This window comes from Berghia stephanieae, chromosome 1 (genome assembly GCF_034508935.2).
Source record: "Berghia stephanieae isolate SIO BIC M18660-M18661 chromosome 1, UCSD_Bste_1.3, whole genome shotgun sequence".
Classification (NCBI taxonomy): Eukaryota; Metazoa; Mollusca; class Gastropoda; order Nudibranchia; family Aeolidiidae; genus Berghia; species Berghia stephanieae.
In genome coordinates this window covers 75,472,904-75,544,992 of record NC_088360.1, presented here as the reverse complement: position 1 = coordinate 75,544,992, position 72,089 = coordinate 75,472,904, and the positions used below count along the sequence as shown (strand labels likewise).

At 34.4% G+C, this 72,089-nt stretch overlaps 3 protein-coding genes across 5 annotated transcripts in view; 1 reads left to right on the top strand and 2 right to left on the bottom strand.

The window, feature by feature from the left end:
• Positions 1 to 16,233: 16,233 nt before the first annotated feature.
• LOC144957177 (putative inactive tRNA-specific adenosine deaminase-like protein 3) lies at positions 16,234 to 28,819 on the bottom strand. Of its 3 annotated transcripts, none has more exons than XM_078888215.1 (8): positions 28,749 to 28,819; positions 27,305 to 27,727; positions 25,639 to 25,709; positions 23,617 to 23,854; positions 20,588 to 20,699; positions 19,478 to 19,634; positions 18,305 to 18,416; positions 16,234 to 16,696 (listed from the first exon to the last, which is right to left on the bottom strand). In XM_078888215.1, exons 2-8 carry the CDS (start codon positions 27,460 to 27,462, stop codon positions 16,516 to 16,518), a joined length of 1,029 nt encoding a protein of 342 aa, XP_078744341.1. In that variant the 5' UTR covers positions 27,463 to 27,727; positions 28,749 to 28,819; the 3' UTR covers positions 16,234 to 16,515. The 3 variants fall into 3 exon arrangements, with proteins under 3 accessions (XP_078744341.1, XP_078744351.1, XP_078744360.1); XM_078888225.1 differs by lacking the exon at positions 28,749 to 28,819 and adding an exon at positions 28,704 to 28,724; XM_078888234.1 differs by lacking the exon at positions 28,749 to 28,819 and adding an exon at positions 28,535 to 28,635.
• Positions 28,820 to 28,991: 172 nt separating this feature from the next.
• LOC144957171 (pecanex-like protein 4) lies at positions 28,992 to 51,817 on the top strand. The gene is made up of 13 exons (XM_078888202.1): positions 28,992 to 29,144; positions 32,886 to 33,097; positions 33,570 to 33,909; positions 38,489 to 38,738; positions 39,071 to 39,241; positions 40,258 to 40,393; positions 41,092 to 41,634; positions 44,224 to 44,704; positions 45,698 to 47,015; positions 47,544 to 47,767; positions 48,372 to 48,492; positions 50,711 to 50,897; positions 51,541 to 51,817. Exons 2-13 carry the CDS (start codon positions 32,966 to 32,968, stop codon positions 51,790 to 51,792), a joined length of 4,155 nt encoding a protein of 1,384 aa, XP_078744328.1. The 5' UTR covers positions 28,992 to 29,144; positions 32,886 to 32,965; the 3' UTR covers positions 51,793 to 51,817.
• A 19,921-nt stretch (positions 51,818 to 71,738) lies between these two features.
• The window catches only part of LOC144957165 (polypeptide N-acetylgalactosaminyltransferase-like), a 56,438-nt gene continuing 56,087 nt past the window's right edge, over positions 71,739 to 72,089 (bottom strand). Inside the window, exon 16 of the mRNA XM_078888191.1 lies at positions 71,739 to 72,042. Within this exon, the coding sequence (XP_078744317.1) occupies positions 71,884 to 72,042 (159 nt within the window). The 3' untranslated portion in view covers positions 71,739 to 71,883. The remainder of the gene's footprint in view (positions 72,043 to 72,089) is intronic.

Genomic DNA, 72,089 nt, shown 5'->3' with positions numbered 1-72,089 from the left:
AATAAGTAATCATTCTTTGCTTATATTATATAAAAATAGTCAATGAAGTTTTTGTACATAGAACATTGTTACTAAAATTAGAAGGGTATTGGGAAATATATAGAACTCTCAAATGTATCTCAAATATTGATAAAAAAGAGTTTTCAAGAATACAAAAACACATGATAGTGTCGCAAGTGCCGTAAAACCCTTAAAATGTTTCGTTTTGAATTGTACGGAATTTCAGAGCACAAACTAAAATTACAAAGATATTTATAACAATCAGTACTGGAATTATTATTCAGAGAACTTAAATGAATTCAGCTTTAATTTCCCTAGAATTCATTGGTTATTAAAAATTGATCAAAATGTCACAATGTAAGCGAACTCGTCAATTACCTGAATATCCGTTTTTCCTCCTCTACGCACTTCAGACCATGATTTTTGGCTCGTTTATTTTTTAAAAATAAGCACAATTCTATATAACTTTGCGCAATATCACATGCACCACAAAAATGATTCATTTATATGCAAATTGTTTTCCAATTTGTGGGCACTGGCGGACCTCATCTGGGAGGGTGTATCTTGCCAACGTGCTGCTCCAAAAGAGGAGAGACAGATTTAAAAAATCATTTTTTTTTAAATTGATAATTTTTCCTGAAAGGTTTTCTCTAAATAGAAAAAAACTGCATATAATCTTAGAGAGAACAGTATAAATACTAGCTTTCTCGCATTTCGATGAAGTTAAATTGTCACAGTACCAATAAAACGTTTTTAAACCGCAGATAAAGAAATATTTTGATGTCGGTTTAATCTTTAACAATGCTTAGTAAAAGTCGAGTCGACAAAAGGACACAAGGTAGTTGCTCCCGAAACAGAGTCGTAGGTTAAGCAACCGTACTATTAATTTACAAAAAATGTATGATTTCTAATGTACACGAGACTTGTAGAATGTCTCATGTCCACCCCTAAGGGATCACCGCCTTGTCGCGGTGGGGGTGCTTAAATGCATTTCGCAGGGGCAGAGGTCTGTTGAAACTCGACAGACGAGCCGTACGCGGGCGTCTTGGCCAGCCCGCCCGGATATGTATAACTAAATGGTGATCCATGTAAATATGTAAATAGGCCCCGGTCCCTCTTGTAAATAGTCCCGTGTATATATGTAAATACGAGGGCTCTTTCAGAAATAACCGAAAAATGCCCATTGCTCAGCAACCAGTAGAGATTTTTTAATTCTGTAAACGACATGATATTTCTTATTTCCTTACGGATATTCCCAGAAATTATGAAGTGCATAATTTTGCACAATGAATTTCTAGACGATTTTAAAGATGGCGGCCCACCTTGAAACTTGGTCAAAGGAGGAAATCAGAGCTGTCATACGTTTTTTGAACGCCAAAAGTCTGAATCCTACCGAAATTCATAAAGAACTTCAGAGTGTATATGGTGACCATGTTATAAGCCGTACACAAGTCTATCACTGGTGTAATTTGTTTGAAGCCGGCCATTCCGACTTGACAGACAGGGAGGGAGAGGGCGTTCGATAACTGCGACGTCAGAAGACAATGTGAAGCGAGTTGATGAGCTTATTCGTCAAGACAGGAGGTTGAAACTTCATGAAATCGCAAGTAGTCTTGAAATTTCTGAAACTTCTGCCCATAGAATTGTATTTGATGAACTTGGCTACAGAAGTCAGCGCAAGATGGGTTCCTAAGCAATTGACAGACAATCATAAAGAACAAAGATTGGACATCTGCAGGGAACTTTTGAGAAGCAGCAAGAGCTCACGCAGGGTTCACGGGCATACTGCCAAAGCCGGCGGAGACTTTCTAGGGTACGATGTGACTTTTCTTGACAGCATAGTCACCGGTGATGAGACTTGGTTGCACCATTGCACCCCAGAAACAAAGCAAGATTCGATGACATGGAAACATCCATCCTCACCTGTCGAGAAGAAATTCAAAGTCATGCGGTCAGCAAAGAAAATAATGGGAACTGTTTTCTGGGACAGTCGTGGTGTGATTCTGTTCGAAACCTTACAACCTGGAAAAACAATCAATGCTCAACTCTTGACAAGCTTAGGGAGGCCATTCGCAGAAAGCGCCCAGGGCAGTTGACCAACAGGGTCATTTTGCAACACGACAACGCTACACCCCACACAGCACGAGTGACGCAAGGTTGGCTAGAGAAATATGGATGGGAGATTTTGCCACACCCACCACACAGTCCAGACCTCGCACCATCTGATTATCACCTCTTTGGGCCACTGAAACGTGAGCTGGCAGGAAAGCGCTTTGATGTCGATGAAGAGCTTGTTGACCATGTGCGGAAATGGCTACAAAACCTTGACGGAAATTTCTTCCGAGAGGGTATCTATTCCATGGTGCGGCGTTGGCAGAAGTGTGTCGACAGACTTGGCTGTTACGTAGAGAAATTAAGGACGAGTCAAGGTATGAACACGTGCAAGAATTTTGTTGACAGCATAAAAAACGCGGATTTTACAGGCATTTTTCTGTTAATTATGAAAGAGCCCTCGTATGTCCCCCTTGTAAATAGTCCTTGTAAATGTGTATATACGTCCCCCTTGTAAATAGTCCCCTGTAAATGTGTATATATGTGCCCCCTTGTAAATAATCCCCTGTATATATGTCCCCCCCCTTGTAAATAGTCCCCTGTACATATGTAAATATGTATATATGTCCCCCCTTGTAAATAATCCCCTGTATATATGTATATATGTTCTCCCTTGTAAATAGTCCCGTGTATATATTATGTATATATGTCCGCCCTTGTAAATAATCCCCTGTATATATGTTCTCCCTTGTAAATAGTCCCGTGTATATATGTATATATGCCCCCCTTGTAAATAGTCCCTTGTAAATATGTATATATGTCCCCCTTGTAAATAGTCCCCTGTAAATATGTATATCTGTCCCCCTTTGTACATAATCCCCTGTATATATGTATATATGTCCTCTCTTGTAAATAACCCCCTGTATATATGTATATCTGTCCCCCCTTGTAAATAGCCCCCTGTAAATATGTATATGTGTGTATGTCTCCCCTTGTAAATAATCCCCTGTATATATGTTCTCCCTTGTAAATAGTCCCGTGTATATATGTATATGTGTCCCCTGTAAATATGTATATATGTCCGCCCTTGTAAATAATCCCCTGTACATATGTATATATGTCCCCCTTGTAAATAGTCCCCTGTATATATGTATATATGTTCTCCCTTGTAAGCGGGTGGTTGGATGGGAGCATCACCCTTGAATCGTATACCTATGATGTTCGCTTGGGTGTACGATCCGATAGTGATGTCGTTTCTTCTTCTCTTTACTAGCCTATCCTGCTTCTTTGGTTTGTGATTGTATTTTTGACAGGGGATTTTTTTTTCTGTAAATCTTCTGCCTGTTTGTTCTTGGTTATTTATAATTTAGCTTATGATATCTTTAGGTTATTATTTTGATTTACATTTGTACTATTTTTGTTAGTGTTAGATTGCTTGTTTTTTTTGTTTCAGCGGTCTCTCATATAACCTCAATTGTGTTGGAAGAGACCTAAAGCAACAAACAAACAAACAAATCTCCTTTGTAAATAGTCCCGTGTATATATGTATATATGTCCTCCCTTGTAAATAACCCCCTGTATATATGTATATATGCCCCCCTTGTAAATAGTCCCCTGTAAATATGTATATATGTATATATGTCCCCCTTGTAAATAGTCCCGTGTAAATATGTATATATGTATAGATGTCCCCCCTTGTAAATAGTCCCCTGTATGTATACATGCCCCCCTTGTAAATAATCCCCTGTATATATGTTCTCCCTTGTAAATAGTCCCGTGTATATATGTATATATGTATAGATGTCCCCCCTTGTAAATAGTCCCCTGTATGTATACATGCCCCCCTTGTAAATAATCCCCTGTATATATGTTCTCCCTTGTAAATAGTCCCGTGTATATATGTCCTCCCTTGTAAATAACCCCTGTATATATGTATATATGTTCCCCCCCCCTTGTAAATAGTCCCCTGTAAATATGTATAGATGTGTCCCCCCTGGTAAATAATCCCCTGTACATATGTATAAATGTTCTCCCTTGTAAATAGTCCCGTGTATATATGTATATATGTTCTCCCTTGTAAATAGTCTCGTGTATATATGTATATATGTCCCCCCGTGTAAATAGTCCCCTGTAAATATGTATATATGTCCCCCCTGTAAATAATCCCCTGTATATATGTATATATGTCCTCCCTTGTAAATAGTCCCCTGTAAATATGTATATATGTCCTCCCTTGTAAATAATCCCCTGTATATATGTATATATGTCCCCCTTGTAAATAGTCCCCTGTAAATATGTATACATGTTCCCCTTTGTAAATAATCCTCTGTATATATGTATGTATGTATATGTCCCCCCCCCCTTGTAAATAGTAGTCCCCTGTATATATGTTCTCCCTTGTAAATAGTCTCGTGTATATATGTATATATGTCCCCCTTGTAAATAATCCCCTGTATATATGTTCTCCCTTGTAAATAGTCCCCTGTAAATTATGTATATATGTCCCCCTTGTAAATAATCCCCTGTATATATGTATATATGTCCTCCCTTGTAAATAACCCCCTGTATATATGTATATATGGCCCCCCTTGTAAATAGTCACCTGTGCGGGTGGTTGGATGGGAGCATCACCCTTGAATCGTATAATCCATTACATCCTGCGCTTCTTTTGATTTTGTGATTGTATTTTTGACAGGGGATATTTTTTTTTCTGTAAATCTTCTGCCTGTTTGTTCTTGGTTATTTATAATTTAGCTTATGATATTTTAGGTTATGATTTTGATTTACATTTGTACTATTTTTGTTAGATTGCTTGTTTTTTTGTTTCAGCGGTCTCTCATATAACCTCAATTGTGTTGGAAGAGACCTAAAGCAACAAACAAAAAAAAAATAGTCACCTGTAAATATGTGTTTATGTATATATGCCCACCCTTGTAAATAATCCCCTGTATATATGTATATATGTTCTCCCTTGTAAATAGCCCCGTGTATATATGTGCCCCTTGTAAATAGCCCCCTGTATATATGTCCCCCCTTGTAAATAGTCCCCTGTAAATATGTATATATGTCCCCCCTTGTAAATAGTCCCCTGTAAATATGTATATATGTCCCCCCTTGTAAATAATTCCCTGTATATATGTTCTCCCTTGTAAATAGTCCCGTGTATATATGTATATATGTCCCCCCTTGTAAATAATCCCCTGTATATATGTTCTCCCTTGTAAATAGTCCCATGTATATATGTATATATGCCCCCCTTGTAAATAGTCCCTTGTAAATATGTATATATGTCCCTCTTGTAAATAGTCCCCTGTATATATGTTCTCCCTTGTAAATAGTCCCGTGTATATATGTATATGTGTCCCCTGTAAATATGTATATATGTCCCCCTTTGTAAATAATCCCCTGTATATATGTATATATGTCCTCTCTTGTAAATAACCCCCTGTTTATATGTATATATGTCCCCCTGTGTAAATAGTCCCCTGTAAATATGTATATATGTGTATGTCTCCCATTGTAAATAATCCCCTGTATATATGTTCTCCCTTGTAAATAGTCCCGTGTATATATGTATATATGTATAGAGGTCCCCCCTTGTAAATAGTCCCCTGTATGTATACATGCCCCCCTTGTAAATAATCCCCTGTATATATGTTCTCCCTTGTAAATAGTCCCGTGTATATATGTATATATGTCCTCCCTTGTAAATAACCCCTGTATATATGTCCCCCCCCCTTGTAAATAGTCCCCTGTAAATATGTATAGATGTGTCCCCCCTTGTAAATAATCCCCTGTACATATGTATAAATGTTCTCCCTTGTAAATAGTCCCGTGTATATATGTATATGTGTTCTCCCTTGTAAATAGTCCCGTGTTTCTATGTATATATGTCCCCCCGTGTAAATAGTCCCCTGTAAATATGTATATATGTCCCCCCTGTAAATAATCCCCTGTATATATGTATATATGTCCTCCCTTGTAAATAGTCCCCTGTAAATATGTATATATGTCCTCCCTTGTAAATAACCCCCTGTATATGAGCATCACCCTTGAATCATATACCTATGATGTTCGCATGGGTGTACGATCCGATAGTGATGTCGTTTCTTCTTTTTACTAGCCTATCCTGCTTCTTTGGTTTGTGATTGTATTTTTGACAGGGGATATTTTTTTCTCTGTAAATCTTCTGCCTGTTTGTTCTTGGTTATTTATAATTTAGCTTATGATTTTGATTTACATTTGTACTATGTTTGTTAGATTGCTTGTTTTTTTGTTTCAGCGGTCTCTCATATAACCTCAATTGTGTTGGAAGAGACCTAAAGCAACAAACAAAAAAAACAAACAAAAAAAAACCCTGTATATATGTATATATGGCCCCCCTTGTAAATAGTCACCTGTGAATATGTGTATATGTATATATGCCCACCCTTGTAAATAATCCCCTGTATATATGTATATATGTTCTCCCTTGTAAATAGCCCCGTGTATATATGTGCCCCTTGTAAATAGCCCCCTGTATAGATGTCCCCCCTTGTAAATAGTCCCCTGTAAATATGTATATATGTCCCCCCTTGTAAATAATTCCCTGTATATATGTTCTCCCTTGTAAATAGTCCCGTGTATATATGTATATATGCCCCCCTTGTAAATAGTCCCTTGTAAATATGTATATATGTCCCTCTTGTAATAATGTCCCTGTATTTATATGTTCCCCCTTGTAAATAATCCGTAATGTCTCCTGTAATAGTCGTGTATATATGTATATATGCCCCCCTTGTAAATAGTCCCTTGTAAATATGTATATATGTCCCTTGTAAATAGTCCCCTGTATATATGTATATATGTTCTCCCTTGTAAATAGTCCCGTGTATATATGTATATGTGTCCCCTGTAAATATGTATATATGTCCCCCTTTGTAAATAATCCCCTGTATATATGTATATATGTCCTCTCTTGTAAATAACCCCCTGTTTATATGTATATATGTCCCCCTGTGTAAATAGTCCCCTGTAAATATGTATATATGTGTATGTCTCCCATTGTAAATAATCCCCTGTATATATGTATATATGTTCTCCCTTGTAAATAGTCCCGTGTATATATGTATATGTGTCCCCTGTAAATATGTATATATGTCCCCCCTTGTAAATAATCCCCTGTAAATATGTATATATGTCCCCCTTGTAAATAATCCCCTGTATATATGTTCCCCTTGTAAATAATCCCCTGTATATATGTTCTCCCTTGTAAATAGTCCCCTGTATATATGTATATATGTCCCCCCTTGTAAATAGTCCCCTGTATATATGTATATATGTCCCCCCTTGTAAATAGTCCCCTGTAAATCTGTATATATGTCCCCTTTGTAAATAATCCCCTGTATGTATGTATATATGTTCTCCCTTGTAAATATGTATATATTTATAGATGTCCCCCCTTGTAAATAGTCCCCTCTATGTATATATGCCCCCCCTTGTAAATAATCCCCTGTATATATGTTCTCCCTTGTAAATAGTCCCGTGTATATATGTATATATGTCCTCCCTTGTAAATAACCCCTGTATATATGCCCCCCCCCTTGTAAATAGTCCCCTGTAAATATGTATAGATGTGTCACCCCTTGTAAATAATCCCCTGTATATATGTTCTCCCTTGTAAATAGTCCCGTGTATATATGTCCTCCCTTGTGAATAATCCCCTGTATATATGTATATATGTCCTCCCCCCCCCTTGTAAATAGTCCCCTGTAAATATGTATATATGTCCCCCTTTGTAAATAATCCTCTGTATATATGTATATATGCCCCCCTTGTAAATAGTCCCCTGTATATATGTATATATGTTCTCCCTTGTAAATAGTCCCGTGTATAAATGTATATATGTCCCCCCTTGTAAATAATCCCTGTATATATGTTCTCCCTTGTAAATAGTCCCCTGTAAATATGTATATATGTATATATGTCCCCCTTGTAAATAATCCCCTGTATGTATGTATATAGGTTCTCCCTTGTAAATAATCCCCTGTATATATGTTCTCCCTTGTAAATAGTCCCCTGTAAATATGTATATATGTCCCCCTTGTAAATAATCCCCTGTATGTATGTATATAGGTTCTCCCTTGTAAATAGTCCCGTGTATATATGTCCTCCCTTGTAGATAACCCCCTGTATATATGGCCCCCCTTGTAAATAGTCACCTGTAAATATGTATATATGTCCACCCTCGTAAATAACCCCCTGTATATATGTATATATGTTCTCCCTTGTAAATAGCCCCGTGTATAGATGTATATATGTGCCCCTTGTTAATAACCCCTTGTATATATGTATATATGTCCCCCCCCCCTTGTAAATAGTCCCCTGTATATATGTATATATGTCCCCCCCCCTTGTAAATAGTCCCCTGTATATATGTATATATGTCCCCCTTGTAAATAATCCCCTGTATATATGTATATGTTCTCCCTTGTAAATTGTCCCGTGTATATATGTGTATATGTCATCCCTTGTAAATAATCCCCTGTATATATATGTATATATGTCCCCCCTTGTAAATAGTCCCCTGTAAATATGTATATATGTCCCCCTTTGTAAATAATCCTCTGTATGTATGTATATATGTCCCCCCCCCCCTTTATAAATAGTCCCCTGTTTATATGTATACATGTTCTCCCTTGTAAATAGTCCCGTGTATATATGTATATATGCCCCCCCCCCCCTTGTAAATAGTCCCCTGTAAATATGTATATATGTCCCCCTTGTAAATAATCCCCTGTATGTATATAGGTTCTCCCTTGTAAATAGTCCCGTCTATATATGTATATATGTCCTCCCTCGTAAATAACCCCCTGCGGGTGGTTGGATGGGAGCATCACCCTTGAATCATATACCTATGATGTTCGCATGGGTGTAGGATCCGATAGTGATGTCGTTTCTTCTTCTCTTTACTAGCCTATCCTGCTTCTTTAGTTTGTGATTGTATTTTTGACAGGGGATATTTTTTTTTCTGTAAATCTTCTGCCTGTTTGTTCTTGGTTATTTATAATTTAGCTTATGATATCTTTAGGTTATGATTTTGATTTACATTTGTACTATTTTTGTTAGATTGCTTGTTTTTTTTGTTTCAGCGGTCTCTCATATAACCTCAATTGTGTTGGAAGAGACCTAAAGCAACAAACAAACAAAAAAAAATAACCCCCTGTATATATGTCTCCCCCTTGTAAAAAGTCCCCTGTAGATATGTATAGATGTCCACTTTGTAAATAATCCCCTGTATATATGTTCTCCCTTTTGTAAATAGCCCCGTGTATATATGTCCTCCCTTGTACATAACCCCCTGTATATATGTATGTATGGCCCGCTTTGTAAATAGTCCCCTGTAAATATGTATATATATATCCCCCCTTGTAAATAATCCCCTGTATATATGTTCTCCCTTGTAAATAGTCCCGTGTATATATGTATATATGTCCCCCTTGTAAATAGTCCCCTGTAAATATGTATATATGTCACCCCTTGTAAATAACCCCCTGTATATATGTTCTCCCTTGTAAATAGTCCCGTGTACATATCTCTTCCCTTGTAAATAACCCACTGTATATATGTCCTCCCCCCCCCCTCTTGTAAATAGTCCCCTGTAAATATGTATATTTGTCCCCCCTTGTAAATAATCCCCTGTATATATGTATCTATTTTCTCCCTTGTAAATAGTCCCGTGTATATATGTATATATGTCCCCCCTTGTAACTAGTCCCCTGTAAATATGTATATATGTCATAGTCCCCTGTAAATATGTATATATGTCCCCCCTTGTAAATAATCCCCTGTATATATGTCCCCCCTTGTAAATAGTCCGCTGTATATATGTATATATGTCCCTCTTTGTAAATAATCCCCTGTATATATGTGCCCCTTGTAAATAGCCCCCTGTATATATGTATTTATGTGCCCCTTGTAAATAGTCCCTTGTATATGCCCCTCCCCTTGTAAATAGTCCCCTGTATATAACTCCCTCCTTGTAAAAAGTCCCATGTATATATGTCGTCCCTTGTAAATAGTCAATGTATATATGCTTATATGTCCTTTCTCAGGACAGTCTTTGTATGTATGTCCTTCTCTGAGGACAGTCTTTTGCATATATGACCTTCTCTGAGGACAGTCATTTGTATATGTTTAAATAGTCTTTTTTATATATATCCTTCTCTGAGGACAGTCATTTGTATATGTGTCCTTCTCTTGAGGATAGTCTTTTGTATATATGTAAATATGTCCTTCTCTGAGGACATACTTTTGTATATATGTCCTTCTCTAAGGACAGTCTTTTGTATATACGTCCTTCTCCGAAGACAGTCTGTTGTATATATGTCCTTCTCTGAGGACAGTTATTTGTATATATGTAAAGAGTCTTTTTTATAGGATGTCCTTCTCTGAGGACGGTCATTTGTATATATGTCCTTCTCTGAGGTCAGTCTTTTGTATATATGTAAATATGTCCTTCTCTGAAGAAAGTCCTTTGTATATACGAAACTATGTCCTCCCTTGAGGATAGTCCTTTAAATACACCCATTATGTCCTTTACCTGATGATAGTCCTTTTAATACACCTAAATATGTCCTCCCCTGAGGATAGTCTTTATAATACACCTAAATATGTCCTCCCCTGAGGATAGTCCTTTTAGTACACCAAAATATGTCCTCTCCGGAGGATAGTCCTTTTAATACACCTAAATATGTCCTCCCCTCAGGATAGTCCTTTTAATACACCAAAATATGTCCTTCCCCTGGGGATAGTCTTTTTAATACACCTAGACATATCCTCCCCTGAGGATAATCCTTTTAATACACATAGATATGTTCTTCCGCTGAGGATAGTCTTTTTAATGCACCTAAATGTCATCCCCCTGAGGAAGGTCTTTTTAATACACCTAGATATGTCCTCCCCTGAGTATTGTCCTTTTTATACACCTGAATATGTCCCCCTCTGAGGATATCCCTTCTAATACATCTAAATGTGTACTCCCCTGAGGATTGTCCTTTTATACACCTAAATGTGTCCTACCCTGAGGATTGTCCTTTTATACACCTAAATGTGTCCTCCCCTCAGGATAGTCATTTTAATGCACGTAATTGTGTCCTCTCCCCAGGATAACCCTTTTATATACGTAAACATGTACTCCCCTGATGATATCTCTTTGTACATATGTAAATATGTCCTCCCCTATACATCGTTCTTTTCAACATATTATCCCTCTGTACATATGCCCCTTCACTGTAGATTGCTTTTGTATATCTGCAGATAGCCCCTCACCCGCTCTCTTGTTGATTGCTGTTGTATATATGAACAAGGAATGAAATAAGTAGAAAAGAGCCAGAAGACAAAAGAGAATTCTTTTCCTTCTGGCACTTTTCTTCTCACTTCATTCCTTGTTGTTATCAACATAGTGCCCTCCCCCGTAGATAGCTCCTGTAGGTATGTAGCTATTCCCTGTATATTTTATGATATATTTTGACTTTTAAGTTTTAAACATTGGCATAATTAGTTTTATCAGAGTTGTACATGTAAACTTTAATATGCACTTCAGATATTGCATGACCATTATGTATTACTAGTGCGCATATTCGTTGGTCTGATAACCTAATTGTTGTGGTGGACAATACTTTGCGTTGGTTTGAGAATGTTTCCTAGAAAACAATGAGCCCATGACAATTTGGGTTATCCGACCTGCTCATATGTAACGTTGTTTTTTACCCTAAAATGGCTTCGTGTTTGATGGCTGAGATGATCTTAATTGCAATATAGTACCGCAATCGTCCATATTCTGAAGTATTTTAAAGCTGCAGGTTATTTTAGAACGTATGTTCTTGATGATGATGATGATGACGACGACGACTTTCTGACAATTTAGTTTTTATTGTTTAATATTTTAATGCATTTTTAATAAAATGTGTAGTAGAAAACGATCTTACCCTTTTAATTTGATTCCATATTTTCTCGGAGGGAAATGGTCTTTTGACCTCACAATGTGGCAGGGAGATCTTTCTTGCTGTGTCTGGGTATGGTCTATCTCCCTACATTTCTTTGTCTTGAAATGATACTGCTTAGTTCTGGATGGGGTCTTTTGGTTACTTGCTGTCTTCTATCTACCTTTTTTTCTGAGTTGCTTTCTTTGTCTTGGTTTTTTCCTGGCCCCTGGGTGGGGTTCCCGACCTCCCAGAGTGGGCAGGGAGTCAGGGGCGTGGCTCTATTGGTTCAAATGGTGCCTGGCACCACATCCATGTTTTAAAAATGGATAACAGCATTTTTTTAAATATATAAAACTGAGAAATGGTATATATCGCCTTTTATCAACAGTGCGAAACAGACTCCTTTTCTGTCACAACGCCTTCTATCCACGCTTCTATCCCGATTCACACAGTCCGTTGATGACTGTCAGCGACTGTGTACCATGGCTGAGCGAGTGACTGGATTTCCCCACTCAAACGATTGCAAGAAGCGGATTTTTGCTGGCACCATGTAAGGCTATTACTATAGTGCTGCCACATTGAATACCTGAGAAAATGGTTCGAATTTTTACTATCTTCACATACGAGAAAAAACCCGCCTCAGGTGCCGAGAAGTTTTTGCTCCAACTCTGTTGGACTGGGGAATAATAGCTAATGTTGGTCATTTACGTCATAGTCATAGTATGGTAACTTTGACCATCTTTATTATTATCGAAATCACGATTATATAAGAAGTTCATTTGTTTCTCTCTCTGTCGTGATTATTGTATATATTAATTTATTATTATTATTATTATTATTATTATTATTATTCGCATCCGTATAACAAGATTGGCCACACGTAGCACTTCAAGACATCTGTTTGTTTTTCAAAATGTTTCCGAGGTCCATAAAGGCCTGTTTGGCTTGAGTTATTCTTGCTCGTATGTCTCGGTTACATCTTCCATCTGTTGTCACTATTGAACCCAGTTATTTAAAACTTTCTACGTTGGTAAGTTGCTCGCCGTGAATTGTTATATTGCAGGTGTTGTTTTCGGGGTTTTTCTGTATTACCATGCATTCCGTTTTGGTAATATTCACTTCCATTCCCTTGGCTTCACTATCTACTACCACTTTGTCAACAATCTTTTGAAGTTGGATTTCTGATGTTGCAATGAGTACCGTATCGTCTGCGTATCTTATATTATTTATGTTGTGACCTCCTACTTTTATTCCCTCCATATTAGTTAGGCCCCTCATGATTGTTTCTTGGTATAGATTAAACAGATCTGGTGAGGCAAACACACCTTGACAGACTCCTTTCTTAATAGGAATGGAATTTCCTGTAGAGTTTCCGATTTTGATGCCTGCTGGGTGTAGTATCATGTTTGCATGAGTCTGAGGTCTTTCTCATCAGCGCCAATGGAGTGCAGTTGTTTTAGTATTTCTTCATGGCGTACTCTATCAAAAGCTTTTTTGTAGTCGACAAAACAGAGGTATAGTGGGGTCTGAACCTGTATAGCTTTTTCACTTAAAACACGGAGGAGGTATATTGCGTTCCTTGTCCCTCTGTCAGGTTGGAATCCATATTGTTCTTCTGCGATTTCGGGTTAATCTTATTCCTTAGCCTGTTGATAATTATACGCAACAGTATTTTGCTGATGTGGCTTATTAAACTTATAGTTCTAAAATTTTCGCATCTGACTGCACATGCTTTCTTTGGTATTGCTATGAAAATAGTTAGAGATCTTCTGGAATTTTCCCAGTGTTGTATATATTGTTGAATAATATGTGAAGTTCATCAATTGCTAGATCTCCTAGGCTTTTTAATACCTCTACAGATATTTCATCAGGGCCTGTTGCTTTACCATCCTTCATTCGTTCCATGGCACGTTCAATTTCACTTTTGGTGATGTTTGGTCCGCTTAATGGTTCTTTGAATTTCAGTGGTGGTTCATTTCTATTTGGATCATTGTACAGTTTGCCTATGTATTCTACCCATCGGCTTTCTATATGTTGTTCTTCAAATAGCAGTTCCCCTTGCTTTTCCTTTTCCCTGATAGTTCTTTTATTCTTTGGTGATCTTGTTGGGGGTTGGGTTTGTATTCTCTTTCGATTTCGCAGCATTTCGTCTAGATAGTTCTCGTGTGCCTCGATGCATTTGGATTTAATGTGGTTGTTCAATGTTTGGTATTCTGCAGACCTTCTGTTGCATTTTCGTCTTTCTTCAAATAGGTTTAGAATTTCATTTGTCATCCATTCCTTTTTGCTGTTTATTTGAGCTACTGGTAAATGCTTTTCTGCAGTTGCTTTGACACACTTTTGGAATATATCAAATTGTTTTTCACATTTTTCGTTATCAGGTTCACTTTGGCTTTGTATCATGAGTGCACTTTCAAATTCTTCTCTCATTTTTGTTTGTATGCCATTGTATTTGCATAACCTGTAATCCCTCTTTATTCTACCAGCTGTTCTCTGAATAGCTTTAAACTTTTATATATAAATAATTCCTCCGTGGAATGCTGCAACGATGCCGCCCATAAAGGCATTAAAAAATATAAAAGAACAAAAAAGAATTAAAAGAAAAAAAATATTTAAAAAATAAACAAAAAACAAAACAAAAACAAACTGAAATAATACATGAATACCAGTGTACCAATCCATACTCCCAAACACGCGACATCGCTGATAAGGGAAATAAGGCAGGACATAATACTTGAAGAACAAGGTATGTATTAGTTACCTCTCATGAGCATCGGATTTTGGAACACGAGGATTCTAGTACGCTTTTGGGTTTTCTTTATGTTTTGTTTTTGCTTTTGAGGGTTTTACGGCGCTTGCAACACATTAAGGTCATATCAGCGTCAGTAAAAAGGAAGAAAATGGGATAGTACAAAGTTATAGACTAACAATTAAAGCACCCAAGAAAAGGTAAGACAAAGGGGAACTGGTTCAAATAGGAAACGGGTGTAGATTCCAAGAGCACACTATCAGTGTCCTTAATTTGAGATCACCTATATGTTTCATCCAGACACCAGCACAAGATCCCACTGAGAGGAATACACTCAAATGTTTACAAATAATATGATAAAAATGTAAAAAATAACATTACGTAATAGAGAGATGATTTACGAGGAAAAAAATATCATCTTCCAAAACTATAACTATACATTCAACTGTTTCCCTCCCAGCCAAGGACTCGTGTCAGGTTCAGGACAAAACTAAGTTAATCTCATTCCAAGACAAAGATAGAAAGCAATTGGAAAACAGATACAGGGGGATAGATACAGCAAGTACCTCCTTGCCCACGGCTTCTCCTGAGAGCAAGCTATAATCCAGTAAATTCTGTACTTTGAACGTTAATGAACACGCACAATCACACTTTTAACTTTCATGAGACCTATTATCTGGATTCCTTGTATTTGATCAATTTCACACTTGCATTGACATGATTGGCTAATGATATTTGTTTTCTAATTTTGAGTTTGTTTCTTATTTTCTGCTTGTTTGAAAATTGTTAGTTGGCATTGCTAGATGTGTATGTCAAGATCAGGAATGTTGAAAATACTTAATTTATTTGGCATGAAACTAAAGTAGCAATAAATAATTATCTGATACACAATCCCACCCACCCAAACACACTCGTGTATATATATATATATATATATATATATATATATATATTATATATACACACACGCACACACACACACACATATTACATAAACAAACTGGAAATTGGATCATTTTGTCAATTCAATTAAAATTACCCTGAAGAGGTAAAAAACACTACTGAAACAGCGCTGTTAGCAAGCAATGCGGTGAGAGAAAAAACAATAATTTAGGCTCCTTTAAATAATTGAGCACTTTAAATTATCAATCTCTCGACACATATTAAACAGATAAAATAAAACAAACAATTAAATGAAAAAAAAACAAACAAAAAAACAGACAGAAATCAATATCATCACTACCACTGATACATAGTGGCATATTATATGACTGCTTTTCTTTCTGCACAGGATCCCAGGTAGGGCTGAGGCAAAATCAAACAGCACCACGCGAGGAAATCAACAGCCATATGGATGGGGACATCAGTAATAGGGGAATAGAGGACAACAGGAGATTTAAGTCATCAGCCATGACTAGTTTCATTTTCTTTCTTTTTTAAAGAAAATGAAAGGAAAATATTATGATGAAAAGTATGTCTATCTCTGGGTTTATTATCCAGTTTATTGCTGATGGGCGCATAATAAAACAAAGAGCTTTTATACATGCCTTGTTACATGTCACATCGTGAAAAAAAAATGTATCTTGAGAATGAACCAGAGTGAATCTAGCAAAATGTTTGCTATGATTTCAAAGAACATCTGGAAGTTAGAGAGATCCTCCTTGCCATTAGTCACAAAAAGTCACACTAGGTAATCAAACATAAGAAATGCATAATATATGAAATGAATTCAATCCAAAACTTTTCCTGTCATCTGTTTTCACAGTAAAGTTTATCAGTCTCTTGGCTCAAAACATTTTTAAAAACGCTGTAATGGTGGTTTAGTCCTTGCTGACAATGAACTTTATGGTGAGACCCCAAGGCACCAGTAACTGCAGATGAACCATAAAATACTCTTCCAATCCTTGAGTGAACTAAAGCCATGCTGCACCTGTGTAAATAAAATATCAAATAATAGCTTTGAGAAAAACAGAAATAAATACCGACCTCATTTTTTTAAAAAGCAACAGACAATAATAATCTTTTTTAAAAAAAATGGTAAGGTCGATAACTAATTTTTGCTTATTGACAGCTTAAGAAATACCCAAACAGTTGACACCACAGAAGCCAACGCCTCGTCAGAATACTTTCAATTTTTTACCGGTCCACCCCAGGAGACATGGGGATAAGAGGGGGAAAAAAAGAAGATTATTCAGAGAAGTTGATTTTCCCATAAATCAAAATTTTATTGAGGCAAGTGACAAAGTGCAAACCTATTCTTTGTTTCCTATTGTCATAAAGAGAAGAAAAAATGCTCCAGGCGTTCATACATTTCTACATGTTAGCATAAATGCTAGCTCTACCATTACTATGTTCAAATGGGTGAAGAAAGGTGAAGAGAGATTTGGGTGTAGAGAGGGGAGTGCCTCGTGAAGTGGACATGTCGTATACAAGTACACAGTGATGAAGAAGACAATTGCCATACTGGTGGAGGGAAAGGGGCATTGGTAAATACAACATGTTGAAGTTCAAAGGTTGGGTTGGGGAAAAGCATTCTCACTCCTCATGCTTTTTATACCCTTTCAAACATGTAATGCCTTATCATACAATGTCTTATCGTTATCATCATTGAGAGAACACTGCTGCCCTCTATTAAAACTTGTTCGAAAGAAATTTTGAACTGAAAATGTTAACATACAGTTTAAAACAACCTGCAGTCAACTTGTAAAAACGAATCTCAAACTCAAACTTGAGCCTTCAATTTATTTTATCAACATCAGAATTATAGAGGATTTTGATGAGTTACCTCAAAGATGTAATGCTCGTGGTTTGAAAGGCTTGTCAATGTACAACAGACCAATCAGTATATGCATACTTTCACCGCTAGTACTAGTTACTAGTTACCTCAAAGATGTAATCCTTGTGGTTTTTTTTTTTTTTTTTTGTTTGTTTGTTTGTTGCTTTAGGTCTCTTCCAACACAATTGAGGTTATATGAGAGACCGCTGAAACAAAAAAACAAGCAATCTAACAAAAATAGTACAAATGTAAATCAAAATCATAACCTAAAGATATCATAAGCTAAATTATAAATAACCAAGAACAAACAGGCAGAAGATTTACAGAAAAAAAAAAATATCCCTTGTCAAAAATACAATCACAAACCAAAGAAGCAGGATAGGCTAGTAAAGAGAAGAAGAAACGACATCACTATCGGATCGTACACCCATGCGAACATCATAGGTATATGATTCAAGGGTGATGCTCCCATCCAACCACCCACTCCTTGTGGTTTGCAAGGCTTGTCAATGTACAACAGACACATCAGTATATGCATACTTTCATCAAACTGAAAATTTAAATCTCGCCTATAAAATCTTATTATAATTCCTGATATGTCACCATGCCTTTTCACAACAGTTTGCAAAATGTTATTAATTAATTTTCGGGACATTGGTATTAAATTACAGATTGTTTGGAAATTAAAAACTAAAAACGTTGGGAACAGTTGATGATGTTGGAAAAAGAATGACGACGATTATGTGCTAGCACAATACTTACATCACACACGGCTCCTGAGTTACATAGAGGTCATAACCAGTACACAAGTATGGCCCCATCTTTTCTTTTGAAGAAGAATCAGCTTTTGTCGTTTGAAAAAAAAGAGATTCATCTGTGGAAGTAGATAATTATAAAACTGCCTTTATACACCCCAATAGGGAAATTTATCTTTAGGGTATATTCTAAGGAAAGACTGGAATAACACAGGCATCAGCCATAGGACAGCACTGAAAAGTGAGCTAGGGTAAGTTGGCTTGCTTAAGGCCTCACAGCATGACAAGGAGATGAACTCTCTAACCTCTGGGGTCCGCAAAAAGGCCATACATTGAGCCATGTTGCCCCTTAGTTGTAGGTTATGGTGATGGCTATATTTAAAACTTTAAAACACACACACACACACACACACACACACACACACTCTCTCTCTCTCTCTCTCTCTCTCTCTCTCTCTCTCTCTCTCTCTCTCTCTCTCTCTCTCTCTCTCTCTCTCTCTCCCCCCCCCCCCTGGGTGGGGATCCTGACCTCCCATAGCGGGCAGGGAGGTACATACTGTGTCTTCTATCCCCTTATATCTGTTTTCCAACATGCTTTCTGTCTTTGTCTCGGAATGAGATTACTTGGTTTTGTCCTGGCTCTGGCCGGAGTCCTAGCTGGGAGGGAAACAGTCAAATGCATAGTTATTGTTTTGGGAGATGATATTTTTTTCCTTGTAAATCATCTCTCTGTTATGTATTATTATTTTTATTTTGAATGTATAATGTAAGTATTTGAGTGTGTTCCTCTTTGTTGGATTTTGTGCTTGTGTCTGGATGAGACTTGTAGGTGATTTCAAACTAAGTACATTGGTGGTATGCTCTTGGAATCTACATCTGATCCCTATTTGTTCTCAGTTCCCCTTTGTCTTACTTTTTCTTGGGAGCTTTAATTGTAATTCTAGAACTTTTTACTATCCCATTTTCTTCCTTTTTACTGGCGCTGATATAACCTAAATGTGTTGTAAGCGCCGTAAAACCCTTAAAAACAAAAACAAACATCTCTCTCTCTCTCTCTCTCTCTCTCTCTCTCTCTCCACTTCTGTCTCTAAATTACAATATTGATATTTTTATCAGTCATGTGAAAATCCAAATTGTTCACTTCTAAAGACTTGTATATCGACTACAAAGCAATACCAACCTATATAATGCCACATGCCACCACCTTGTGAATGGGCTACAAGATCAATGGCCACCATAACTGCATGCTGTAAAGGGTGACCGTCTTCTCGCAGATCAAATGCCTTAGCAATTATTGTATCAGTCGTGGGATCAACAATAACTGCTCCAATTTGTAACTAAGAAAATAGAATGAAAAAAAGTGGATACATTGTATGTGAATCCTGTAAAAGTAATTTTAACTTTTGTCCAGTGACCTCCCATAGTGGGCAGGGAGGTACTTGCTGTGTCTTCTATCCCCTATATCTGTTTTCCAACTTGCTTTCTGTCTTTGTCTTGGAAAGAGATTACTTGGTTTTGTCCTGGCCTGAGTCCTAGCTGGGAGGGAAACAGTCAAATGCATAGTTATTGTTTTGGGAGATGATATTTTTTTCCTTGTAAATCATCTCTCTGTTATGTATTATTATGTTTGTTATTTTTAATGTATAATGTAAGCATTTGAGTGTATTCCTCTTTGTTGGATTTTGTGCTTCCCAGTTCCCCTTTGTCTTCCTTTCTCTTGGGTGCTTTAATTGTAGTTCTAGAACTTTTTACTATCCCATTTTCTTCCTTTTTACTGGCGCTGATATAACCTAAATGTGTTGCAAGCGCCGTCAAACCCTTAATAACAAACAAACAATTGTCCAGTGAAAAAAACAAATAACAAAACAAAAACAAAGTACAAAGTACAAAAAAAAAAAAAGAAAAAAGGAAAACAACACAAAATCTAACTCAATAAACACTAATTTATTGATACACCAAGTGGATAAATGGTAGAGCTGTAATGGATATCCACTTATATCCAGTTACTTGCTGCAATATTGGGAACTGATGACCAACGGTTAAACTCTTTGCATTCAGAGAGGTTCAACAGATAATTATGTTTTATCCATGACCCTATCCTCGAGTCACTGACCTGGTTATTCATTAACAAACTTTATCATTACTTTGAGAGAACCAAAGAATCACTTATTCACCGAGTTATTCAAACTAATGGTCTAACTAATATAAATAAAAATTAGTATTCTATTGTCTAAGAAAAGTTAACAAATGAAGAAATTTTAGGCCTATATATTATTAAGAAATTGATTACTTGATCCTTTTTCTGTGAAATAGTGGCCATTGTCAGTGCTGCAGTCATGTGTTTTTCAATTATATCAATCTCAGAGGAATTGAAGAACTTTCCAGACAAAAGACGAGCAATTCTGAAAAGGCAAACCATAAGTTAATGAGAATAATCTTGAGTCTTTTATGTATTTTAATCATGAGATCAATACAATGCTTCCTTAAGATAGGATATATTACATACTTACAGAAACCCTTCGCATGTCTGAGAGATAGAGTTGGCTAACACTGCTGAGATAACCACCCCCCCCCCTCCCAAAAAAAAAAGAAAAAAAAAAGAAAAAAAAAAGAAAAAAGAAAAGTACCTTTTAGACTCAGTAACAACTGTGCACCTCTATTCTCACGATTATCGAAGAGATAAGAAAGAGACTTTCTAAACCACAGGGAATTTTAATTTTCTAAGTTTTCTTTCCTATATCATATAATCAGCTTCCTTGACATTTGAATAATTCTATTTTTGCGTCATAAAAGATTTTACCCCAAAAAAATAAGAATAAAAATTATCAATAATTTTAGTGTAATCCAACACCTAAGTTAGTCAATCTATCTAATAGTCATCAGCAAAAGGAGGCAATGCCTCGTAATGCAATTCTTATATCCCATCTGTAAATATACTTGACTTCTAACTTTTTAAATTTAGATAAACGCAAGGAATTTACCCAATGGAAACCGTACGGTGCTCTTATTGGCTAACCAACCAGCGGCCTCGATGAGAAAAATATCCGCCATTTTGATGTTGGCTGGGAATCGCGTTACTATAGTAAACAAGCGCTGATCGGCCGTTCATGAAAACAAGTTGCTGCTCGCTCGTTTAACTCAAAATTATTCAAAACGATCTCTCTAAAATGATATAAATGTGACTTCTTAAGGTTTTCTTCACGGTCAAAACCACACAACATTCTATTAATGATTACGTCCAAGGCAAAAAGGAATATTGACAGGTCGACCGAGAGTTGAACTCGTGAGACGACAAACATCAATGCGAAGTGTAGCGAGAGTCAAGCTATTGTTTGTCTTGTCCTATTCTATATAGAGAAAAGGATAAATAGTATAGCCTCGTGTGTGAGTGGTTGTGTGTCATAGTCTTGTTTTTAAATTGTTTCTGTTGTTTATGTGTGTAGTGATGACTCTCTCACACTCAATTTCAATGCCGAAAGAGGAATTCCCGCACACAAGAAAGGGGAATTGGGGTGGTATTTGGCATACATATTGTATAGTATCTAGTTCTAAATAGATAACTGATTAGAATTATATTATGATATATAAACACAATGCCAAATACAATTCCGAAGTTTCCTTATTTCAAATGAAGTAAAGCTCCAAAACCGAATGGTAGTGATTGTAGAACCGAGTGTTAGTGAGGTGATGTGGTGTTGGTGGTGGTTGTAGTTGTAGTAGTAATAGTGATGATGATGTGGTGGTGGTGATGATTGTAGTTGTAGTAGTAGTGGTAGTGATGATGATGTGGTGGTTGTTGTAGTAGTAGTGGTAATGGTAATGATATGTGGTGGTGGTGGTTGTAGTAGTAGTGGTCGTGATGATGATGTGGTGGTGGTGTTTGTAGTAGTAGTGGTAATGATACGGCTATGTGGTCTAGTAGTATGACACTCGCTTCCGGATCGGAAGGTCCTGGGTTCGAGCCTCGTGCTCGGCACATAGTTGAGTCCTTGGAAAAGGCTCTTTACTCACATTCTCTCACCGTACTCAGGTGTAAAATGAGTACCTGGCCGTTAACAGAGTTGTCTTTGTCCGAAAAATTGTAATATCGCCTAACAGGCGTCATGTCCCGTCCTACATGTTAAATGTTGACCAGGGACCCCTTGTAAAGCGCTTTGAGCACATTTAGTAGATATTGCACTATATAAAGCTCAATTTAAAAAAAAAAAATATTTCAATGATGATGATATGGTGGTGGTGGTTGCAGTAGTAGTAGTGGTAGTGATGATAATGTGGTGGTGGTTGTAGTTGTAGTAGTAGTGATAGTGATGATGATGTGGTGGTGGTTGTAGTAGTAGTGGTAGTGATGATGATGTGGTCGTGGTGGTTGTAGTAGTAGTTGTAATGGTGATGATATGGTGGTAGTGGTGGTTGCAGTAGTAGTGGTAATGGTAATGATATGGTGGTAGTGGTGGTTGTAGTAGTAGTGGTAATGGTAATGATATGGTGGTGGTTGTAGTAGTAGTGGTCGTGATGACGATGTGGTTGTGGTGGTTGTAGTAGTAGTGGTAGTGATGCTATTGTGGTGGTGGTTGTAGTAGTTGAGGTAGTGATGTGGTGGTGGTTGTAGTAGTAGTGGTGGTGGTGGTTGTGGTAGTAGTGGTAATGATGATGATATGGTGGTGGTGGTTGCAGTGGTAGTGGTAGTGATGACGATGTGGTTGTGGTGATTGTAGTAGTAGTAGTGATGATGATGTGCTGGTGGTGGTGTAGTAGTAGTGGTAGTGATAATGATGTGGGGCTGGTGGTTGTAGTAGTAGTGTTAGTGATGATATTGTGGTGGTGGTTGTAGTAGTAGATGATGTGGTGGTTGGAAAACACATTACAGGTTATTATAATACATGATTACACACATTCTCTAACTTCATTTTTTGACAGCTTCGTTGTGCCATAAATATACGCAACAGTTCTGAATCATTTTATTGTGGATTTTGATATTGTTTGTTGTATTTCTTGTGTCGTTATGTTGACATAGATACCGAAAGAATGGTAATTACTACATTCTCAGCCAACAACAAAATGGCGCTGAATGCTTTCATTGGTGGACACTTTTTAGGCTTCGTACGTATTCTCATTCATTTAATTCTATGGATAAACGAATTGTGAATTTTATGCAACAAAATACTATTATATTAAAAATCGGTCTCACTCATTTAAAAATTCTATATCTTACATTTATAAATGCAATTGATAACAAGCAAGCATATAAAAACTTCATTCAGATTTCAAGGAGAAAAAAAAATAATAGAAAAACAAAACCCAGACCTGTTCTACACTTACATTTTATCCTCGTGAAAATTGACGGGCCAGTACTTGATAGACTCTTCATACTGTTTTCGTGTAAGAGGAGCTGTGGATGGTACTTTAATGTAGTAGGGATGTCCAAGTCCATCAATAGCAGATATATTGGGCTTTGACTTTGAGCCTTGTTCATCTTGAATTGTATTTTTACTAGTTTCTTTATCATGTGAATAACTTGCATCACAAACTTTACAAAGAATGACCTGTAGAGGTCCATCTGGTAACAGAGAAAAGTACGCAATGCAAGAAGGTAGGGGAAATATGAGAATACAAAACAATAAACACAAACATTTTATAAAGCCTAAAATCCTGCCAATAAATAGTTGATATGGGTTTGAATATGGGAAATAGGGTTGGGAAGGGATTAAGAAAGAGGAAACGATTTAGGTTTCACTTGATTTAATTTTACATTTTTGTTGTGGTGGTTACTGAATTGATCAATAGTGACAATAAATATGAATGCATGTTATTGCTAATCAATGAAAGATTATGAAATTATCTGAATTTCTTCTAAACGCATTGTGCATCTAGAGGAAATGCATTATACAATGGCCTTTATCATCATTATTAATATAATTATCATTATTATAATCATTATCATTTCATTGTTACCAATATCATTATTACTTTTATTAATATCATTATTATTATTATTATTATTATTATTATTATTATTATTATTATTATTATTATTATCCTCATCATCAATATTGCAATGCAGAGCAAATATGGCACAACATCTAAGTCTCCTTTTTCCCCACTACATAGCATTAAAAAATAAAGATCTCGTACATCAACATATATTTTACCAGAAGACAGTTATATCTACTTAGGAAAAGTAGAAAGATGGGATTGCCTGAAGCATAGGATCTTAAAAATACTAATAAAAAGGTAAACAATAAATAGAGGAATGTTTGAAAACAAATAAGCAAAATGTAGAGTGAGTATTGTAATGAATGGAATAGAAATGAAATGGAAGCATTGTGTCCCTAGAGTGCAGGATTGTTAAGGACGGCTCAATTCATTGTATAGAAAGATGGAAAATTTATAGAAATGAATGGAAAGAAAGATAATAGAAATGTTATTAAGAGTAGTAGCAGAAGTATGTAGTAGTAGAGGTAGTAGTAGTACAGTCAACTCTGCTAATCACACACCCTCAGGAGCTCGGGTTATTGTGTCGATTAAGCAGAAAAGCTAAAAATAACATCTAAGCACCAGCTTTCATGTGACATTCATTGGTTTTGCCCAAGTTTGGGACCTTCATGCTCAGGACTTGGCCTCATTAGAAGGGGTTTTTTTTTAATGTTTTTTTTTTTTTTTTGTTGCTTTGTTGTTTTTTGTTGTGTGTGTGTGTGTGTGTGTGTGTGTGTGTGTGTGTGTATGTGTGTGTGTGTGTGTGTATGTGTGTGTGTGTGTTTGTTCCTTTTTTGTTTGATAATGGTTTTTTAAATTGTTTTCTGTTTTTTTTTTCTTTTCTTTTTCACATTTAATCGACAACAAATAATGACATTATTGTTTGTAAGAATAGTAATCATGAAGCGTTGATTGCTATCTGTTCTGCGCAAGTTGTTTTTAAACCCTTGTCTCAAATGTCGCCAAAGCTGGTAGAGCATATGTCAAGCATTCTTCTTTGATGAAGTGGTGTAGTTTGTCCACCATGTAAAGTTTTTCAGTGTTCATAAGGGGTGGTGTGCCACATTCTGAAGACTCATTTTCATCTTTATTATCCATTAGTCCAGTAGCTCATGAGATGTCAGTTCACTGAGGGGTATATTGTTGTCCAATACTGGTATATGTGCATTGGTCAAATCTTTATCTTCAAGAAGAATTATTGATTTGAATAAATAGTTGAGTAAACGCACAAACAGATAGATTGATAGACAGATAGATGGATAAATAGACAGACAGATAGATAGATAGATAGTCAAATTACCAACCAAATGAACTACACTTCTAATGCAAACTATTTTTGGAATCGTATAATTAATGTCCATGTCATACCTTTCTTGCTTGATGATCTGACTCTTTTCAAATGTTGAAGTGACCCCAATGGATATAACTGCTGAAGTTGTCTGGTGGAATTAAAAATAATATTTATGATTTGCAATCTCCAGAATAACTTAATATTATGGAAAAACTTTATGAGTATCATCCTTTAACCCTCATCCCATGTCGTCAATTCAAAGTCATATTTACCAGTCATGGGTGCCCGGAACCCAAAACTTTTAGAGGAAAAATCCTTAAAAACTAGTCATAAGTGCTCCCACACCTATAGTTAAAATATTAATTTTAGAGACACAAAGCAATTAAAGTTAAATAATCAGGGCATTCATGGGAGTCGTATTAGTTATTCAAAACTATTAGATCCATGAGGCTGGAGTTTATCCTGGTTTCTACAATGTGCAACTGACAAAAGCAATTCTTCGCTATCCTTTGGATAGGACACTAGTCTATCCAAAGTACTTTCCACCAGATCTAACAGACCCATCTACTTAATCATTACTGGGTGAACAGGGTGTCCAAAAAATATCTCAACTTCACCTGAGATCAATCTCAGTCGCTTAGTATGTGAAGTGTGCTCCACACAGACTGAGCTATTGCGAACACCTATTGCAAAAGGAGGGGGAGGGGGCAAAAAAATTAAGATTCTGATGATTAAAAAATGCATTGATTTCAAAATTCCAACAATCACACAGTACAAGTTAGTACTATTATCATAATTATCATTATTATTATTATTATTATTATTATTATTATTATTACATCATGATTATTATGCAAAATGAAACATCAATGCAGATAACTGTGTTTGTAATTTTCACAAAAACGTAGTCCTAATAACATAACAAAGACTGATATTGGTAAATAATAATAATAATAATAATAATAATAATAATAATAATAATAATAATAATAATAATAATAATAATAATAATAATATATAATAATAATAATAATAATAATAATAATAATAATAATAATAATAATAATAATAATAATAATAACAATAATAATAATAATAATAAAGTGTTCTTATATAGCGCTAAATGCCTAAGTCTCAAAACGCTTTACAATATACTTATCAAACCATAAACACACTCATACCGAGCCAAACAGACACACAAAACAGTCGTACACACTAGCTATGCAAGTTTTACAAAATGAAATTGATATTCAACAAAATGGAATCAAAATATAAAACAAATAATTTACTCATCAAGAAGAAAAGTTAAATGCCTACAATAATAATTTCTGGAAAAGATGAGTTTTCAGATTTTTCTTAAAATTTTCTACACTGCCCATGTGCCTTACTGACAAAGGAAGCGAAGTCCAAATGGTAGGTCCTGTTTTATAGAAAGATCTATCGCCAAAATTAGTAAGCTGTGTTTTTGGCACTTTAAGTAGCTGGATCTCCGATGACCTAAGCTAGCGAATTGGGGAGTAGGGGACGCAAGTTCTTGAATGTAGTTCGGAGATCGGGAATTTAGTGCATTGAAAGAAAAAAGGGTAATGTTGTATTCAATTCTGGCTAAAATGGGCAGCCAGTGTAGTGTTCTGAGCATAGTTTTTACACTTGTTGGTAACATATTAAATTGGTAATAGCAGAATCAGTACAAGAATTTGTTAAATTAAAAAATTATAGATAAAAGTCTTTAAAAAATCATACTTTATGATACTGGACGTCAGCTTCTTGTCAAAAATGGTAGCGATATAAACATCTGTTAACTCGACAGGCTTGCAGAATTCATCGGACAAAACTGGTAAAGGGTTTTTTCCATTCATTTCGAAAAAAATATGACTAAGGACAGAAATGAGGTTTTTCATACAAATGAAACCAATTAATTTAGGCCTTGATTAAGAGTGATGTAGTTTGATGGGTTTTTTTTGTATTGCATTATTAATCATAAGATAATCAACAAAATAATCCATTTAGTATTAAGATGAATCCTGTGAATATCCTATGATAAAGCTATGGAAGTGTCAATTGCCACAAAGTAAGTCTTTGGTATTTGATCATTCATCAACTATCACAGAGTCAAAGTGGAACTCTTCAGGTGCATGAAGTGATTATAATTGAGCCTCGATTTGCCTGCAAAAATGAGAAAATGAGACTATTAATTTATGACATCACTCCATGGCAGTTAATAGTAAATAGCACAGTCCCTGGCAAAAAGAGGAAAGAGAGAGAGAGAGAGAGAGAGAGAGAGAGAGAGAGAGAGAGAGAGAGATAGAGAGAGAGAGAGGGGGAAAGAGAGAGAGAGAGAGATAGAGAGAGAGAGGGGGAAAGAGAGAGAAAGAGAGAGAAAGAATGACACAGAGAGAGAGAGAGAGAGGGGGGGGGAGAGAGAAAGAGAGAGAGAATGACAGAGAGAGAGAGAGAGAAAGAGAAAAGAGAGAAGAGAGAGGAGAGAGAGAGAGAGAGAGAGAGAGAGAGAGAGAGAGAGAGAGAGAGAGAGAGAGAGAGAGGAAAATCTTGATTCAAATTCCAGCGGTTATTTTAAAATCCAAATGTTGGTCACTGCCTGAAATGTACGAGTTTCAGGTCACAAAATCCGTTAGTTAATAATAAAGGTAAAGAGGGGTGCATTTTACAGCCTTAATCAACGTAACTTTTCTTATTACTTACTAGATCTACTATTACTGGACTACAGATAATAAAATACTACCCAATTTTCAAAACTCGGGTATCATTTGTTGAACCTTATGGAAAAGCGCTTATACTTATACTTATATATTGATACTGATACACGTTTCATGGAGTTCAAATCAAATTGAATTTTCTTTCCAAAGTACCTTTACAAAAGTTATTGAATCTACACTAGAGGTCTATCTAATTATCTTATACTTAAGTGTTTATAACATTAACTTTTATTAATTATTAACTAAATCGGCGGACCGCACTCTAGTAATACACGTCTACTAGTCTAGTACTAGAGTACTATACTAGTGATAACTCAAATTCGTTATGGGCTCATTGTTGTAATGGAAATCTCAAAAAATGACGCAAAATATTGTCCATTATAACAATGTTAAACTAGGCCTATAACTGCGTTCGTATGTTAGACCTGTATTTATGTAAACATTTATTATAAAAACCAAGGTAAACAAACATCAAACTGTCGAAGAGTTCTTAGAAAATGAAAGTGAAAGTAATTTAGTAGGTAAGAGTGGGGAAGGGAGGAGAGAACCAGATTCCTTCTTTCTAGCCGCTCAGTAGTATATTTTGAAAATGATTGCATTAAAATGAAGTATTATTTATCATTTAGGAGATCCTTGTAGTGTAGCAATGCAGTTTTTTTACATTTTATTTTAGCCCTGTAAAACAGATCGAAAATAAAAGAGCTGCTAACTTTGCTTGCATAGCAAAATCCAAGGAATGAAAAATAACAAAGCAATGCTATCGAGAGTCAAGCTTAGTGAAGATTTGTAGCCACAACAAAACAATCACTTAACTTCAGTTTAAATATCACACTCTTGACTACCATGGAATTTTATCAGAATTTATGGTAAGCCTGTTATAGGATTTATATTATGTCTTGTTCATGAATGAAAAGAAATTGCCGATAGTGTAGTGAAGTGTAAGATTAAGTCAAGCCCAAGCAATCGTTTAATTTTAATTTTAATAAAGAATCTGGACGTCTAGAGATCTGCCTAGAGATAAAAAAACCCAGAACTCTCTCTAAATTATACTTTCATATATTATTATTATTATTATTATTATTATCATCATCATCATCATCATCATCATCATTATTATTATTATTATTGAACGTATGTTATTACGATTGTTGTATTTTTGTGTGGTGTATCAGTTTATTTTTTGATTCCATTTACCTTTTTTTTTTCCACTTTCATGTATGTTGTCATCAAATTGTTGATTTATTGGCTAAAGCCTAAGATTGAATAAACTTTGAAACTTTGAAACTTTTTTTGTTGAAAAATATGATAATCATTTAAACATTAACCATTCATGTGCAGTCAACAAGCTCCATAAAGTCATAAAGAAGTCAATATCATCAGAGTCAGATAAAACAGTAATAAAACATCCTTATTTATACTTATACTTATACTAGATAGGGAGTTTAATAGAAATTCTAAATGTACCTCACACACTTGAAACCAATGTCATATTGAAGAGCTGGCCTGGCAACACAGATTACAAAACAGTTTGAATTTTGTTTCTATCTTGATTAGAAAAATGTAGTTACGGCAGTTCAAAGTCTGAAATTTCAGACCGATTTTTACCCCAAAATTACCATTGCAAAGTTGTGACCGAAATCGCGTGAAGTTAATAATAAATGGTTAAAACAGTCAATATGGAGTTCTTACCATATATTGTATACCAAAATGTTCGTCTTATCGAGGACAATGCATTTACAGTTAATAAAGAGGAAGATAAACATTTCAAATTAACACATTATTACATAGTATGATGCAAATGTTACATAATCAAAAACTCGGCTAGACGTAAGAAACAATTTGCTATATCACTTTTGGATTTATCCCCAATATCTCACTGAAACAATTGCAAATAATTCCCCTCTTTGAATTAATACATAGAGAATAAAAAGGGTTTGAGAGTATTTAAATGAAAAGATATAAACATGTTGTGTAATGACATAATGAGTTTATTTTTACCTATGGCAATTTAATTGCAAATAAATAAAATGGTAGATTGAAAAAGTTCAAATAAATTTAAACAGATTCCCTATTATAATTAGAAGGAAAGTTCTGGCTTTTAATACTTTAAAAAATTCTGCTGAACCACTTTGGGTTTATTGCTATTACATCATTTGAACTGACAATTAATATAATTTTATCCGCCCCCCCCCCCCTTCTCTCTCAATGTATGGGGGTGTCAAAATGTATAACTAAAAGAACTTCTTACCATAATAATTATTAAGGCTAAGGCCTTTAGAATATGGATACAAATGATAAACATATGGAAAAGAAACTTGATGACTTGATGGCAAAGTAAAATAAATTCAATTAAAGCAATTGGTATTTATAAAATATCGATATTATTAATATCGGATTTCACAAAGAGAAGAAATATACGAACTTTTAAAACAAAAACTATAAAATACCCATAAATAAAGTTGGAAAGTATGTATTCAAAATAAAAACATAGTAAATAATAGTACTGAAAATATTATGGACTGAAATTAAAATAATATATAACTAAATTTAAAATATCGATATGAATATCGATATCGCCCGGCAGCCATGATGAGAAGATAATGTAAACATGGCATTTCAGCGCAGAGTTAAAAGGTGTCTGCGCATCGATATAGAGCCCTGAAATTTGGCATGAATAAAGTTTAGATGTTATTCTAAACACAAGCGTTTAAATTTTAAAAACACACGCGGTAAATAAAAAAAATAAATGAATTTGAAAATTGCCAAATTTTAACTTCATAAAACTTCTGGAATTATTAATGGATTTTTCCTTAAGTGGCACCATTTAAAAGGAAATTGAAAGACGAAAATAATGATACCAAAATATCTGCGATATTCCTCTTTATAACGAAGTTATGCATCTTTAATTGAACCCCCCAAAACGCGAACGGCAATTTCCAGTCACAACTTTCCTATGGGCGAGTTGGGTCAAAATTTGACTGCCACTGCTGCTGCTCACTAAACTGCCTACTTATACATACTTATTCTTATAAAATAAAAATACATTGATTGCTATTTATAATTTATAGGCTATACAATGATGATAGATGAGATTAGGTACTTTGGTAAAACATTCAAATTGGATTGAAATCAATGAAACCTATATCATTATAAAGTGCTTTTCAACACGATTCTAATGAACCAAAATTGAGATAAGCAGAAGAAAAGTTATGAGTTTTAAATGCTGAAAAAAATGTTTTTCTTATTTGCCATTGTTATTTACTGACGGTCTTTGTGACCTGAAACTGTTGCATTTCCAGTAGTAACCACCATTTGCATTTCAAAACTGGCCTAAAATGACCGCTAAGATTTGAGTAAGGATTTTGCTGGAACGAATTTCAGCGATGTATTATACAGCTTTACTTTTACCCTGAACTTAATTTTATTAAAAAGTTAAGATGTTAAATCACATACCGTCACTGAAATTTTTATTTACAATTATACCCTGTTTTATCCACGCTCAAAAGATATACAAAATTGGCAATAAGGTAATTCCTCCTGAAGAAAATAAGACATAAATCATTAAAATCCATCCATAAACAAGAAAAATCTATGGTATTTTTCTGTGACCCATCACTCAAAAGTAAAAAAAAAATCGGGTTACAGCGTAGCCATCGTAAAGTTATAGCCTGACACTGATCGAAAAATGACGTCAAAATGCCAGTCTTTTGCCATAAAAGAAAACAAATTGTGAGTTGTATTCAATAGTTCAACCAATGAAATAACTTGTTTCCTTGAGCTCTACTAACGGCAACTCACTATACGCTACACACACCTAAAAAATGACGTCCAACTGCCAGTCCTAGAGAGTTCTAGTGTGTTAACAATGGCTACAGTCACAGCCACTAAGCCATTTATCAGGTCACTGATGGAGTGCCAAATGGGTGTTTACCAAAGTACCTAATACTTATCCGTAGGGAATGATTCTACAAATTCAAATGCAACAAAGAGACAAGATTGAAAGGTGACGACAACTTAGATAATCTGATACTGATACAATTCGGATTTATGACTAGACAATTCACGAGAAAAGCACATCCAAGCACACGAAAACATAACACCATGACAACCCAGGAACAGCTCACAAAAACCTCGATCAAGACAATAAACACTTATACACGACACAGGACTGCATATCATTCTCTACATCCTACAGCTATTCAGACTCAAACTCCAATGTACATGTGCAAACAGAGGAGGGGGGGGGGGGGGGTCAATGGGCAGATGGTAGGACTTATAAAAATTAAAAAGGTTTGTTTTGTTTGTTTTTAAGAGTTTTATTGTGCTTGCAACACGTTTAGGTCATTTCAGTGCTAGTAAAAAGGAAGAAAATGGGATAGTAATAAGTTCTAGAATTACAATTAAAGTTAAAGCACCCAAGAAAAGTAAGACAAAGAGGAATTGGTTCAAATTGGGAACAGAAGTAGATTCCAAGAGCACACTATCAGTGTAAAGTTTGAGATCACCCAACTATCCTATCCTGGCACAAGCAAAGTCCCCTCTTACTAAGAGGAAAACACTCAAATGTTTACAAATCATATTTCTTTTTTTATTAAAATCGTTTTTAGGATAAAGCTGGATAATTTGTTGAACTTGAAGTTGACTGGAATCTACACTAACTAGCCACTTTAAGCTCCAAGATTTCCAAATGGGTACTGGAGTGCCATTGTTAAATGAGTACAAACAAGTCTTTTTGTTCAAGCGGATTCCACAGACTGTCCTTGGAGGACTTAAACTCAGACTTGGTTATGATGCTCCTGCTTATGTTTACATTATTCAAGTAAGATATTTTCACAAATAATTTTTAATCACTTTATCTGATCGTTTCTTACATGATTCTTACATTTTATTTTTAAAATTGCTTTGTTGTCGGGATAAAGTTGATTCAAAAACATAATAATTGCAATGGGTTAAATATGATGGAAAACACTTCCTGTAGCAAATAATAATGGAAAGGAAAATGTAATTTTAATGATTTTTTAACTTTGCCGATTGAAATCAATTGTGGTCGGGTTGCAGATATTCATACTTCCTCTCTATTATTGGTTTATTCACACTAAATCAATTTTATTTTATTTTCTGGGGTTTTTTGGGGGTTTTTTTCATCTTTATTTTTATACAAATCAGTATTGTCAGTAGAGGGTCAATAATTCAGTTCAAGTGTTTTATTTATTATTATTTTTTTTTTTTCTGTTCATTTTTATCATTTTTGTGTCACATGTCTGATTTATGTCATGCTGTCTTACTTTCAGATAATTTTATGGCTTGTTCCCTGGCTTCTTGGTAATGTCTTTACTCTTGTTTTGGAGTTGGCTTACAACGATGACAAGGTGGAAGAATTCCTATTGTTATACAGCTGTCTGTATGGGGCATGCATTATCATTTTTGTGGTGGTTATTCAAACAATCACCACAGTTGTCCAAATGAAAGAAAAAGAGAATCTTCATGCCGGGGCCATTCAGAAAAAGAAGAACATTTTAGCTGAAGAAGATGAAGTAGAATTTGAGTCTTGCTGTGGTGCTGAGACCCTTGGGTTTGTTATCCCACCAAAGAGGTTTAAGATTGATATAATACTACATGGGCTTCTTTCAGGTGAGCTTTTCCATACCAAAAATAATGGAGTGATCAATGAAATAATAAATCATTGAAGGAAGGAAATAATTTTGTTGTTGATAGAACGGCTTGCAAAGAAGTAAAGTAGTTATAATGGTTTTGGAATTCTTTATTCTTTGATTTTGAATATTTTCCATAGATTGAGCAACCAGTGGAAAAGTATAAAGGGGAGAAAGATTTATCTATGTAAATAAAAAATCAAATCTTTTAGGCAATGGCTTAATTGTGTTGCTTTTTAAAAAAATTGAATTTTACCCCTGTTTCAGCCATGGGTTATTAAGTTGTATGAGTTTAAAATGAATTTAACAATTTAACAAACCAGCCCACTATCTGAAGAGATGTGATGGCTGGTTTTCAAACATGAGGGCAAAAATTCATTCAAGTCAAAGGTGGACATGTAGAACATCTTTAAAATCAATAATAAAGGTGCCCTTGAGACTTCACACACTCAAACCCACAATTGCTATCGCTATTGTCCCAAATATCCATTGATATGTATTCAGTAGTTTCTGCACAAAAGCATATTCTTTCAGTTAGCTCCAAAATTACCCATATGGTAAATAACCTCTGTAGAGCAACTCTGCCCTAACCAACAAAAGGACAGTATCTCTCAAAAAATCATAAAATCACTTTTTTTACTAAATCGAATCTCTGGGACATACGGAAGCTTACAAAGTTGTCAGAATGATCATAACTCAAATATTTTTGAAATTAGAGGCAATTAAAAATTTGCTTGAAACAGTATCCTATTTCAACCCCATCGTTAACAAACAAGAGGACAGTATCTCTGATGGCCGTATTCCGCCCCGTAAATATTGACGGTGTCCGTGAGCATGCGGTGGCGTCAACGAGTGGCGTGACGAAGATGCCGCCGTATGGCGAGCAATACCATGCGAAACTGTTGGTGACGATTTGATTGGTTGACGCATAAGTCGCCAACGCCAATGACGTCATTCGTAACATGACATAATAGAAGAGCACTGTAACTTTCTATCGCGTTGTTGTTTTCATGAGAGAGAGAGAGAGAGAGAGAGAGAGAGAGAGAGAGAGAGAGAGAGAGAGAGAGAGAGAGAGAGAGACTGGAATACAGAGAGAGAAACACAGAGAGAGAGAGAGAAACACACACAACACACACCACACACACGAGAGAGAGAGAGAGAGAGAGTCAGTAACAAACAGAGAGAGAGAGATGGATGCAGAGAGATATATTTTTAAAAATAAATAAATAAATAAGAGAGAGAGAGAGGGAGCGAGAGAGAGAGAGAGCGTTTTAACGTGAATTCATTGGGAATGGGAGGGAGGGTAGGGTCTTTTGAGACAATAAACAATGTGAGTGAACCATTGTCTACTATATAAGAGGTCACTGGAGTGAACCCAAAGAAAAAGGGGAGGAGAGTTTAATAGATGACAATTGACCACAAGGGGTTGTGATAACGAGTGGCAGGTCCTAAATAACTCGATGTTGCAGCTCAAACAAGAAGATTCAATTATATGATTTCATGTAAGTCATTACAAATTCAGCCCAACCCGCTCCTCTTCAAGCTGTCATCTGACTCAAAATGGAAACAATGTAACACATGATTTGACCAGTCCCATTTTTAAAATTGCAATCTCATTGGTCAATATGTTTCCCATCATTGATTGACTTTGACTTCTTTTGAAACGAAGGGCTTTCTAATACTATCCCTACCTATTCTTTGCTCCACCCCCTCCCTCCCTTTCCCCGTTTGTTTATCTACCTGTCTCGCTCGCTCTCTTTGTCTCCGTCGTGTTTCTTTCACACATACAACCACACACATAAACACACACACACAGACACGCACACACATATTTATATCTTTATTCTATTTAGCTCCCGCCCTCTACAATGCACGCGCTCTCTCTCTCTCTCTCTCTCTCTCTCTCTCTCTCTCTCTCTCTCTCTCTCTCTCTCTCTATCTCTCTCTCTCTCTCTTCTCTCTCTTTCTTTCTTTCTTCCCCCTCCCCACCCCCGTTCGGGGCGGAGGGTCACATAATAATAATAATAATAAATAAATTACCGTGTAAAATGTCAAAAATTAACTCCCTTAGTCTAACCGCATACTCTATATAGAATCGAACGAATGACCTTCACATCCGACAGCAGTAGTGACATACCACAACGCGTATGTTTGACCCAGCGACATCTAAGTTTGACCTCTCCGTTGGATGTTAAAAGTGGAAATTCCTGCTTTTAACAACTGTTTGGATTGCAGTTCTTATATCTTTGACTAAATTATGCGCCCGTGATTAAAGACTAAATTGCTGCAGACACTGAGTTCAAAATCAATCTAATCTATGACAAAAGTTGTAAATATTCACGTATTACTTTCCACCAGATCAACATATCAAGCTAGCTATTCAGTGGCTGATTGGTGGGCAGAGGGGCTTTATAAACAAGTAATAAAAAATGAGAAAAAAAAACAGAAAGCAAAACCATTACAAAACTTTATACAGCTGGCAATAAAAAACTGATCCCCTTGCTTGTTGGTCGGATGCGCAACCAAACGTCTAACTTAAGTATACTTATTTTTCATTCATTTCAACTAATTAGTGTGTGTGTGTGTGTGCGTTTGTGTGTGTATGGGTGTCGGTGTGACTGTCTGTCCTGGCGTTTTTTGTTTAGTTGTTTTTTGGGGTTTTTTTTGTGTTTTTCTTTTTCATCGTCTTCATATCTCTCATTTTCCACACATCCTTCTATTTTTTGTCCAAACTTTTGGGGAAGGTAGTACTGACACAATTATCTCATCTTAAGAACAACAGTTCAGTCAGCCTACAAACAGCAACACAGTACTGAAACGGCGCTTCTTAAAATTTTTTGTTATATAATGCGGATGCTAACAATATCAATTTATTATGCCTTTAAGATCTTTCAGATGCCTTTGACACAATTGACCATTACATTTTGTTAAGAAGACTAGAAAATAAGTTCGGCGTAAAAGGAATTGCCCTTAAATGGATTACACCATATTTACAGGATCGATGGCAGACTGTCGTGGTGAATGGTATTCAATCAGAACAAGTTTTACTAAACTTTGGAGTGTGTTCTTGGCTCTGTCCTTTTTTTTCTGTATAAGCACCCCCTTTCTCGTGTGATATCCAGATTCAATCTGAGTTATCATTTTAATGTTGGTGATACGCAAATTTATGATTCAGTACCCCTAAGTAATTTACAATTCTTAATACAACGAATTTCGAGTTGTTTTATGAGATTAAATCTTGAATGTACCATAACAAGTTAAAATTAAATGATAGTAAATGATAGTAAAACTGAGATTTTAATGTGTGGAAGGCAAATAATTCACCTATTACTCTCGGAAATAGCACAACAGAATTTTCAAATAAATCAAAAAACCTTAGCGTCATCATTGATAAACATATTTCCATAACAAGCTGCTACGTGAATAACACCATACAATCTATGTACATAGAAATAAATAAAATAAGCAAAATTCGTAATTTAATGTAGCAGAACTTTTAATTAATTCCCTTGTTTTATCTAAATTGTACTATTGTAACTCCCTGTGGGCGAAATTAGCTAAAGACAAAATATTTTTTTTTGTTCATCTTATTAGCTCATAATTTAGGCACCTTTTAAATTTAGTAAGAATGATGTCGCCTATTTCATTCAGTATAAATGTACCAACAGATTTCGTTCCATTTCATGCTTTTCGTTTCCTATGACAATGACGATATTGATTTTAAAACAAAAAGGTATGTGTGTTGTACGTGTTGGGGGCGGGGGAAGGGGGACATACCCTATTTTCCAGCTATTCTTAGGTTTAATTCACTATCACTCACTCACCCCAATATCGTTGTACAATGACAAAACCCTGATACACAATTAACGTCTAATTTACAAGATAGCCAAAATCATCAATAAGCGTAAATTAAAGCTATTATGCTTAATAAAAATAGACTCATCTTGAAAAAGGAGTCAGGGTCTAAAAGATTGAGGAATAGTCTAATGTAGTAATATTATATCGGAGGCACGCCTACAAACTTGACGGAGATAATTTATTCATTCCCCTCACGCCAGGTCAACCACACTTAGCCTTGCCTCTCACTCGTCCGTGATGGCGAGTGCTCGCCCTCGCTGACGTAAAACGTTTGTCGATCGAGTTATTCGTATTTTGCTATATTCTTAACTGAGATACTGTTCTTTTGGTGATTACGGACGAGGCATTTTGGTTGCGGTTGACCAGGGTGAACAGTATGTGAGACGGTCGTATAAGATACTGTCCTTTTGTTGGTTACAGGTAGAGTTATTTGCTTGGCTTTAACCAAGAAAGAACAGTATCTCAAAATATTACGCAACATATTACGTCAGAAAAACGCAATTTATCATTAGCTATCATTTAATGTTAGAAGACTTCCACTATGTAATAAAATTAAAGAGTTATGAATGAAAAAACTAAATGTGTCGATTGCGGCAAAACTGGTTGGATCTGGGTCAGCCCAGATACTGTCCTTTTGTTGGTTAGGGCAGAACTTAAGAAGTTAAACACTTCAAATAAGCATATATGTTCATGATCTACAGGTTTGGTCTGTGGAGTTGGATTTTGGTATCTACTTCCGCATTCCTTAAATCAACTGTTCGATTACAACTATGGGGCAACAGCCGCCATCTATATCATTGGTTGGATCACTGTTAGTATTGCTCAATTCTCACTGACTTCAGCAGCCCCACCAGAGCCTGCCATTTATCGAACAATGGATGTATATGAACTCTTGCCCCTGACAAGGCCATTTTACACCTTCATGTGTTACAGTATTCATGTTATATATTGGTAAGTCAATGCCACTAAGAGTTAATTATAGCTCTGGTGGAAAGTACTTTTTGATTCACCATCTTTTTATTTATATGGTATCCACATGCAATAGTTTTGACTGTCTGTTTTACTCTTAAGAGATTGCTTTGAATCTTAAGTTTCTGAACATTGTAAAGAATACGTCCCCTTTCCTGTACCACAGTGACCCAAAATTGTTTGAAAAACAATGTCATTAGCTTCTAAAGAAAATGATAACATTTGTTTGAGAAGACCCTTACAATATTTTCATTTATACCCAAACTACATAAATTTTTGAGTTTTACGTTTATTTTCCCCTCTTTCTTCAACAGGTACCATGATGAATTCAAGGCAGCCAACCAAGCCATTCACATTATTTTCATTCTTTTACCCTTGTTATGGTTTAGTGGCTTATTGCCACCTGTTGAGATGGTGTTCTTATGGGTTCTTGAACAGTACCATGTATTCTTTCTTGGTGGATCACCAACTGCTTCCAATCTAAGGTAGTTACCCTTTAAAAAAAAAAAAGATGTTCTCATGGTTTATTATGGGAGCCACAACGGGCAGTTTGTAGATCACTGAATCCATTTGTAGAGAGACTTGGGTTTAAATCTGGGTACAGTCTGAGTTTTATTTTCCTCCATCTGTCTGTCCACCAGGTCTTCATTGGCTAGCTGAGACTTAGGATATGAGAATAATTTTAAGGAATTTAGTTTGGATGAGTTATTAGGGCCATGCTATGTCTTAAGATCATTAATTGTGAAAGAATGTCTTCCACAATACCTCAGGTCAAATGTATATCAATGTCATAAATGCAAATTAGAAAAAGTAGTGATTCTAAAATTGTTCCTTGACGTAACGATGGTGGTAACAGTAATTCATACAACTCTGTTCCATTTATAATTACTGTTTGGGTCTTATTAGAAAGTAATGAATTAATTCAACTTATAGTTTGTCCTGAAATTCCACACATTTTAAGTTGTCTTTTAAAAAAAAATCTTGTGTGATCTACTTTGTCAAAAGCTTTAGAAAAATCTGAATGTATTGAATCATTTTGGCCTTTGGTTTTTAAACAAATGCTGAAGTCGTAATGGTTGTTATGAACTGCTATTTACATCTTCATTTTTGCCTAAATCCATGCTGGTAATTTATTTTTACTGAGTCCTGTCATAATAAACACTGTTTATTTTCATTTGGAGCTGCACAATTTCTCATAAAGTTAGATTTATAGGAGGTACAGATTCGCTTATTTTACAGCCTATTTGAATTTTAATTTTTAAAAGCTCTTTTCAAGACATTTCAAAACCTCTTGCAAAAGGTTAAGTAATGAGATCATTTTATCGATTTAACTGGTTTGCAGGTTTGCTGGCCTTTTAAAATAATCCTTAAAAATGCATTTATTATCATTACTTTTTAATTTTAATTCATTCCTCTCTCTGATTCAATCTTAGGTAAATGTAACTTTTATGCTGATTGTTAAACAACTATTTATAATAATTTAATCCCTTTTTTTTTTCAGACTTTTGATTCAAGTAATTTTTTCTACTGGTGTATTCTTTGGCTGCTTCTATATGCCTTCCTCATTTATTGCTGTTGTCCTGGCAGCTGTTACTGGATATATTTTAAGCACTGACTTAGGAGCTCTAGCTTCTGAAGTAAGATACAATTTGAATGAACTGTATTTTAGAATTAAAATAAATTAAATATAATGAAACAAACAAGAACACATTCTTACTGATTCAGAACCAACTGAGGAACCTTTTTCATACAAAAGTCATTGTGATTTGACCTGCCATACACATTTCTATGGTAGCCCTTTACAGACATACCACCCATGGGCCTGGAGTTTATCCCAAATTTTACAACATTGCTACCCTTTGGATAGGATTCCAGTCTAATGCAATGTACCTCCATTGGATTTTATAGACACTCATGTCTTATGTGCAAATTTGTGGTCTGATGCTTGCCTTTGTTTGAAGGGTCAGGAATTTTTTTTAAAAACCTTAACTAGACCTGGGACAATATCAACCCCATTGTTTATAAGCTAAATGCTCAAATATGCTTAACTTTGTAAATATTAGGAATTCATACTCTCCATCAATAAAATTGTAACTAATTTAATTGTTAATCTCCTCTGGGTGCAATGGTAGGTTAGTCGTAATTGTTTTCATTACCTGCATCATATCACATCTGGTGGTATCATCCTTGTAGTCTAAATCTTCAACAATGTATGGAAAAAATACCATGTTTCTTGTTCAGCCTCTCAACATCTTATTCAAATAACAGCCTATTATATGCTTTTTTCACATTGCCCTTGTCATTATTTTTTTTTAAATCTTCATTTTTTCTGTAGATAATCTCCATTTGTGACAGGAGTAATAAAAATCGTGTTAGCTCAGCCCTGTCATTGCCTGCCTCCTCTGAAGATTCAAGAGTTGTTGGATTCCTGTGGTCCTGGTCGTGGTCTACCGTTCTGTATCATTGTTTTGTTGTCATTGTTGCTGGAGGTACTGCAGCAGCTGTCAACTACCACTCTGCCGACATTCAGGAGGACATTGTCAAGTATCTAGGTTATGCCATCATTGGATTGTTTGTCCTGGAAAAAGTGCTCAGAGATTTTCAGACAGTTTTCGTTGCCTTTGGAATGTACCGGAATCCTTTTTATCCAAAGATTCTGGAAGTTAGCTCACAGTTAAAAAAGAGGAGGGATTGTCGATTTGCTGTCACAGGAATGCTACGACGAATCCTGGTTGATTGGGTATGTCCCTTAGTCATGACTGCATACCTGTCTTTACGTGTCAGCAAGGAAGATGTCACATATCAACGACTTGCAGAAGGGATGACAGACATACAAGCGGTTTTCTTTGTATTTGGAGTTGTCAGAAGTTTTAGAAGTGTAAGTATGTAAACTTATCAACAGTAATAAATGTTTATTTTTATCAGTCATACAAACTTTTCCAAAGTAGAACCATTACAGTTTTTGACAGAAGTATTAATTTCACTTTGGTAAGCGGGAATTTATTTTGCTGGACAGATCACAGATTTGCATTCTTTTTTATTTTCTTTCCATAAATCACAATATATTTTTGAATTAAACTCTAGAAAAATGCAATAGTATTATTATTGTAAGTATTATTATTACCATTGTTGTATATTTTTTATCATTAATGGTATAATTGTACAGTCTACTCCAGATAATCTCAACAAATTATCAACCTCGAAAAATGGTAAATTCAAGAAATCAATCAAACAAAATTTTAGGATTAAATTTCATCATGGGTGAAATCATGTCATGTTGAAGAATCGAGAGTGGGTGAGGTTTAATGCTACAGTACAGGCCTGTAAATCTTCCGTCTATTGTCGGATTTCCGACAGTACGATTTTGCTCTTAAGTGCTAATATTTTAAAAAAAAAAAAAAATAATAAAAATAAAATTCGTAACGTCAAAGAACAGAAGCAATAAAAGGGAAAATAAAAGACTATTATTTCGTTCCTCGAAAAAAAATAGATTTTATTCCTTCAAATGCCGACTTAAAAAAATGTTTTTAAAAATTTTCATTTGTCGCATCAAAGACAAAACAAAACTTGCCGTCTATCTGTCAACTATAATATTATCATGCCACCTACATGCTCCGCTAGACGTGGATGTATTCACTGCCTGGCTACTGTGCCACAGCCAGCGAGAGTGGGTCACGAAGTTCTTCTTCTTCTTCTTCTTCTTCTTCTTCTTCTTCTTCTTCTTCTTCTTCTTCTTCTTCTTCTTCTTCTTCTTCTTCTTCTTCTTCTTCTTCTTCTTCTTCTTCTTCTTCTACTACTACGTCTTCTTCTATCAGAATTAATCCAAATAAACAAAAGAATCAACGTAAACATTTAACACAAACAGGAGCGAAGATACACAGCTTCCTGTGTCAAGCACGAGATACACATCATTCAAAAGGAGGGGAATTATTCTCTTCCTTTCATTTTACTAACTCAGACATGGGCCCTCAAATAATTGGCTGGGTGGGGTTCCTTACCTCCCATAGTGGGCAGGGAGGTACTTACTGTGTCTTCTACCCACCTATATCTGTTTTCCAACATGCTTTCTATCTTTGTCTTGGAATGGGATTACTTGGTTTTGTCTAGGCCCTGGCCGGAAACCTTGGCTGGGAGGGAAACAGTCAAATGTATAGTTTTGGGAGATGATATATTTTTTCTTGTAAATCATCTCTCTGCTATGCACTGCATTATGTTTCTTTATATTATGTATGATTTGTAAATCATTTGAGTGTATTCCTCTTAGCCGGGACTTGTGCTTGTGTCTGGATGAGACTTTTAGTGATTTCAAACTAAGTACTTTGATAGTGTGCTTTTGGAATCTACACCTGTTTCTTATTTGAACCAATTCCCCTTTGTCTTCCATTATCTTGGATGCTTTATTGTAATTCTATAACTTTTTACTATCCCATTTTCTTCCTGTTTACTGGCGCTGATATGACCGTAATGTGTTGCAAGCGCCGTAAAACCCTTAAAAACAAAACAAAAAACATCAAATAATTGGGATTTTTTTTTTTGGTACCATAAAATAAGGACCTCGTTATAAATAAGTAGGGGAAAGTGACATGGTTTGACTAGTCAATTGACGTGTCATATCTGTGTTGTGTCCATATTTTTGTCCTGTTGTGTCTATTTTCGCGTGTTCAAAAAGTTCCGACAATTTTTTCACCAACCATTTACAGGCCTGACAGTAGTTTCACACCACTCTATTAAAGACGAAAGAGGCCGGCGTTGCAGTGTGGGTTTATGCAGTCATATGTGACCTCGTTCAAGAAGATTCTTTAACCGATTTGCTTTGATTTTTGGAAATTATTGAGTAACGCATATATAAACTTCAGCAAGCCTCCGCAAGAAAACAGACGGCCCTTGATGCCTTCTTAAGGAAATGAGTGATGTCAAACACAAGGGAAAATGAATTTACAACCATAAAAAGAAAACACACAGACAGACAAAATTAAAAATAAAACAAATCAAACCAAAACAAACAGAACAACACATTTTTAATGAGGCTATGTAGGTCCCAAGACTTTGTAAACTCAGAGGAAAATGTTGCAATAGTGGACAGGAAACTCAACTTCAGTTAATCGCAACATTTTCGCTGATCCCAAGGTGTTGCGATTATCTGGAGTGGAATGTATTTTTTACCACAATTATTATTATTACCATCTTGTTTTGTTGGTTTCATTTACCATTTTTTTTCTCTTTCATGTATGTTGCCATCACATTTTTTTTTGGTTTATTGGCGAAAGCTAATAGTAAATAAACTTTAAACTTGATCATGTCACACATAATTTAAGTAGTATTTTAAAATTTGATTTTACACCTGATACCACTGTCCACTAAGGCATAATCTTTATATTATAGCACATGAGGTTGAATTATCAGAGACAAATATACTAATCAATCTCCCTTTTTAATTATATATTCACTTTTTTTCTTCTTGTGTCAGGTTTGGCAAAGCACAACTCATGCTCTCCTTGAGATATCTGTCATCCACATTGTCGTCACTGAACTGTCCACTAACTCTGTCGTAAAAGATCTCCAGGCTCCCACACTTCTCCTCATCGCTGGCATTGTCAGAGACCGCCTTTCCCAATTTGTCAACAAAGTTTACTTTGTTGTTTCCATTACTATCTCATCTTGGATGGATAAAAAACAGCGCCGAAGCTCCATGACTCCCATGATCATTCTCAACATTCTATTTTTCCCCATATTGCTCTCCATCCTACTACTAGCTTCTTTACTTTCTGCACCTCTTTTACCACTATTCACCCTCCCCCTATTCTTCATTGGCTATCCTCGTCACAACCGGTTTTGGCCAGAGCCGGTTGGTCAGTCTGCCAGTACTTGTGGGGACTCCGTGTATTACAAGCAGTTGTCCAGTGAGCTGGCTAAAGGGTTCAAATTTGCCTTTGCTACTGGGAGTTTAGGTAGGGACTTAATGTAATTATAATTATTCTCACTTGTATTCAATTTTAATCTGTTCCTTTGTCATATAACATGTGTGCAACTAAAATACCCGTCATATGTCAATTATAACCATGAAACTTGTACCGAATCTTGGGAGGGCCTGTGTTGACTAAATTCTGATAACTTTCCTGCAAATCAGGATTTCTAAACCTACATTGCAAGTAAATTGGTAAAGTTATTTTTATTTTATTTACCAGTGGGTCTGTTTCCCTTCAGAACCACACTACTTCTAAATTAAAGCATTTTAAGGTATTTAATGACCTGAAATCTATTGTTAGTTTCATATAGATTTATTTTCTTGAAGCTTGGAATTATTTTACAAAGAAAATATACATTTTATGTTTAGTTGTGTTCACCTTTGCATGAATCTTTTAAAGTTAATGCCGACAGTTTATCATGTTCTGTGTCAAATCTTGAACATTGAAACAAATTATCCCACGATTTCTATTTGGAATTGCCTTGTTATAGAAATTCAAGAAGAGTTTGTAAGGAGTCCACCAAGCTCTCAAACCCAATTTAGTAGAAATATAATACCTTTCCAGTGCTCAGATCTGAATGAATTGTATCCTGTTTCCTATGTTGTCAAACAATATTGTCATTGTAAGCATGTAAGAAAATCTGCATTTGACATGCATTGTTTTTCACTTACATTTGTTCACCTCAAAAAATAACAATTGTATACAAGACCTTTGAGTTTGTTTCAAAAGTATAGACAAGATGACCAAACTATATATAAGAGCGATATTTCTATTTATCAATGCTCTTATTAACATTGTATTGATAATTGTGTAACCACAAAATTATGAAACAGTTCCTGTTTAAAAGTTCATCTTTGTAATCATTATCACCATCATTAACATTATCTTAGTAGTCTATATCATCATCACCATAATCATTAACAACATATTTTGTCTGCTCTATTAACCTAGTTTTATTAATTATTTTTCTTACAGGTGAACCAGAGGCGGGAAATCATTATTTGGTTCGTTTTCAAGATCGTCTTGTATGGTGTTTGATTCTTGAACGTGGTGCTGGTTACTGCACACTCAGCATCAAGGGCCTTGAACTCCAAGAGACTTCCTGTCACACTGCGGAGGCAGCAAGAATTGATGAACAGTTTGAAGAAGCCTTTGAGGCAAAGAAAACGAGTTGCTGCACTCTCAATTCATACCCTCTACACTGTTTGACTCCACTCGATACAATCACTGTTAAAACATATTCTGATGCGAAAAATGTTTTGACTGGTGTTATAGATTCTCCAGATAGTGCTGATATCACATTAGCTTTCTTTACTAAAACATTAGTATGGGTTTTACTGCATCATATAAACAAATTAAAAAAGAAGGAAGAGCAAAAGAAAATATCGAAGGAGAAGGAAATTGCTGAAATGGAGAGGGAGAATAGTTTACAGTCTCGCAATGAGGAGAATATGAAGAAAGTGAAAGATTTTGGAAATGGAGGAGGTGGAGGAAATAGACGCAAGGATAAAGTAAGTGGCTTTAATCCTTTATCTACGGCTAAAGAATTGGGTCACAATATACCAAAGAAGAACTCTCACCAGTCAGCTGACTACTCGACTAATTCTGGTGCAGGGGTAGGAGGAGGTGACAGTTTTCCTTTGCCCCCAATCAACACAAATCGTACAAATCTAGTTTACACTTCAAGACCATCGTCAAGAGAGTCCAACTCAAATTCATCAAGAAAGGGATCTGTTTCTTCCTCACTTCATAGTTTCACAGACAGTATATGGTCTGATGATTTTAACCCTGACAAAAACAAGAAAAAACCTGGAAGTGGTGCAGGTAGTAAATCTCAACCTGCCAAAGTATCTACAGTTGTTTCAATTACAAATCCATCTTTGTCATCAAATCGACCCCAATCCCCACCCTCTGTGTTAACTTGTTTGCCACCACTGGCAGATGGTGGGAATAGTAAAACAACGAATGTCACCACCTATGGTAAATCATTCTCCAAATCAGACAAAGATAAAGATGATATGGATGACTTTTTAAACAATCTTGAATTAGGGATGCCAGCCGTAGACGTGAATGCATCGCATGGAATTCCAAGTGTAAGGTTTGATGAAAGATGTGGGACAGTAAATTATGTAGGTTCAAAACGCTCTGGTGGTGACTTTCTTAGTCATGGGAGTGCTTCCAATCCAAAGCCAACAAGGAGATTGATGGCTCTAGGTGGAAATCACATTTATAAACCTGTGATGAATTTGGCCAGTTCTCCTGATTTTACATCACCATTTTCTTCTAAATTAAGGTAAAAGAAAAATTTGTTTCTCTTTTAAATGTTTTTTTTTTTTTTTGTTTGTTTGTAAAATCCTGTGACTGACGCATAAAATGTTATAAAAATGATGGGATGAAATAGAAGCATATAGAATTGGGTTTGTTTAAGATGATGATCTTATCTACATCCTGTGAACACTTTTCATACATTAATGTGTTATTTAAAAACTATGTAGGAATATTAGTCAGATTGCTGGTAAAATAAAGTTGTGTAAGGTTGCAATAGCCATATCATGTTCCTTCTTAACCATAATAGCTATATGGAGTAATTATTAAAAAGTAACAAAAACTAGATTGGCTTTCAGATAAATTATAAGTTAATCCAAGTTAAGGTTATCTTTAATGCTTTCTTCCTGCTTGTGTCTTATTTTAATATAGTTGATTAGTTCACCCTTTTTTTCATTTTGAAACAAACAAAAAAAAGAAATAGCTCTCTTGAAAACAATCTTTCACTCTCTCTTTGTCTTTTCCTAATGTGTATATATTTTCGCTCTGTCCCCAGTATACCTTCAAAGTGGAGAGAGCTGCCAATAGAATCATCTCAATTGACACGATACTTGAGCCTTTTCCCAACTTCCTGGTACAAGCATACTCTGTCTAAGCTAGATTGGGAGTGGATGGGTCACCCGACTGACAGAGTCATTGCAGACATTGGCTCAGATGATGCATTGACCACCTGCTACACACAGCTAGTTATGGCTTGCTACTCTGCCTTTGATACTCCAGGTAGAAAATCTATTGTTAATGTTGAAGTTAATTGATGAATTGTCACTCCTACTCCTCCTCCTCCAACATGAATTTAAATTGAATTAAGTACACAAATCCTGGCAATATGTCTAAGCCATCTCCATCTGCATCTCTTTGTGCTCACTGTATCTGAATTTTCTCTCAGGGTTTCATTTCTATTTTCGTTGGGCCAAAGTATTCCTAAAATAGTTCGGAGGCATTTGTTTTGAAATGGTTCCAATTTATCATGTAATTTGGATGTCACTTTCCAACATTCACTGTCATACAAGTTAACTGAAAGGACATTACTCTTGAACAGTTTCAATTTAGTTTTGGTCTGCAGATTTTTGGATAATAGTGCACATGATCCTTGACTTATTTGGGCCGCATTCAGGATCACCTGTGTCAATAGAGTTAAAAACTCACACAAAGGCATTCTTTGTGCTGTGTTCCACATTATATGTTGACTGGAAAGGCTAATGCATTCCATTAATTCTGAGATGGTTCAACACTAGTTAGAGAATGACTTTCTCATGCAATTATTTTATTTATTTGTATAAAAGAAATGTTAAAAAATGATAAATCATTTATTCTTTCATCGTAGGTCGTTCAAGTGGGGCCAACTTCTTGTACAAATGTTACAATGGAGAAGTCCAATGGAATGCCATGATGGATTGGTTGTCTGAGGACAAAGAGTTGTTATCCTTGCTTTTGAAAGCTTTCCGGTATGTTTAATAGAATATTATTATGTGCTGTTTGCTGTTTTTGTGTTTAATTAGAGTTGATAATAATTGAAGTGTTGTATGATACTCGTCTTTGGACTGCAGGTCCTGGTTCAAGTCCTGCAAAGTTGAGTTCTTAGAATAGGCTCTTTACTCTCATTCTCTCTTCACTTTCAGGTGTAAAATGAGTATCTGGTCATTAACAGCTTGTCAGCAAAAAAACAAACATACAATATCACCCCTTACAGGCGTCATGGTTTTTACTTTAAAAATATAGAATCTCCTTTCTAAAAATTTATTCTTTGCAATCAAATATGAATAATGGTGAAACTTTTGTACAGAGAGAATCACTCTTTGCTATAGAAAATCTACCACAAAAAGCAATGTTAAACTGTATTCTTTTCAAAGGCAAAAGGTTTCCAAAATAATTGTCTTTTTGAAATCTTATTTCTCCACACATGATTACACCTCAGCGTCCTGAAAAAGTGAAATTTTGCTTGAAGTGTAAATGGTTTTTAGCGTGATGATGTGATATTTATTAACATTATTTATTGAGCATTTATATAGTTCTATCATAGCACTTTACAATTGGTCCCTAGCCAACAGCAATATTTAACATGTAGGTCGAGACATACCTGTTAGGCAATATCACAATTTTATCTGACATAGACAACGTTGTTAACGGCCAGGTACACATTTTACTCTATTAGCTGAGAGATGTGAATAAAAGGCCTTTTCCATGGACTCCACTATGGGCTGCTCAGAGTGGAACTCAAACCATGAACCTTCCAGTCTGAGGGCGAGTGTTATACCACAAGATCACATAGTTGCACAAATTAAATTAAATTTTAGATTTAAAAAGAGACAGGATAGTTTTTTAAAAATTTGTTCAGAAAACAAACATAGGTTGTAATAGTTGTAATGAGTTTGTGTTAATGCAACACTTAGTTTTATTTGCTATGTTTGTGCTGAATTTTTTTTCTCTCTGAACTGCTAGGTTTCTGGGGGGGGGGGGGGGAGGGTGGGTGTCCTTTTTTTTCTTCTTGCCATCCCATGCATCTTGCGAGTCGCAAAAAGGTCCATGACACATTCAGACTTCATTTCACTGCTGGGGGTATTTATATAGACTATCATATAGAGTAAAATTCAAAAGCCTGTTTTCCTTTTTTTTTTTTTTTTTTCAATCAATCAATCAATGCTGTTCTATGACAGACATTAGAGATGGTGTCTCATCAGCCCTCTTCAAGAAATGCCTCTTGCCCACCAGTTGTACCTATGATTGAGGATTTCTTCTCGTGTTATTCTTTGTCTTTCTTTTCTTTTTCCTTTTGTTTTTCCTGTTAGCACTGCATTCTTTAGATTTGTTTTTTCTGTATATCTTACCTTAACCTTAAATCTTTCAACACCAGGAGGCGCATAAGGCCTGGACATTTTCCTTCCAGTCCTTGACTACGGTCCTGGTCCTCTGCCAGGAGTGCCATTCATTTCTCTACTTTTCCTCTATCCAGTCCTTGACTACGGTCCTGGTCCTCTGCCAGGAGTGCCATTCATTTCTCTACTTTTCCACTATCCTACGCAATGTGGTTTTGGACCTTCCTTTCCCTCTCTTTTTCTCAGGAGTCCACCTCAATGCCACTGCAGAATCGTTTTTTCTTCTCAAGACATGCCCAATCCATTTCCACCTTTTCCTTCTCACCACCACACTCACTTTGCCTCTGCCAATTCCAAAATTCTCTCATCCCTCACATGCTGTTGCCATCTTATTCTCAATATTCATCTCAAGCATTTAATTTGGAGGGCATACAGTTCCCTTTCTTCTTCTTTATTATTAGTACCATGTCTCAAACATATCATCTGTCTTATTCTGATAATCGTGACAATGGTTGACTTTGCACTAATATAGGAAAGAGGAAGTACTCCACTTTAACTCACTCAACCCTAACACTGACTATATCTGTAGTTGACCCGGGCTTCTTTTACTTTATTTATTACATTTTTCTGAGACAAATTATAAGCGTAGTATCAAAGCTAATGATTTTAGTTTTACATGTTAGCGGTAGTTAAATAAAACTATCTATGTGCATGCTCATTTTAAAACATTTTTTCCAATTTTGAAAAGTAGCAATAATCTCTAGGATTGAGTGAGTTAAAGTCGTTAAATTTCAAATTTACTTAAATTTTTCACTCATTTTTTTTTATCTGCTCAATTTTCAAACTAAAGGTACAGCTTCAAATTGATGCTGGACCAGATGTTGTTGGGAGACATTGCAGATGATGAGGAATTGGAGGAATATTTAGTAAGCTATGATGATGATTGGTACATTGGTAAAGAATCTGATCCAGAATGGGGACGAGCTGTTTTATCCAGTCGACCAAACCTCTTCTCCTTAGGTCACAACCTTGGTCAAGTGAGTATTATCGTAATTTTATTTCGTTAATATATTTATTTATTTTCAATTAATTAATTCAAGTATTTCAACTTAATATAATTGAGTGGTAATCAAATGCATTGAGTCAGTTGACTGGAAACCAAGCTTAAATGTGGAATTATATTGTATCTATTGTTTGTATCTGTGGTTCAATTTAAGTTTTGTTTTGGTGATCATCAAAAAAATATTTCTATAATAATTTATACTTTCTTTTGGGAGAACTGGTAATGACCACACAATAATGAATCATCCCGTCGAAATTGAAAGTTTCAGATAAATGTATCAAGTTTTTTTTTTTATCTTGTTAATCAAAAGCATAAAACAGTTAAATATGAATAATTAGTATTTTACATTTAACTCTCTATCACTCTCAGAGTACATTTTTTTCCTAATCAGAAGCAGACAACAACAATGAAACAATCTGAAATTTTCTTCATGAGAAAAAAAATCATATTAATGGATTTTTTGAAGGGAAGAATTGTATTTGAAGATTACAAAAAAAAAAAAAAGCCCCATCAAAGCAGCAGGATTTAATTTTAATGATTGAGACATGGGTAGCAAACCGTCTATTTTAATCTTGCTTTTCTTGAAATTAGATCAGTTCTTAATAATTTCCTTCCAGAGCACCTATACAAGTCGTACACTGTCCATACAAGAACTACCAGTCTACATAGGCAGACTCAATGGAGAATGTGTGAGAGGTCAGTGGTCCAACCTGAACATGGAACTGTTGTATATGACAAATGATGATGAGGAGCGCTACTCCATCCAGGCTTTGCCAGCTATGCTTAGAAATTTGACTGTCCAAGCGGCAGACCCACCACTCGGATATCCCATTTATTCATCTCCCCCAATTTCCGTACCTACTACATAGTATATTTTAACAATAATAAAAGAAATGAATTTAATTTTGTCAATGAGGACGGTACAGGTTTATATCTTATGTTCTTGATGAATTTATTATATTTGGTTTTTGGTTAATCCTTTCATAATTTCTATCTTTATCCAGTGTAGAATCTCTTATATGTATAGAATCTCACTTTTATTCCCATTTTGATCTCTTCCCTTTGTAAACTTTATTAATATTGGAACTATAGAGTTAAAGCAGACATGTGACCTTTTAGGCCGGGAAGGTCAATTCTTGCTATCACTTCTATCCCTCGCTATCTGTTTTCCCTTCTAGTCGTATGAGACCAGTTGAGATCTTTCACAGAGAAGGAAAAAGTCCAATGTATATTTCCTTTTTCTTGATGATGATACTGTTTTGAAACAATTTGAGTAAGTCTTCTTTGTAGGCACCTTGTGCCTATGTCCTATGTGTGGCTGGGACTTTGAGGTCTCAAACTAACACATCTATAGTTTGCAACCTGGATTTAGTTTTTAAAAATTATTTTATCCTCCCTTTATGTTTTTTTTTTTTTAAAATTTATTCAGCGCTTTTTGGGATGTATATTAAGTCTTTTGACCATTTCCATCATTTTTAATTTTTCATTACTAAAAGCAAAACATTTATATTTAAATTAATATATATTACCATCTTGTAATAAAACATTGAAAAGTCCATTGATCTCATCCTGATAATGATAAAGATCTGGGAAAGCAAATCGTATACTGCCTTAATGTGCTGACAATAACCAAAGATTGGTTTTATTTTTGCGTTTGACGAGTTTGACTCTGAATTCAATCTCATGCCAATTTTTAAAAAAGATTTACCCTTGTTGGCATCCTGCTGTTTGTGTTAAATTCCAGTCTTCAGAATTTGATTTTTAACTCAAAACTAAATTGTTTAAATTCCATACTTTTTTTCTTTTTTTTTTTTTTGGGGGGGGGGGTTGGTGGGTTTAAATTGAAATTGATTTTAAAAAACAACAATTATTTGTGTATATATTTTTTATATATATATATATTTTATTTTTTTTCTTACTCAGAAGTAGAGGCTTGATGTGCGTGTCAGTTTGGAGTCATACACTTTGAACAATATACCTCCATGGTACATATGAATTTTCATATCAGCTTCAGTGGTAGAACACTGCTCAAAAATTCAGATCTAGACTTTTGTTTATAGTTGTATGATTAAACATATAAGGGATGCTCTGCACTTGGCTTTTTTTTTACTTTTATATATAATTTATTATTATTATTATTATTATTATTATTATTATTATTATTAATTTATTTTTTAAAATTTATATTATTATTATTATTATTATTATTATAATTAAATAGATGTTCAGGATTGTAAAGGTATGAAGCTTTTTACTTCCATGGTTGAGCAGAGAGGTCAGTGTTTTATGTTTTATGTTGACATAAATGTGTATCCCTATTTCATGTTGCTATCTATCCTAGTCCAGGAAACAGATTTATTGGTTTTGCCTGTACCCCAACTATCGCCCTTGTGTGTTACTCTGGTCTAGTGGGACGATCTTGTATTCACAACACAACTGAAAATAAGTCCAAGGATTTGTGCCAGCGATAGGCATCTCAAATGTGTACCCTTAGGAAAGGCATTTAGCACATATTTTCCTCTGTCCGCCAGGAGTGATAGGCCAGCTGAATCTGTTTGTTCTGGTGGACAGTCGTTAACAATAAACTGTCGTCATTAAAAAGTAAAAAGTTAGTGAGCAATTGAAGAGCCTAGTGCAAAAGTACCTAAGACAGGAAACTTAATTCATTTTTGTTTGTTACTTTTTAAGTCACGGGAAGTTAGTTTTGCATAAAAATGGAGGTTAAAATTTAGACTAGGCTATATAGAATATACAAAAAATGAAATAGTAGTATTAAGGTAGGGGGCTTAGATTATGATTATCGTGAACAAAATTGGTGAGTGAACCGAGGTGATTATGCTTTAAGTTTATCACTGATTAGCTATAGATCATGAAAATGTGAATTAGGTATTTTGAGTACTGGGGTCTTCAATTGTTAATGTTTGTTTAATGCTCTATAGACAGCTCTGTTTCCTGTTAATACTAGTCTCCTTTGTCATGCATTTTCTTCAATGATTATAAGTACAAACAAAATCGAGATGCCTATTTTTAAAACTTTTTTCCTCTTCTTTTTTATTGGTGCTTAAATGAATGATATTAAGATTCTCTCTGGAAAAAATATATGAACGGGTTAGGTTTTGGGACCAAAAGACAATCAAGTTTCAAATCAATCATTTCTAGATATTCATTGATAATGGCCATAAAATGATAAGAATATTTGAAGCTATTTTCTCTAGGAAGGTTAGAGAAAAATCCAAGTTTTAGAAAGTACTACTGTGACAGTTTGCTTTTTTAAAGATTTAAATTTTTAAAATCCTAATCTATCTCTCTTTTCTTTTTTTTTTTTGTGTGATGAGGCCAGTTGAAATCAACTTGTTGCTATCCATACACTAATCTTATCAGAGGACAGCTAGTCTGTATTTTTTTAGACATATCTCAAACATAAGATTAACAATAAAGCATACATTATATATTATATCAAATAAAATATTTTATCGTCATTTACATTTTACCGTCCAAGATATAATGCTCATCAAGAATTGTTAATTGATATAGTCATCAGTATGAGATGCAGAGTGAATGCTTGAGGTTAATACCACAGGACCAAGAGCTATGTCTAAACCCTCATTAATAAATTGAACCTAAATTTAATAAATATTTGATTAAGATAAGGGCATCGCAGCGTGCATCCACTCCGTATCTCATCCTATTAATGCAGTAATAATGTAACTTCAATTTATTTCATATGCTGAGGCAACATTACACCCTCTGTCCTTTATTGAGTTGAGGCAAACTAGTTTTGCCTGGATTTTACTTTTGTTTGATTCTATTTTTGGATTCTTTGTCAAAATTGAAACAAGATGACAGTGACCATCTCCTTTGTAACAAGAAATGAAGTGAGTAGGAAAGTACCAGAAGACAACAGAGAATAAAAACTTTGCGGCAGCGATGGGGGCTCAAACCCGCGACCTTAATGGTACAACAACTCTGCCTGGCCGGGGAGATCGTGACTCCACCGTATGAGCTATCCACGATCCCCAAAAAAGTTGCTTCAACTTCTAGTCTATCTAGAGCCACTCTCCCCGACTTCCTGAGGTCACGGGTTCAACACACACAAACGCTGCAAAGTTAGTTGGCCAGCATTTAAGCTTAGTAGCCGATATTCTCAACACAAACATCTCCTGTGTAGTACTTTGTATAAAACTATCTGGGTCACTTGCTATTTTGATAGATGAGTACTTTTGTACACAGAGCACAGTAGAAAGTCATAGGTTGGGGATAACAACTTGAATTTGGGTATGGCCACTGTTGTTATACATTTTTGAGGGGTGATTTTTCCCCTTGTAAATCATCTCTATTAAATGTACTATGTTCATTTATATTTTGTATTAATTAGATATTGTATGTGCTAATTGATACAATGAATGTATTGGATAAATCGTTTGTAATGAGGCAAATATATTTTCATAATTGTTAAAAATCCAAATAAGGTCGTTATTGTTGTCTCAGAACAGATACTGAGATACTGGATATTTTTTCATTATGTGGCTATCTGTCTTTGTCTTGGAATGAGATGACTCACTTTTGCTGTTTTTATGAAAGATGATTTTTTAAAAATTTTACCTTGAAAAATATCATTGCAAATTGAAGTCAAGTATCTAGTAAATCTTTACATCATAATTTTTATTTCCCGTTTGTTTTTTCATCTCCAGTGATTTTCAGGAAGAGATGCAAAATATTAGAGAATATCTTACATTTTAGCTTAAATCTTAGTCGAAAGGAAGAGTTCTCTAATTTAAAAAAAATTGTCAGTATTATCTCTGCAATTGGGAATTGATGTACATTAAAATCATTTATGTATGTTCTTTTGGGTAGAGATTTGATGCCAGCATTCATTTGAGAGTTTTGGTATTGTCACGCAGATACATGTGAATTACTGCCAGAATATACTTTTGTTCTGAACTAGTCCTCCCTCTCCTTTATTCATTTTTTTCTTTTGAGACATTTGTGACCCGAGTGTTGAAGTGCTGATGATTTTTGAATCAATGGTCTTATATCTGTTTGATGTATGTGTGTCATTTTACCTTTTGTTGATGAGGTCACTTATGCTGAGTCTTTTATTTTTCGTATCTTTTCTCTTTACCATGTGTCCTTGTTCTCTCGATTGAGGCCATTTGTTGTCAGGGTCATTTGCTGGGAGGGAGATATAGTCAATTATTTTGTCTTATATTAATGAAGGGGATATTTTTAAAAATTGTAAATCATTCTTTCATCATGATTATTATTTAATCGTTGTGTTTCTTAATTAAGTATTTTGTTAACATAATTTGAGTATGTTGTCTTTAGAGTAATTTACCGTTTTAGATTGTGTGGAAACTTTAAATTCTCCCATAGGTGGGTAGAGAGGTACTTGCTGTGTCTTCTATACCCCTGAATCTGTTATCCAATTGCTTTCTATCTTTGACTTGAATAAGATTACCCAGCTTTGTCCTGACCCTTGCCGGAGTCCTTGGCTGAAACGGAAACAGTCGAATGTATAATTATAGTTTTGGGAGATGATACTTTTTTCCTTGTAAATCATCTCTCTGTTATGTACTTTTTAAAAAACATTTGAGTGTATTCCTATGAGTGGAATCTTGTGCTTGTGTCTGAGTGGTAATCTCAAACTGTGTACACTGATAGTGTGCTCTTGGAATCTACATCTGTTCCCTATTTGAACCATTTCCCCTATGTCTTACTTTTTCTTCAAGTATTTTAATTGTACATCCAGAATGTTTTTACTGTCTAATTTTCTTCCTTTTTACTGGCGGTGATATAACCTAAATGTGTTGTTGCAATCGCCGTAAAACCCTTTAACACAAACAAACTTTAAATTGATCTCAAACAAGAGCCATATATTGGTCTCGAATCTACTTCTGCTCTCTATTTGAACATGTCTTCCACATCATACTTTTTTTTGGTCAAATTCCCACACACATTTTGGTATCTTATAAAAGTGGATAGCAAACATATTTTTACTATCCTTTCTATACTGTTGGCATAATATGTTAGACATTTTATACATTGAGTTGCCTCAAACTGCACTTTGTGTTAGAATTTGTATTGTTCTAAATTGTTGATTGAATTATAACATTTTTTCTGTGTCCGCCTTATTTTTTTAAATATCACATGTTACATAAAAACAAATAACTTGAATTGCCTGAATGTGTTACAAGTGGGGTTCAAGCACTTTCTTTATATTGTATTGTAGATAGTTTACAAATTACAAATTGAATGAATTTGTTGATCACAGCTTTTTTCTTTAAATTATAAGCAAAGAGCATATCCCTACTTTAATTTACTTTGTTTTACTTCATGTAGTTAATTTGGATTTAGTTTATGTAGTAAAGATTCGTTTTTGTTGTTAGTGTAGGGTATTTTTTCCCTCCAAAACTTTAAATAATAATAAAAAAACTCATTACAATATTTTTATAGTTTACATGAATCTCATAAGGAATGGATTTTTTTTGTTGGGTAAATTATTTTGACAGAAGATATACAGACGTCTGGATTCAAAATAAACACTAATTCTACTCAAAAGAATTAAATACTTATGAGTAGCTTCATGGAAAAGAACTGTTTGCTTAGGTTACAATTTTAGCCAATCAATAGTGAATGGAATGTATAAGATATTAACGAAGAAAAATGTATGACCCTACTTACTTAACTGACCCAGTTTATTTAGTGATAACTAATTATTGTTATTATTATTATTATTATTATTATTATTATTATTATTAACATTATTATTGCACAGGCGACTAGTTTGCTTGTCTGGGTGGGGTTCCTGCCCTCCCATAGTGGGCAGGGAGACACTGTGTCTTCTATCTCCCTAAATCTGTTTTCCAACATGCTTTGTCTTTGTCTAGGAATGAGATTACTTGGTTTTGTCCTGGCCCTGGCCGGATACCCTGGCTAGGAAGGAAACAGTCAAATGTATAGTTAGAGTTTTGGGAGATGATATTTTTTGTCTTGTAAATTATCTCTCTGTAATGTACTGTGTTATTTTTGTTCTACATATATATGATTTGTAAACATTTGTGTGTGTTCCTCTTTGTGGGGATCTGTGCTTTTGTCAGGATGAGACATTTAGGTACACTGATAGTGTACTCTTGGAATCTCCATCTATTCTCTATTTGTACTAATTCCCCTTTATCTTACTTTTTCTTGGGTACTGGGTGGGGTTCCCGACCTCCCGTAGTGGGCAGGGAGGTACTTGCTGTCTTCTATCCCCCTGTATCTGTTTTCCAATTGCTTGTATGTGTGTTTATTGACACGATGTTCCAGATTTTAAGTTAACTTATTTCTTATAATAAGTGCGTTTTATTTTACAGTCAAAGAACTCTTCCACGGAATAACATTTTAAAACTTTACCAAAACTCGAATGGCTGGGTGGGGTCTCTGACCTCCCATTACGGGTGGGGAGGTCACCCTTGCTGTCCCCTTATATCAAATTTCCTTTTCCAGGTTTCTTTCTGTCTTTGTTTTAGAATGAGATTATTTTATTTTGACCAGTCCTTGGCTGGGAAAGAAACTTATTTTGATATTTGATTTTAAATAATTAAGTTGTAGCTTTTGTCAGTCAAACTAATATCACGCAAAAACACAGAAAACTAGAGGAAATCATTTAAAGGGAAATGCATTTGCTGTCTTTTAATTGATTGTTAAATTATCATTTATTCATATATTTATTTTGATTAATTTATCTATTCATCTTTTTCTTTGTAGTCAAAGGTCATTTCTAAATCTTGAGTATTTATGTCTTGGCAGCTATGTTGATATAATTGATTCAAGATGTCGTACCTAAATCTGCTTTGCTGTTCCTCTATAACGTTTATTACAGTTAATCTTATTCTGGTTTCTGTCTTTGTCTTGGAATGGGATTGTTGCTTTCGCCCTGGCCCTTGTCAGAGTCCTTGGCTGAGAGGGAAACAGTCAAATGTGAGGGAATTGTTTTGGGAGATGATATTTTTTTCCTTGTAAATCATGTCTCTGTTATGTATCATTATATTTATTGTTTTGAATGTATAATGTAAGCATTTGAGTGAATCCTGTGCATGTGTCTGGATGAGAATTTTAGGTGATCTCAAACTAAGTACATCTGGGTGGGGTTCCTACCTCCCATAGCGGGCAGGGAGGTACTTGCTGTGTCTTTTATCCCCTCTTATCTGTTTTCCAATTGCTTTCTGTCTTATTCTTGGAATGAGATTGTTTGGTTTTGTCCGGACTTGGGTCGGAGTCCTTGGCTGAGAGGGAAACAGTCGAATGTATAGTTATAGTTTTGGGAGATGATATTTTTTTCCTTGTAAATCATCTCTCTGTTGTTATGCATTGTATTATGTTTAGTTTACACATTATATATTATGATTTGTAAACATTTGAGTGTATTCCTCTTAGTTGGGACCTGTGCTTGTGTCTGGATGAGACTTTTAGGTGATCTCAAACTAAGTACTTTGATAGTGTGCTTTTGGAATCTACACCTGTTTCTTTTTTTTAACCAATTCCCCTTTTTCTTCCCTGTTCTCGGATGCTTTATTGTAATTCTATAACTTTTTACTATCCCATTTTCTTTCTTTTTTACTGGCGCTGATATGACCTTAATGTGTTGCAAGCGCCGTAAAACCCTTAAAAACAAAAAAACAAACTAAGTACATTGATGTTTTGCTCTTGGAATCTACATCTGTTCCCTATTTGAGCCAGTTCCCCTTTGTGTCTTTCTTTTCTTTGGGTGCTTTATTTGTAAATCTGGAATCTTTTTACAATCTCATTTTCTACCTTTTTACTGGCGCTGATATGACCTAAATGTGTTTCAAGCGCCGTAAAACCCTTAAAAACAAACAAACAAGAATTTCCCTCTTTACCAGAGATCGAAAATGAAGTTAGACTGCTTTCATTTTAAACAAAATAATTCACAGTTTTAAAAACAAATGAATTGTCATTGCAATTATGGACAGCTGTTGAAGTACTCTAAATGTAATTGGACAAGGTTTAGCTTTGTCATCTCTGGAAATGTTTGATCTTTTTTTTTTTTGGGGGGGGGGGGGGGGGGATCTTGAATGTATTCTGTATTCTGTATTATGGATCACTTTGTGTATCTGTTTTGTGAATCCCCTTACCCCATCATCACCACCCAGCCTCATTATGATTTTGATGTATGATTTGTACACGAAACTTTTGATTGTAAGGCCTTCATTGTTAAAGCGCAAAATAATAATAATAAAGAGGCTTTGAAACAGACACTCATAAGATCTTTTTTCTCAAGTCAAGAGTTGTTTTTTTTTACAATTTACAATTTCATGTAAAATGAATGCCATCATTATTGAATACGCTATCTGTGATAATTGTGTAAAGAATTGATTGCTATATTTCATGGAAAAAAAATAATTGATTTGTATTTTGTAGTCATGTATATCGATGACAAATTATTCCAAACTTTTCATGGAGAAATAAAAAACAAACAAAAAAAATTGGCAGTTTTGCGATTTTCTGCTTGTTAGTTTTATATGTAATTGATGAAGGAGAAGGAGTTGGTCTTCATGACAATCAAACTTTTGTTGTTGATTGCAATGGATGAATTTTCTTTTAGGGCAGAACGTTAGAGACATCCTCTCTTTGGGTTGATTGATTTTTCCGTAGTCCATATCTTTCATTGTCCTTACTATATGACTTTGAGTCCTTTTTCTATAATGGGATCATTAAAATTTAATTACACCTGGGCTTTGCTTGCAGTGCAGCTTTGTGGCCCGTGGTATGACACTCGCTTTCGGATCGGAAGGTCCTGGGTGTGAGCTTTGCTTGGCGCATAGTTGAGTCCTTGGAAAAGGCTCTTTATACACATTCTTTCACCGTACTCAGGTGAAAAATAAGTACCTGGCTGTTAACAGTGTTGTCTTTGTCGGAAAAATTGTAATATTGCCCAACAAGCGTCATGTCTTGTTCTATATGTTATCGTGTTTCTGTTGGTCAGGTACCCTTTGTAAAGCGCTTTGAGCATGTTCAGTGGATATTGCGCAATATAAAAGCCAAGTTTGTTTTGTTTTTTTTTTTTGGGGGGGGGGGGGGGGGGGTTGAGTCTTTTCTGAGAGGAAAACAGATGGGTTTAACTTGTGAGAGATGGTCCATTTTCCCTTGACTATCTCATATCCGTGAGTTATATTTTGGTATTTTTTTCACATAATATGCATTTTGTAAACATATGAGTGTATCCCTCTTGGCATAACTCTCATGGCCTTGACAGTATGGGGCTTTTGATTGGTTTCTGGCTGGATAGAAAAAAACAGAAAGAGAGGACCCACAGATAATGAGATAACCAGCAACTTCCGCATATGACCCTGGAGTGTGGGGAGTGTTGGAAATTTGGAAATTTTCCCTTTAAAAGTAGACAATTAACACACAAATAAATTCATTTATGGATTTGTAAACCTTATTTATTTTATCATACCATCTTAAATGGTGTCTAAAACATATTATTATTAGATTTTAAAATTGCATAGAACATACGATGGTAAGTACAAAACAAATGAACAATAACAATGTCAATGCATATATAGTAAACACTCTTCTGATTTATACACTTTTCTAAATAATAATACTTGATGCACGCACAAAGTTCATTATAATTTGATGAAGGGATCAACACATGTCCACTTATATTCAAAGTCAAATCAGTAACTGAACAGTCCATTCAATTGTTTGTAAACCAACCAACCTAAAACTACAACTGCAGCAGCTGCGGCAATAACAGCAACAGCAACTAGAACACGAACATCTGAAGCCTTTCCATTTTCACCGTTTTATTGATGATCCCAGGCTTTTGGCAACCCACATCGCTCTCAACAAAACAATAACAACAACAACAAAACTAATAATAACAACAACATATGAGATATTAAATGCAAATGATGATGGTAGATGTAAAATGTCGCCAGATTTATCAGAATAAAATGTAATAAATATTATGTACATTTTACTTTCATGCAAAAAAAACTGACAGGCTCAGATTTTTAACAAATCAATCTGTGATGAAAACAACAACAAAATTATAATAATTATTTTTTTCTGGTCGTAAATGAAATTCAGTTTCTTTACAGATAATAATATGTGATTATTAATGAAAACATTTTTTTTTTCGATATCATTCATTTTGAGGCGGAGCAGACAATCTAAATAAATCATAGCATAACAAATCCTTCAGTCTATCAATATATCAAATCATGCACTTTCTAGTTCCTTTATCAGTATTTTACCTTTCTCCACAGTCTCCCATATGGTGATTTAAGTCAATGGTGGTTAAAGTCTAACGTTTTCAGTCATCTATCGTTTTCAGCAGTGAACAAGAGAAAACAGACTGATTGGTGTTAGCTTGTAAGTATTTCTTTAAATATTTCAATAAAACTATTTGTATATTTGAGTGCATAGACACAATTTTTTAAAAACGACTGACACCTCCTTTAACAATCAATGGATAAATTTATTTATATAAAATTATATTCAAAACCTTGTGGAACAAATTGACACTCGAGTACATTTATGGATCACGTCTTTGATACTGCTGTCTTAACACGAAATAAGAAAAAGAATTATGAGCTCCTTTGCTCAAGTCCTGTGCTCTTAAATGAGAAACTATTTCATTTTGATCTCATAAATCATGGTGGTCCCTTTTTAATGTTTACACCATCGTCGCTGCAAACAACGTGTTAAATAATGCAAAAAGCAAATAAATTAGTATTTTAAGATTTTAAAAGATTGTGAATATTCTTTAATTTTTTTCGCGTACCATATGTCTCACCAACTCAAAAATATCTCACCGAATCATAGTTTTAAAAAAGAATAGGATACAATAAATCCATTGAAATTCTATGCACAGAAGAAGAAAAAAAAAAAAAAGAACAAACAGAAGGTGGAGGTTTGTTTTTTGTTTTTAAGGGTTTTACGGCGCTTGCAACACATTTAGGTTATATCAGCGCCAGTAAAAAGGAAGAAAATGGGATAGTAAAAAGTTATAGAATTACAATTAAAGCACCCAAGAAAAAGTAAGACATAGGGGAACTGGTAACAAATAGGGATCAGATGTAGATTCCAAGAGCATACCACCAATGTATTTAGTTTGAGATCACCTAAAAGTCTCATCCAGACACAAGCACAGGTCCCAACTAAGAGGAATACACTCAAATGTTTACCAATCATATAATATAATCTGTAAACTCAACATTAATAATACAATGCATAACAGAAAGATGATTTACAAGGAAAATAATATCATCTCCCAAAACTATAACTATACATTCGACTGTTTCCCTTCCCAGCCAAGGAGCTCCGGCAAGGATCAGGACAAAACTAAGTAATCTCATTCCAAGACAATGACAGGAAACAATTGGGAAACGGGTATGGGGGGATAGAAGACACAGCGTGTACCTCCCTGCCCACTATGGGAGGTCAGGATCCCCACCCAGGAAGGTGGAGGAGGAAGAAGAGGAGAAGAAGAAGAAGAAGAAGAAGAAGAAGAAGAAATGGGAGGATAATGATAACGTTGGCGATTATGACGATATAAATATGGAAGGCAAGCTAAACATTTTTTTTTAAATTCTAAATGGTAGGAGAAAGATATTCCATGACTGACAATCTTTTTGAACACGTCTGATAAATCATTGTGTCTGAAACTTACTAAGTATTCTTCAAGGTGAGAAAGTAATTTCCAAATCTGCTTGATACAAATACATACGTACTTAGGTAATGTTTTTATCTTACGATCTCCTTTATTTGTTTATGATTTTCATTTTTTTAAACTTTCAAGTTAGATTTCACTGTCCACTCTAACAAAATTCATCAAACTGCTTTCTTGCTTTTGCTTTGTCCTGATGAAGTGAAGGCTGAACTTACAGTTCATAATAATAGACATATTTAATCAAGTTATTTTAAAATATTTCGATTAAAAAAAAAAAAGGAAAAACAAAGAGCCATGCTCATTATCCATCACCATAAATTCAATAAAATCATAATTGGGGATAAATATTTCAATTCGATTGATTATCAATAGCAAACACTCTGATTAGATAATGCCCCCCTAAAACTGCAGAAGAATAATTAAAAACAAAATGTTCACACCAAACGGAGGGCATGACTTCTTGTAAATTTATTAATGCAAATATATATATATATAAATGATTTCAAAGCAATAATATTATAGTTGTACATTTTTATTGTAGAACGCCATTTTTAACTTTAATGTTAAGAGCAGAAAACAAAAATAAATATTTGATAGATAGGTTTCAAATTGTGGGAAGGGTAATAAATAGAAGAGAACACAATCACAATAATTCAGTATATGTACAGTTTAAAAAGTTCTAAATTATATATAAGGCCAAAATTTTCTTAAGAATAGGCCTAAACATTTCAAAGTTTTGTTTCTCTGTTGAAAAATCTTATGTTATCGACAAAAATAAAAGTAAATTGTAGTTTGTTTGTTTTTAAGGGTTTTACGGCGCTTGCAACACATTTAGGTCATATCAGCGCCAGTAAAAAAGTTGAAAATTGGATAGTAACAACATTCTAGATGTATAATTAAAAGTACTTGAGGAATGATACAAATAGGGAACAGATGTAGATTCTAGAAGCACACTATCAGTGTACTTAGTTTGAGATTTCCTAAATGTTTGTTTGTTTGTTTGTTTTTAAGGGTTTTACGGTGCTTGCAACACATTTAGGTCATATCAGCGCCAGTAAAAAGGAAGAAAATGGGATAGTAAAAAGTTCTAGAATTACAATTAAAGCACAAAAGAAAAGGTAAGGCAAAAGGGAATTGGTTCAAATAGGGAACAGATGTAGATTCCAGGAGCACACCATCAAAGTACTTAGTTTCAGATCACCTAAAAGTCTCATCCAGACACAAGCACAGGTCCCAACTAAGAGGAACACACTCAAATGTTAACCATTCATATAATATAATATGTAAACTAAACATAATACAATGCATAACAGAAAAAAATATCATCTCCCAAAACTATAACTATACATTCGACTGTTTCCCTCTCAGCCAAGGACTCCGACCCAAGTCAGGACAAAACCAAGCAATCTCATTCCAAGACAAAGACAGAAAGCAATTGAAAAACAGATAAGAGGGGATAGATAGAAGACACAGCAAGTACCTCCCTGCCCGCTATGGGAGGTAGGAACCCCACCCAGTCCTAAATGTTTCACCCAGACATCAGCACAAGACCCTACTAAGAGGAATACACTCAAATGTTAATAAATCATATGTTAAACATAGAAGGAAAAAATAACAGTACGTCACAGAGAGATGATTTACATTTCCCAAAACTATAACCATATAAGGACTCCGGCCAGGGTCATGACCAAACTTGGTAATCCCATTCCAAGACAAAAACAGAAAGCAATTGGAAAACAGATATAGGGGGATAGAAGACACAGCAAGTACCTCCTTGCCCACTATGGGAGTCACCCAGTGTAAATTGTAGAACAGTCATCTCAGGACTCTGAAAATATTTTAAGTATGTAAATCATGAGATTTCTCTGACCAGAAATGTTTTCTAATATTGAAGATAATAATAATACATGGTTCTCCTATAGTGCCTTCCCCATTTCTTGTTTGTTTGTTTTGAGGTGTTTACGACACTATCGGGTTATTTTAGTACCAGTATAAAGGAGGAAGATAGAGGAAAGTTGTAGATATGGAGTTAAAAGCACCGAATAAAAAGGAAGACAAAGGGGACTGGGTCAAATAGTGAACAGATGATCCACAAGCAATCCACCAACGTGTCTATTTTGACAATACCTAAAAGTCTCATCCAGGCACAAGCAAAGAATCCCACAATGAGTGTGTCGAAAAAGTACAATAAATAATATACAGTATTCAAAACTACTAATCACAATAGAACTACTAATCATAATAGAACACAACAGTACAGAGAGATGGTTTACAAGTAAAAAATATCTCTCAAAAAAGGAACTATACATTTGACCCTCTCCCTCCCAGCTAAAAATCCCTGCAAGGGGGATAGAAGATATAGCAAGTGATCCCGTGACCACCATGGGAGGTCAGAAGACCCCACCCAATACCCCGAACTTCAACAAGCTCAAAGCGCTTAATAATAGGATTACAACAGTCTCTCATACAACAAAAATTAAGTGATCTTAGAACTGACGGACAAACCAGAAAGAATAGCTAATGGTTGAAATAAAAACCCAACACAAATAATTTAACACTGAGATCGTTCTATCCAAATATAAAGTTAAATCCAAATTGCGTTCCTTTAATGCATATAAGCAATTCATGATTTTGGAAGGAGATGAAGACTTGGTTTAAAATATGGAAGTTTTTAAATATACCATGAAATGTAATAACACTCAAAATTCCTATATAAATTCATCAACATATAAACGATTGGGTGATGAAATCCACAAACACATCTGACATTTTTATACAAACACACTGGTTTAATTTGCATCTGTGGTGGACTTAACTTTCATCCATAAAAAAACCACCTTGATGGGAGATAAAATATTGCATTGTGATTTGTTAATGAATTATATCCTTGTGGTTTATAGATAATTATTTTTTCTAAATAATATTAGAATGATGGGTATCAGTAGAAATTGGTTAATAATTTCAGTTGACTCTGATACAATTTTTTAATCCTTACAAGGCAAGATTCAAATTTATTTATCAACCCGGCCTGCGGATGTTTAACTCATAATACGGCAAAATAAAATAACTTTTCATCACAAAATTGAAAACATTCATTATTTATTTGTTAAAAGGGATAAATGAAAATGAATGTTAACCATCAATTCTATTCAGCAGGTTTATCTTTTATCACAAAGATTATAATAGTTTTAACAATATTAATGTACACCAGCTAAAGAAATACAGTTGATGTCGAATTAACAGGAATCACGGCGCTTGCAACATTTTGTTTTGTATTGGTGTGCTTTATTATTTTTGTTTTTAATGTTTGTTTGGCCCTGTGATACATTTAGGTCATTTCAACACCAGTAAAAAGAAGAGAAATGGGATAGTCAAAAAAAATTCTAGATTAACAATTAAGAGCACATGAGAAAAAATAAGACAAAGGGGAATAAAAGGGCTTTACATTTGCAGATAACTAGAGTATAAATAATTCCAACAAAACTCTTTAAAAACATGGCAAAAAATAAAACAAAACAAAAAAAAATAACCCCCCCCCAGAAAAATGTAATATTTTAATAACAAAGCTAGACTAAAAAAAAATAAAAATAAATTTAAACCGAATGAAACAAAAACAGCAGATTGAATATATTAGTATATATATATATATATATATATATATATATATATATATATATATATATATATATATATATATATATATATATATATATCATTAAAAAATATAAGGCAGTTTGATTTAACACTAAAACTCTTTGTTCCAAATACATTTCACTCATAAAATCAATACAACAGCAGAATCGGGCTTTCAACTGTTGTTGTTGTTTGTTGTTTGTTGCTTTAGGTCTCTTCCAACACAATTGAGGTTATATGAGAGACCGCTGAAACAAAAAAACAAACAATCTAACAAAAATAGTACAAATGTCAATCAAAATCATAACCTAAAGATATCATAAGCTAAATTATAAATAACCAAGAACAAACAGGCAGAGGATTTACAGGAAAAAAAATATCCCCTGTCAAAAATACAATCACAAACCAAAGAAGCAGGATAGGCTAGTAAAGAGAAAAGAAACGACATCACTATCGGATCGTACACCCATGCGAACATCATAGGTATATGATTCAAGGGTGATGCTCCCATCCAACCACCCGCACTTTCAACTGTGGATAGGTTTTATGGCAAGTTGTGAAATATTTGGTAGCTGAAGGCATACATATGCTTTGCTTTGCATCACAGCTTTTACATTTTAAGATATCATTCAACAGTCTGGTTTTCAAAGAGATATATTCTTATTTTTAATAAATATACATTTCTAATAATAAATGAATATCAATCACAGCTTTATTCAAAATCTATACAAACTAAAAATGCATAACTTTCATAATGAAATCAAATGGCAATCAAGAGACAAAATGTTGTAGTTACGGCACAAAAAAATCGAAAGAGGTATGACTCAAAATGAAAATCAACCGAATAATAATAATAATAATAATAATAATAATAATAATAATAATAATAATAATAATAATAATAATAATAATAATAATAATAATAATAAAAATAATAATAATAATAATAATAATAATAATAATAATAATAATAATAATAATAATAATAATAATAATAATGAAATAATAATAATAATAGTAGTAGTAGTAGTAGTAGTAGTAGTAGTAGTAGTAGTAGTAGTAGTAGTAGTAGTAGTAGGAGGAGGAGGAGGAGGAGGAGGAGGAGTAGTAGTAGTAGTAGTAGTAGTAGTAGTAGTAGTAGTAGTAGTAGTAGTAGTAGTAGTAGTAGTAGTAGTAGTAGTAGTAGTAGTAGTAGTAGTAGCGGTAGTAGCAGTACTCTAGTATTAGTAGTAATACTACTACTACTACTACTGCTAATAATAATAATAATATGTTGTGTTTTTGTTTTGTTTGCTTTTTTGTTTTGTTTTGGCTTTTAAGGATTTTACGGCACTTGTAACACATTAAGGTCATATCAACGCCAGTAAAAATGAAGAAAGTGGGATTATAATAAGTTCTAGAATGACAATTAAAGCACCCAAAAAAGATGAGACAAAGATGAATCGGTTCAAATAGGGAAAAGATATAGATTCCAAGAGCACACTATCAAAGTACTTAGTTTGAGATCACCTTAAAGTCTCATCCAGTCACAATCACAGGTACCCACTTAGAAGAATAGACTCAAAAGTTTACAAACCATATATAATATGTAAACAAAAAATAATACAGTGCACAACAGACTGATGATTTACAAGGAAAAAAATATCATCTTCCAAAACCAACGATACATTTGATTGTTTTCCTCTCAGCCAGGGTATCCGGCTAGGGCCAGACAAAATCAAATAATCTAATTCCAAGGCAAAGACAGAAGGCAAGTTGGAAAACATATAGGGGAATAGAAGACACAGTAAGCATCTCCCTGCCCACAATGGGAGGTCAGGAACCCCACCCATAATAATAATAATAATAATAATAATAATAATAATAATAATAATAATAATAATAATAATAATAATAATAATAATAATAATAATAACAATAATAATAATAAAATAATAATAATAATAATAATAATAATAATAATAATAATATAATAATAATAATAATAATAATAATAATAATAATAATAATAATAATAAATAAAATATAATAATAATAATATAATAATAATAATATAATAAATATAATAATAATAATATAATAATAATAATAATAATAATAATAATAATAATAATAATAATAATAAATAAAATAATAATAATAATAATAATAATAATAATAATAATATAATAATAATATATAATAATAATAATAATAATAATAATAAACAATAATAATAATAATAATATAATGATAATAATAATAATAATAAAATAATAAAGAAGAAGAAGAAGAAGAAGAAGAAGAAGAAGAAGAAGAAGAAGAAGAAGAGAAGAAGAAGAAGAAGAAGAAGAAGAAGAAGAAGAAGAAGAAGAAGAATATAAGAATAATAATACCAATAATAATAATAATAATAATAATAATAATAATAATAATAATAATAATAATAATAATAATAATAATAATAATAATAATGATAGTGTTTTACTTAACGCATTGCATCTCTTCTGAATAGAAAGGTTTGTATGGATAGTATAAAGGTATGATCCATCAACGTGTCAATCTAAAAAGAAAAATATATCTACAATCCTCTGACAAAAAAAAAATCTAATATCAACACTTTCAACTGATAGAGATATAAATATCAGTAAAAATATATAAATCTAAAATAAAAAGTTCGTGTGTATTATTTAAAAAATAAGCCAGATGTCAACTGTTTAATCACTGTGTTGTAAGAGCAAGAAAAAAGGTTAATAAGTTGCTATTAAAAACCATATCAAATATCGACACATCTTACAAAACAATGTGTCAATTTGTTGTTTTTAAAAAAATCTGAAATCAAAACATGTAACCTGCTTCTTCTAAGCGGTATTATGTCAGAGTGTTTTTGATGACAAAAACTGAATATACAGTCATAGGTAAGAAACGTGTCAAAAGTTGATATGATTTTGTTTTGTTTTTGTTGTTTGTTTGTTTTTAGAACAATATTTTTGTCGCTTAGAGTGACAAAAACTCAGAAAGGAAACTTCTGGTCATTTTAACATTAAAATCACTTTATGGAATCTAGTTCATCTCAACATAACACTGGTGTGAGGCAGTGGGTCACATATTTTAAGATGGTAAAGTTTGAAAAAATAATTGACTTAACCCTCTGAGTATTCCAAGATGCATAAAACAAAAGTACAATATAAAAAGAAAAAGAAAAAAAAAAAGCCGCCCACAAATTAGAAACAAACATGGTCCTAACTTAAGACAGCCCCCCCCCCACCCCCCCCCACACACACACACAAAATATCAAAAAATCAAAAATTCAAGACAAGATAAGACAACGAGAATAACAATAAAATGCTAATGGATCTACTGAGACAATATACCTGTGAATATAAAATTTGAATTTAGTTGTGGTCACTAATACCTGGCATGTAATATCATGAAATATTGTTCCGATTGTTAATCAAATACAAGTCTCGGGGTTTTAACTGCTGTAATTAAAAATTCAATAATGGAGCTGAATTTAATCTATCAAGTTGACAATATATTAATTATTGTTAAAAAGGTGCAAATGCAAGTAATAAAAATTGTCTAAAAAAAAGAAGTACTTCCAGCAGCAGTTGTAAATTTTAATGAATTTTATTTATTTTTTAGAAACCGAACAAAAGCCCAAGAATGAAAATGACTTGGCAATAAATATCAAAATAAGTTTTAAAAACAATTTACCACAAAAATCAACTTTATATATATATTTTAAAAAAAGAAAGAATGAATAAGTTCATTTTTATTATCACCAAAACCATCGCATGCAACTGTCACCACCAATGTTCCATTGTTCGTTCAAAAAAGAAACTAAATATATTTCAAGTGCATAACCTTTTTTTTTTAAAAATCAAATAAACAAACTTTTAAAAATTGTGTCAAAGGGCATACAATGTAAAATAACATAACCTAAAATATTTTATTTTTAAAACTTCATTACAAAAGCATGTCATTAATGTTGTCAAGTTTAAAATAAAATGTTTGAGCAAAACCTTGTGTATGGTCTGAATTACTATAATAACATTCCCAATTAATGCTACGAGGTTTGTACACAATTAACGCTTTATACTCTTCATAATATAGAACAAAGAATGTATTTTAAAAACTGGAAATTAAAAGAATTACTGATGAAAACAATGTATTTTGCTTTTAAAACTCTTAACACAATCCTAACGAAATGCACTTTACAAGTTAAAGATGTAATGAGTAAACTACTGGCACCTTTTTTGGCCTGAGCACGTACTTGATTAAAGATAAGAATTCTTAGCTTAACAGCTTATTGAATTTGCCATAAAAATTTCAACAGTGCTCTGTTTTCATCATCACTCTCTATTCTTCCGAGGATAGGTTTATACTACAAGTAGAAGGCAGCAATATCTGATCCTTTGCATTGAACATACAACTTGTAAATGCAGCAAAAGAAATGGCATCAAATAATAAAAAATGAAACAGCACCTATGCATTAAAACAAGAAAATAAAAATGCGATCACAATTTCAACTTGCAATCTAATGTATTAATAAAAATAAAATGGTTTTGTCGCACAATAAACAGCCCATAGCACCAATGAAACCTTTAAATGAAATCAAATTTTATATGTTTTTAAAACTTCCTTTTTCTATCTACGAATGGCTCTATTTTGACCGGTTGAGGGAAAATTTCCATTTCTGTGAGTCCAACGTTTTATCACATTCATTGACTACAATGCCTTTAGTCTGCCAAACGACACTATCCAAGCATAAACTGCTGTCCTTGTGTTTTAACATCGATTTAGACGAGGTTTGAGTAAACATCTGAAGACAAAGAGAAACAAAATGAAATCTATGTGATGATTGAATAA

Bases quoted from the DNA above. Each gene is read 5' to 3' on its own strand.
- LOC144957171 (XM_078888202.1), top strand. From the start codon at position 32,966: ATGGGTACTGGAGTGCCATTGTTAAATGAGTACAAACAAGTCTTTTTG. The intron at 38,739-39,070 runs GTAAGTCAATGC...TTTCTTCAACAG, and splicing joins AGTATTCATGTTATATATTG to GTACCATGATGAATTCAAGG. The intron at 40,394-41,091 runs GTAAGATACAAT...TTTTTTCTGTAG, and splicing joins TAGGAGCTCTAGCTTCTGAA to ATAATCTCCATTTGTGACAG.
- LOC144957177 (XM_078888215.1), bottom strand. From the start codon at position 27,462: ATGAAAAACCTCATTTCTGTCCTTAGTCATATTTTTTTCGAAATGAAT. The intron at 20,700-23,616 runs GTAAGTGTAGAA...TTGCCTTTTCAG, and splicing joins AATTTTCACGAGGATAAAAT to AATTGCTCGTCTTTTGTCTG. The intron at 19,635-20,587 runs GTAATCAATTTC...CTATTTTCTTAG, and splicing joins TTTCACAGAAAAAGGATCAA to TTACAAATTGGAGCAGTTAT.